The following is a 62,540-nucleotide window of genomic DNA, read 5'->3' on the forward strand; positions in this document are numbered from 1 at the left end:
CAGGCAGCACCCATGTCTCCAGCAGGTCCGGCATCCGTGCTGGCACTCGGGTGCAGGGAGGGGAGCTGGGGGCGGCGGGGCCACCGCAAGGGTTGGGCTAGGACTGGGGGAGGCTCGGCCCTGGCCTCCCAAGGAGCCCCTGCGGACGGCGCCGGCCCCCACTAGCCACCTCCCGGGTCTCTCCCTCCTGGCGGGGAGACTCAGACAAAGGGGACTCAGAACTGGGCCCCTCCCAATGTCCTTGCACCCCGAGACCAGCCCACGCCCCTCTGCACAGGAAGGGCCAGGAACGTAGTCTCTCCAGGCCTCTGGGGGAGACAGCACCCAGGAGACCCGCCCCGCGTCTTCCCAGTGCCTGCGAGAGTCACAGGGCGCTGAGCGCTCGCCGCTGCCGCCGCCTCCGCCGCCGCCGCCGCCGCCACGCGGTATGGTTCCCGCTGATGGAGGCGTAGACGTGTGTCAACCCCTGACCTCCGCCTCCTTCCTCCTGACGACCTGCCCCAGGTCCCCAAGTCTGCCTTCCTGCCATGTGAGCGTAAGGGGCACAAGGGAGGCGAAGTGCTTACTGCTTACTTCTGTTCAGCACTGCGGTAGAAGGCAGGACAGAGGCCCGGAGACACAGCGGGATGAAGGCATATGGAGGCAGGGGCTGAGGGCGCACTCAGGAAATGAACATGGGAGTCGAACCCACCCGGGGCCCCAGGAGCAAGCATTTGCCCTCCTCCCATGCTTCAACCTAGGTCCCCCACGTCTCCAAAACCGTGATCGTGGCCTCCAAAGCGTAGGAGCTACAGGCGTGATCTGCGGGAAGCCAAGTCCCATTTTACTACCACGTGCTGGAAATGGAGCTCCTCGGAGGCCAAAAGACATGCAGTTTGGCGGCGGGGGCGGGGGGGAGGTCAATGTCAGTCCACGGCCTGGGGCATTCAGCGTGTCTGCTGGGAGAGCCTGCCCTAGCAGAGCGGCGGGGTGTGGGGACTGGAGAAGCAAAGGTGGGCTTGAGGGGTCTTAATGCCTCCTCCCCGGGGCCAAGCCCCTCAGCACAGTCCATTCCCCTGCGCTGGTCCAGGGCCCCTGAGCGTCACCCATGCTGGGTCTAGAACAAGCTTTGTCATGTCTAAGCACTTCTGGCACGCGAGGGGTCCCATTCCCAATAACAGAGTGCCGGTGAGAAGAGGAAACCCACCTGAGTCAGTGGACCGGGAGATACACACTGGTTCAGAAGCCTCACAGTGTGGGGAAGGCACATCGTACACGCACAGTGACAACAGCTGCATCTACTGTCTACGTCCTTGGCCCAGACATTGTAGAGACAGGTCACATCGTGTATAAACTCGCACCGGTGCTTTCAACGGGTACGACTACTATGCCCATTTGACGGGCAGAAATCGAGGCACAGACGGTTTCCATGACTGGCTCAGCTTAGCGGCCGCAGGACACACATTCAGTCTGAGCTTTGTGTGGGTCGAAAGCCCTGTGCCCCACTGGTCTGAGCCGACTCGCCAACACTCACGGGGGCCCCGGCTGTCCTGCACGCTGTCCTACCACCTGGTGCCTCATGCCACGTAGCTGAGAACACAGGGAAGCCAGGCATCGGTGCTCAGGAGAGCCTGACACCGGATTCTGCCCACGTGGCCTGTCCCAGCCCCGCGGGATCACCATCCATCCTGAAATGGAGACGGGGCCCCAGGAGGCGGGTCTGGGTCTAGGAGAGAGGGTGTGAGGATGGAGAAGGCTCCTGGAGGTGGGGGTAAAGGCTCGGCCCTCTGAAGTCTGCTCTTCTGTTCGGGCTGGGGCCCTGCTCCCACTTCCTCCTGCCCACTCTGCTCGGCTTCTCTCCCAGCTGACTGGGGGGCCCACGTTCTCCTGCAGGCTCACTGCCCTGGGCAGATGGGGTGTCAGGCAGGCGGCAGGCCTGTAGTTCAAAGCATGGTGCCCTTGGGTCCGGTGGGCTCTCAGGGCTCCCGCAAGGGGGCGGGGATCCGCGCCTCAGGGCCCTGGGCAGGCACCTGTGTCTGGGGACGGCCCAGGTTTCCACATGCGGCACACGTGGCATGTTTGGTCCATGTGTGTGGTGCGTGGATGTACGTGTACATAAGCACATACAGTCTAGACATGTGATACAGATACACGCACAGTAGGTGCAGATGAGAATTGACAAGTGAAAGTCACGGCTCTGGAACAGGTACTATTATCTAGTCATCAACGCAAGGGATCCGCAGCTCCCCTGCCACTGCTCAGCCTCTTCAGGAAAAGGTAAGTCTTTCGAACAGACCGTCCCCGAGGTCAGGCTGGTTGTCAGCGAGTCGCCGAGGGAAGGTGTGTTGCTCTCTGCCCCTTCACGGTCACCAGGAGGCAGGTCCCCTCCAGCATCTTTGCTGGGACTGCAGCCTTTGTGTGCGAGGGTGGGTGAGGGCCCTCCAGGGTAAGGACAGAGGGGTCCAACCACCCGACAACACAGGGACCCTAAGAATGCAAATCGGCCCCGTGCGGGAATCCTGGGGGCCCCCGGACAGGGCTGTCAGGCTGAGCAGTCCCCGGCCCCCACTTCCTCAGCGAACTCGGGGAGTCAGAGGCTAGGTCTGAGAGACGCAGTCTCAGGAGGGCAGAGGGCGAATCCAGCTCCTGTCAGGAGTCAAGGTGAGGACACAGGAGACTGAGGCCCGCAGGGAATCCACCTCCGGCCCCCCCCGACAGCCCTCGGAAACCCCTGGGCTCAGGGTCCAGATGTGACGGGCACTGATGCCCCACCCTTGGGAGGTGAGAGAGGTGAGGGCCTGGGTGAGGGAGGCCGGCTTCAGGTTTGCAGAGGGAAGGAGCCCAGCGTTGCCAGGAGTCAAGGTAGAACCGTGTGTGGGGACTCGGTTTGCAGGCATCCAGGTCGGTTCTGCGGTCACCCCTGGGAGACCCAAGGCAGGGTTGCAAGGATCAGATCCCCACCCCCTGATCCCCGCTTCCCTCTCTGGTGTCCTGGCTCTGGAGGGTCCGAGTCCAAGGGGACCAAGCTCAGGTGGGCAGAGGGAGGCACCCAGGCCCAGCCGGGAGCCCAGGTGAGGAGCAGAGGGAGGGCTGAGGGAACCCATGGAATCCATCTCAGCCCCTGGCGTCCACAGTCCTGGGAAGCCCTGGGCCTGGTGGCCTGATGTGAGTCCAGAGGCTCCCCTGGGGGTCTCAGGGCAGTAAGGGCCTTGGTGTGAGGGTGTGGGCTCGGGTCAACAAGGGGGCGTCCCAGGACCTGCCGGGGCTCAAGCTGAGGACGCTGAGGGAGGACCGAAGGGGCCCCACAGATCCCCGCCCCTGCTGTCAGCCCTGGGAGGGCCTGGGTGGGATGAGCACTCGTGGGGTCCTGACTTCCTGACATCCGGGTCTGGGAGGGACTGGGGTCCTGGGATGAGGGGCGGGGCCTCGGGTGGCCAGAGGGGAGACCACATGCCGCCTGAGTCAAGGTGAGGACCCCGAGGGAGAACGGAGGGATCCTGCACCCGGGACAGCGTTGCACCTTGGAGACCGTAGGGCAAGGTGACCACTGGCGGCATTTCCTGACATCCGGGTCTCTGAGGGACTGGGGTCCTGGGATGAGGGGTGGGTCCTCGGGTGGCCAGAGGCTAGACGACATGACGCCTAAGTGACGACCCTGAGGGAGAACTGAGGGGACCCCGAACTCGGAAAAGTGGTCATCCAACACAAAGGGGCCCTTGCTAGCTGCTGTCCGGAGGCCCGAGGGCAGGACAGGCCCACGTGTCGTGTCATGACCGCGGCATCCTGGTCTCAGAGAGACCTGGCACTTAGTGTGTGATGGGGGGGGGAACCCTCAGATCTGCAGAGGAGAGAATCCCAGGTCCCACTGGGAGTGAAGGTGACGACCGCGAGCCAGCAGTGAGGGACCCTGGACCCGAAAACACAGTCGGTCCTGGGACGTGATAGGGCGGCATCACCTCAGGCAGCATTTCCTGACATCCGGGTCTCGGAGGGACTGGGGTCCTGGTTTGAGGGGCGGGGCCTCGGGTGCGCTGAGGAGAGAATCCCAGGTCCTGCCGGGCGTCAAGGTGAGGACCCTGGGGGAGGACTGAGGGGGCCAGAGACCCCAGAACACAGTGGGTCCCGGGAGGTCATGGGGCGGCATCACCTCAGGCAGCATTTCCTGACATCCGGGTCTCAGAGGGACTGGGGCCCGGGTTTGAGGGGCGGGGCCTCGGGTGCGCTGAGGAGAGAATCCCGGTTCCTGCCGGGCGTCAAGGCGAGGGCCCTGAGGAAGGACTGGGGACACCCTGGACTCCAGAATCGAGGGGACCCCAAGATATGTACCCCGGCAGGCAGCCCTCGGAGGCCTCAGGCCGGACGAGCCCATGGCAGCGTGCCGGGACTTCCGCGTCCGGGCCTCGGAGGGACTGGGGCGCTGGTGTGGGGAGCGAAGCCTCAGGTTGGGAAACGCGGGGCTGAGGGCCTGTCAGGACAGTAAGCAAGGACTGTGAGGGAGGACTGCGGGACCCTGGACCCCAGTACAGAGTCGGTCCTGGGAGATCATAGGGTGGCATGACCACAGGCACATTTCCTGACATCCGCGTCTCAGAGGGACTGGGGACCAGGTTTGAGGGGCGGGGCCTCAGATGGGCTGAGGTGGGAATCCCCGTTCCTGCCTGGCGCCACGGTGAGGATCCTGAGGGAGGACTGAGGGGACCAGAGACCCCAGATCAGTGGGGACCCGCCGAACCGATCCTGCCCCTGCTTTTCTCCCTGGGAGGCCCCAGGGCGAGATGAGCACACGTTGGTGTCTCGACTTCCCCATCCGGGTCTCAGAGAGACTGGGGCCTTAATATAAGGAGGGGGACCTCAGGTATGCAGAGGAGGGTATCCCCGGTCCGGTCCCCCCGGTAGTCAAGGTGAGGACCCTGAGGGAGGACTAAGAGACCCTGCACCCCGGAACAGAGTCGGCCATGGGGGGCTATAGGGCAGGATGGCCAAAGGCAGCATTTCCTGACATCGCGGTCTCAGAGGGGACAGGGATCCTGGTATGAGGGGGCGGGGCGTCAGATGGGCAGAGGACAGAATCCTAAATTACCAGGAGGCAATGTGAGGACCGTGAGGGAGCCTTTGCCCTTGTGCTGGGTCTTGGAGGCCCCAGAGCAGGGCGACCAGGTGAGATGCTTTCTGACCTCTTAACTCAGAGGTCCTTGGGAGGTGAAGTCCCTGGTCTGAGGAGTGTGGCTCAGATGTGCAGAGGGTGGTCTCCCCGGAACCCCCAGTAGGACTGGGCAGACCCCCTCCCCAGGTAGAGGGGGCCTCAACAGAAACTTGCTCCTCTGCTCCTTCCTGGGAGGCCCGGGTGTGAGTCAGGAGGCATCACCTCCCCACTTTATCCTCAAACTCAGTGCGATGGTGGTGTCGGCCTGCAGGGGACAACCTCATGTTAGCTGAGGGGAGGGTTCCAGGACTTGCTGGGAGTAAATGTGAATATCTTGATACTGAGAGTAGAGAGTGAGCCCACAGAATCCGGCCCTGCCCCCTGTCATCCCTGAAGTCCCTGGGCAGGAGTGGCCAGTGGTGCTGCCCCCTCACCTCTGCCCCAGGCTCTCAGGGAATTCAGACCTAGTTCTGAGGTTGGCAGAAGGAGCCACAACCGGTCAGCAGCAGAAGGACTCACAGGATGTGCCAGGACTCAGGAGAAGGACCCTTTGGGTGGATGCAGGGCGTGAGGAGACCCTCACCCCAAAAGAGATGGGAACTTACAGTGTCCGGCTTGAGCTGTTTCAGCCCTAGGAGTCCCCGGTCAGGTCTGGCCGGATGGGGCCTGCCATCACTTCCGTCACGTGGTTGGGGGTGGGGTATCTCAGGGTGTGAGGACCTTGGTCTGAGGGGAAACATCAGGCCAGCAGAGGGAGGAGTCCTAGGATATCCCACGTGTCAAGGCAAGGACTCTTCATGAGGACCAAATGTACCCCGCCATCTCAGGAGAGGAAGGACCCCACCGGCTCCAGCTGACCCCTGTTCCCAGCCCTGGAAGGAACAGTCAGTGGTGGCCCTAAGTGCCGTGCTCACTTCCATCCTGGGTGGGAAGGTGGGAGTCTTCAGGGAGTTGAGGTCTGGGTCTGAAGGGCAGATGTCAACTCATCATCCCAGGTGGGGGCAGGGGGGAAGAGCAGGCCCTGGCGGGAGTCAAGATGCATGGCCTCCAGGCACTGAGGGCACCTCCGCCCAGGGCAGAGGGGCCGATCCCCGCTGCCAGTGCTTCTGGGTTTTTCGGGGGGAGCTGGGGGTGGATGTTGTGTAAATGGATCCTGGGACCAATTTCCACGTAGGGGAGAGGTTCCCCAGACCAACGACAGTTCTCAGACAGCAGCAGAGTGTTCAGGAATTCAACTGCGTTCTGACACTGTCTAGCCAGAGATGGCATCCGACCCTCTGGTTCAGGCTCAGTCCTCCAAGACTGCCCTCCCCCCACCACTTCAGAAGCCCACCGCAAGGCAAGGTTCTTGCCTGTGCTGCTAAATGGCCAGCTGTAGGTTGGGGATTCCAACTCCCTCCTCCTTGGGTTTCCAACGCTGGTGACAAGTCGAGGCTGTTACGTGTCCTTCTGAAAGACCTGTCCTTCTGAAAGACCTTCAGAGGTTGCCACGCCCTCCTCCTCAGGTTTGGTTGATTTGCTAGAGTGGCTCACAGGTCTCTGACAAACATACCACTTCCTAGATCACCAGCTGAACATAAAGGGCATGAGTCACGAAGAGCCAGATGGAAGAGGTGCTAGGGCCAAGGTGTGCGGGAGCGGGGCCGACTTCCCCGCTCTCTCAGACAGCGCCACTTGCCCCAGCTCTCTACCTGCTCGCCAACCCAGAAGCTCTCCAAACCCATCCTTTTGGGGTTTGACGGAGGCTTCATTACATAAGCACGATTGGTTAAATCATTGGCCATTGGCAATTGAACTCAAATCTCCAGCCTTTCTCCCCTCCCTGGTGGTGCTGGGGAGGGGCCAAAAGATCCAAACTTTTAATCACATGATTGGCTCTTCTGGCAACCAGCCCCATTTTAGGTGCTTTGCAAACACATCTCATTCACATAAAAAACAAAAAAAGCACATTCATCACTCTCAACACTGAGGACATCCCAAGGGCTTTGGGAGCTGTGAACAAGGAACTGTGCCCAGAAACCAAAGTCAATGACCAGAGGTATCCTTGTCCTGAATCACAGCAGGAAAGGGGCCTCCTCTCCTTTCTCTCCCGCCTTTCAGGGAGGTGAGGACCTTGGTGTGAGAGGACGGGTCAGATCATCTGAAGGAACCACGCCTTGGCAACAGAGAGAAGAGTCCCGGGTCCTCCCAGGAGTCAAGGTGAGGGCCCGAGGGAAGGGTGAGGGGACCCGCACGCCCACAACAAAGATGGGACACCAAAGGAAACCTCGTTCAGCCCTAGAAACCCTGGGAAGGTCGATAAGCTTGTCCTCCCACAAGGCCACTGGGTCCCCACCTGTCACCCCGGCCCAGACTCCTGTCAGCTGCCAACACCTGTCATTATGTCCCTGGTTCAGATGAGTGAGCTCCGCCAGGCTGTGGAAGACCTTCAGGACCCAAGAGACGCCCAGGGCCTGGTGGATGTGCAGCAGCTGGAGGCTGAGCAGGAGGGGGCCGCATCCCCCCGGTCCTCCTCGTCCTCCTCCTCCTCCTCCTCCTCCTCCGTCTCCTCTTCCTACTCTGCCGGTGCCGAGTCCCTGCGCCAAGGGGCAGAGCTTTCAATGATGGCTGACCTGGTGAGCTTCCTGCTCCTCAAGTATCGCAGGAAGCAGCCGACCACCAGGGCAGAAATGCTGAGTATCCTCAGAGCATACCAGCACCACTTCCCTGTGGTCTTCAGCCAGGCCTCTGAGTGCATGCAGCTGGTCTTTGGGGTGGATGTGAAGGAGGTGGACCCCAAGGAGCACTTGTACATCCTGGTCCCCACCCTGGGCCTCACCTGTGATGGGATGCAGGGTGATGAGCGGAGCATGCCCAAGAACGGCCTCCTGGTGATACTTCTGGGTGTCATCGTCCTGGGGGGAGAGGGGGCGCCTGAGGAGGAGGTGTGGGGAGCACTCGGTGTCATGGGGGTGTATCCTGGGAGGGAGCACTTCATCTATGGGGAGCCCAGGGAGCTCATCACCAAAGCGTGGGTGCAGGAGGGGTACCTGGAGTACCGGCAGGTGGCCGACAGCGATCCCGCTCGCCACGAGTTCCTGTGGGGGCCCCGGGCCCACGCGGAGACCAGCAAGTTGCAAGTCCTGGAGCATTTGTTTAGACTCAACAGTAAGGGTCCCATTTCCTTCCCGTCCCTGTCTGAGGAGGCCGTGAGCAATGAGGAAGAGGGGGCCTGAGCCAGACTTGCAGCCGCGCTCCTTCCAGGCCCCTGTCCAGCAGCTTCTCCTGCCGGGCAGGAAGGGAGTCCATCCTTCACTCTGTGTTTGCAGAGCGAGCGGTCAGCCTTGGAAGGAGTGAGGGCCCGGGCCAGCTCGGGGGGCACGGCGTACAGCATCTCTGGGCTCCTCCCGTCCTTTATGGTGACGTGGAAATTGATCTTTGTTTCCTGTAGGTGTTTTTCAGTGCTGTTCCTATTAATAGAAGATTTAATAAGCTTCAGTATCTAACTTTGTGAATGACATTGATCACAACGTGTGTGTGCTTATCCAGTTCAAACACAACAGTTTTCCTCTTCTGTAAAGGAGACTGAAATCTCTATTTTTTTTTTCCCTGTCATCCTGGATGACATAATATGGAATTGCAATTAGAATTGTTCGGGAAATGTGAGAGTAATTAGCAATAATATAGATGAGGGAAGATTTAGAACAATAAAAGTAAAAATATTAACTCGCTTCTTATCCCTTCTTGTTTGTCATTTTATACGTGTAATATCCCTATGTTTAATTGGATTTCCACGGGTTATTTAAGAAAGTAGGAGAAAATCAGTCTGAATCAAATAGGATCCCCGCTCACCGTCTCACTTCATCCGCACACATTCACCGAGCCTCTGCTCTCCGGAGGGCTCTGTGTTAGTGGGGACACTAGGAAAAGCAAGACACACCCCACACCTAGAAGGACAGGCTAGGAGCCCAGTCACATCAGGAAGATGGTGACATGTCCCTGAAGTCCCACAGAACAAGGGAAAGAAGCGGCGAGGCGGAGGGGGTCCGGGAGAGAGCACCCAAGTGCAAGTGCGCAGAGCCAGGGCAGGTGGGGGCTTTGGGAAGCCGGGCTTCCTTCTGTGGGAGGTGACGGTAATGAAGCTGGGTGGTGGCGGCGGCCAGACTTGAAGAAGGCGTGTTTTGGGTTTCAGAAGCCACAGTTCGGATGGAAGGGCGGCTGGGAGGGGGCAAAGGTTGTTCCTTGACTCCCTTCCTAGGAGCTCGGTGTTGAGTCCAGCTGGGAACGCTCCCCCACCCCTCAGTGTAACCTAGCCTCTAATCGGGAGAATTTACTTAGTTTCATTTACGAGGCATGCTTTTTGGCTGATTAGCTCTTCCACATCCTACTGAGCTGCGTGTTCTCTAACATGACCTGGATAACAAACCAACCAGCCAAGTCCCAGAGGAGGGAGTGGAAGGGTCTGGGGCCAAAGAAAATCAGAAGCAACTGCCAATCATCGCGGTTCCAACAGGCAGCGCGCCCCGCGCGAGGTGCTTGGCGCACATCGCACGCACCCCTGCAGTCCTGCGGGCCGGGCCTCCTCACACCCGCCCACTGCACAGATGAAGACCCTGGGGTCGTGGGGCTCGGGAACCTTCCCAGGATCACGTGCTAGTAAGTGACGGGGTGGGGCCGAGACCCCTGGTCTGAATTCATCTAGAGCCCACGCTGCGCCCACCCATCGCAGCCTGCGGCCCGCCTCCTGACCCAGAGTCCACTTGTCTCCTCAGTGTCCTCATGGAGTCTGTCGGGTGACAGAAAGTAGGATCCTGAGGCCCAGGTAGTAAAAGCTGGACCAAGAAAGGAAGGTGACTGTGACAATCAAAGCCAGGGTGAGGACTGTCTGCGGTTTCTTGAGAGCTGACCCTGCCAGGTGGTGGCACTGCTGTCCAGTCCCAGCCCTTATCCCACACGACAGCACCCTGCCCTGGTCTCCTCCTTCCTCGGGGCCCTCCTGGCCAACTCGAACCTGACCTGCTGACTTGGTCATCACGGGGGGTGGGGGTGTGGAGAGAGAGAGAGAGAGAGACAGAGAGAGAGAGAGAGAGAGAGACACAGAGAGACGGAGACAGACAGAGACAGAGACAGAGAGACAGTCACGGAGACAGACACAGGGACAGAGCGAGAGCCAGAGCGCGAGACTGGGCTTGAGACTGGGATTGGGATTGTGGTTGACTGCGTCTTGAAGGCCACATTTCTTATGGGATAACATCCCTAACGTAGACTTTTCAGAAGCTGGAGAAAAGGTAACACTAGGGAACATCCTGACACCGTCTCCCCGTCCCCAGTGGGGGAGGGGAGCGGCTGTAACAGAGCTTGCCTGGGGCTCCTTTGGAAAGTGCATTGCACCCGACGGCCCCTGTGCCATTTGAGCTTCTAAGGATGGCTTTCCCGGGTCTCCTTGGCCTTGGACAACTACGAAATGAGTCATCACTGGACAAGGAAGACTCCCCTTTGCTGCTGTCCCTGCGGGGTGCAGGTGGCTTCCGGGCAGACACAAGGCCCCCAGTCTGGGCTGAGGCCGTGGGCTCGGGCGTCCGCAGTGGACCACAGGCCGGCTCTACTTCTCCGTCGGGCGGATCCTAGGCCCACGACTCCACCTTCCCCGGCCCAGGCCGGGCCTTCCCTGCCACCTGCCCCGGATCAGACGGGAAGAGTCCACGGCGCTGCACCGCAGAGCGCTCAGCACCGCCAAGGGAATGCAGGCGCCCTCCCACCTGCTCGAGCTGTCGCAGTGACCGTGCACAGCTGCTTTCAAGGACACTAAAGCCAGCTCCTGGGGGACATACAAATTTGTTCGTTCCAAGATAGGCTGGGGACCCCGTTCACATCCTAGTCTGCTGTCCTCAGGGACCTCTTTCCTGGTCTGGAGGGGGAGGCAGATACACCCAAGGTCTCAGGGAGACAGGAGCACCCCATCTTGGGACTGGACATGCAAGGCGGGCTGTGGGAGCCTTGGGAGGGAGCCTGGGACTGGAGGAAGCCCTGACTGCCGAGGTGGCCTGGAAGCCGGGCCGGCCTTGAAGCCGGGCCCCAGCATGCAGAGCGGCCTCTGGATAGAGACGGGCATCGCCACCCGACGAGGCAGCTTGAGGACACGCCCAGACAGGGGAGTTCTTGGCGGGTCCCAGAGCAGCTGGGGACTGGGTGCGGGTCTGGCCCAGGGCCCATGGATGGTGACGGAGAGCGCTTGGGTGGTCCTCTGGGCTGGCGGACACCAGGGGCTAAGGCAGGTGCAGCGGCCGGCGGGCCAGGCTGGGAAAGGCAGGCCTTGGACGTCGTGAGGGCTGGTATCGAGTAACAAGTGTCCTGAGCCATGGCTGAGAGCGACCCCTGGGGCGCTACACGTAGCCACGGCCCAGCCGGCCCCCCCCGGGGGGGGGCAGGGGTGCGTGGGAGGGAGGGAGGCAGACCTGTGAGGGGGCAGGCCCACCAGACCCAGGGTGTGAGGGAGGGCTGGAAGGAGCGGGCGGCAGGCGAGGCCACAGGGCTGGGATCGGCCCACCGATGTCCCAGCCTTTGGGCCCCCTTCTGAGACGCCCCCATGGCCTCCACTGAAGTTCGAACTCTAAGGACACGTCCCTGCAGGAGGGAGTGACCCGAACAAGTGCTCTGTAAACCTGTTTAGAGGCACAAAGACCTGAGCCCAAGCTCTAGTCTCGGCCTAGGAGCTCCACGAAGGCTGACAGTCCTCAGACTCGAGGGCCCCTTGGGAGAATCTCTTTCGAACCCCTTGCCCTCCCCTTCTGGAACAGGGAGTGGCCCTCAGAGAGGACAGACGCCTCTCCTTAGCGGCAGAGCTGGGATGAGGACCTAGGAGCCTGGCAGACGGGCCTTTCCAGGTCCCATTGTCTCTCCCTGTGCAGTGACTAGGAAGAACAGCCACCACAGCGGCTACAGAACACGTGTCCCCCCAGACCACTGTCCTGTCTGTCCTGCCATCCGTGGTGAAGACGGCTCTCGGGCGGGATTTGTCCCATCCCACACCCAGAGCCTCATCTATTTTCAGTCACACGTGGACGGGCTTTCCGTTGGTCACGTCTAGCTCAACAAGTAGGAATTGTCCTTGGGAGTGAGTCTGTAGAGTAGGCCCCTTGAAAAGTACCGCACCCAGAGCAGGCAAAATTATTCAGTGTACCTGCCACCGAGGTGACGGCGGGACGGGGACCCAGGGCTGGGGGTGGGGCTGGCTCGGGGAAGGCGAGCAGGGCAGGCCTGGGAGCAGACCAGGGAAATGCTTGCTCTCAACAGATCAGAATACATGCTGAACCCCCAGATCAAGGACTGCAAAGGGGAAGAAGCAGGGCAGAGCCGAGTTGGAAGCGGAAGGCCAGCAATCTGGCAGGGCAGGAGCCTAACCCCCCCCCCCCAGTGACAGAGGGAAGAGGGCCTTAGAGCAGCCTCAGGGGAGGCTGAATCCGAGGTCTGAGGGAGGTGCTCTGACGCGGACTAAGGCCGGTGTTCTGAAAGTGAGTGCTCTCGGGCCACGAGGAGTTTCTATGGCAAGAAATGGACACTAAAGAGGATCCCATGTGCTCTGGAGAGGGGTGGGGCTGCGGACAGCGGAGCTCAAAAGGAGGCTCCAAAGCACAGGGGAGGATGCGGCCATCCACTCACGCGGTACGGGGGGAACCCTATGTGCCAGGTGCTTTGGTGACACTGAAGTGGGACGTGGGGAGTGCCCCCACACGCTCCCACACACAGCCCCACTCTGGGGACAGCTCGACCCAGGGGCAGGAGAACGGAACACTTCCTTACGGCCCATCAGAGCTGGACCGACCAGCCAGCAGGAACAGCTGGAAGAGACCAAGGCAGGAGCTGGTGGCGGGGTGGGGGGAGGGGGCGCTGCCAGCCAGCCCGGGCCAACCAGCCCACTCGGACCACCACTTCCGGGAGGTGCAGTCGCCCGGGGCCCATCTCACCCCTGCCGCCTTGGTGGTAGCCAAGCCAGGGCCAGCCAGGGCCTGGCCCTTGAACAAATCGGAGGCTGGCAACAGGCCTCCCCAACCTTTGGGGATGGAAACAGGATCATGTCTGTCCGCCCACTCAGGGCCTGGCCCCTGGGAAAAAGGTGCCTGGCAGCAGATGGGAGCCTTCTCCCGGGAACTTGAACATACCTTCCTACACTTTTAGAAAACAGAGAAGCTGGGGGCTCTGTACCCCTCGCCTCCCCTCCCCTCCCCTCCCCTCCCCTCGGCCAGGGCTCCCTGTCCAGACCAACTCTGTGACCTCACGTGACACCTAAAGAGGACGATGACCAAAGTCGCTGGTTGCCCTGCTACCGAGATTCTAGAATTCTGCGGACACTATTTACTGGGCGTCCCTGCTCAGATTGAAGGCACTTCTGCCCTGAGAGCTCAGTGATCTGGTCTCAGGGAGAGCGTGTGCCTGGTCTAGACTAGCTGCATGGCGAGTCAGAGCCCCGACGAGGAATATACGGCCACGGCGGCCCCCGCAGCTGATGGAGAGCCCCCAGCGGGGGCCCCATCGGGTTCATCCCCGGATCCAAAGGTGGATTCGAGGGAGATTTTGGAGAGGCCCGGCGACCAGGCCGAGAGCCAAGATCCAGGCTCCCAAGACAACCAGCCACCACAGGACCCAAACCCGGGTCCCGCCAACGTGGACGGAACCCATGGTGTTCTTGGGCTCTCCTTCCCGAGAAAGCTCTGGATGATAGTGGAGGACGAGGCCTTCACGTCCGTGCGCTGGAACGACAAGGGAGACATGCTGATCATCGAGGAAGACCTTTTCCAGCGGGAGGTTCTTCGCCGGCGCGGCGCAGACAGGATCTTTGAAACAGACAGCTTGAAGAGCTTCATCCGCCAACTGAACCTCTATGGGTTCAGGAAAATACACCTGCCCGGCACTCTGGGTCGCTCTCCGGGGAAGAAAAGGCTGATGGTAACGTAGACAGCCCTTCCGTCTCCCGAGTTCTCTGTTCCTGGAACGGCTTCCTAGTCCTGAGCGGATGAGTGATGTGCTGGGCGGGGTTCATTCCCGAGGGGGACTTTTTTCCTGTGAGCCAGTACTGAATGAAGGCTGAGGCAGTCCGGCGTGTCATGGAAGGCTCGCCCCTTAGAGATGCCCTGCGGGTGTGACCGAAGACCCAGGGGCCACTTCACGTCAGGGAGCTAGAGTGACACCTCAGCCCAGGCACCACGTAGCTTTAGTGAGCGCACACTCCAGGGCGAAACAAAACTTGCCAGGAATTTAAAAAGACCTTTTCTCCACAGTCAAACAAGACCTTTATGATGGAGGTGGGCGGGGAGGAGTGAATATTTCCCCCGAAATGACGAGAATGATTCTTGTCCTTTCAGATCTACCACAACTGCAACTTTCAGAGAGAGAAGCCCCTGCTGATCGAGAACATGCGGAGAAAAGGTGACCCGAGAGCAACTGCTCGGCCCGCTTCCAGCACAACCACCCCAAAGAGAAAGAAGCAAGCCGTCCCACCTATGAGATGCACCCAATTTTTCCATCAGAATGACTCCACCAATGATGCCGACAGGAAGACCCAGAGGGAAGCCCCCCGTGCTCAGGTGCCCAGCGGCATCCGGGCCTTCGTGCTCCCTGGCGTCTTGTCTGCCGGCCGGGTGGCCAGGTTGGTGGTAGTGCAGCGTCCCTCCAGCGAGCAGGGCGGCCCGAGTGGGGAGGGCACCTCCAGGAATGTCACGCTAGTGCCCCCGGCTACTGCCGGAAGGGACGGTGCAGGGGAGCTGCCCAGAAGCCCCCCCGTTTGCCCCGATCCCAGCTCGGTGGTGTCCACGTGCAACACGGGTTACTGCATGCTGCTCGCGGCCCTTCTGCTCATGGCCCCCAACCAGGAGGCCCGAGGCCGATGAAGAGCCCGAGGGCTCTTCAGATTACAAGTGTGCTCTCTGCCAACAGTTCCAGAACAACCCAAAGCGCTGAGCTCACAGACCACTAGAGACACACGAAGAGCACCGTCCTGTAACCATGAACATTTTGGGCTTTAATAAAGAAAAGCAAAACTCCCCGGGACTAAATAAACAATCTGCGAGACCCGCGGGTCCGTGTTCTTTCTCGCGTTCGATTCCGCACACCTCTCACCAGATAAGCCCGCGGAGGCTGGAGACCCCGGCCGGGGGCAGGCTTTGGTCCCCATCGGCCTCTTGCATCTGAAGCTGTGGCATCTCGGACACCCACCCAAGGAGGTGGGGAGCGAGCACTGAGGCGAGCCCAGGAAGGTCTGGTCCGCTGGGCCGGGCCTGCCCGTCAGGGGACAGACAGCCTGGCTTCTGACCTCGGGGGTGTCTCCCCCCCATTACTCATGCATCGCGGAGCAGGAGGGTCTTCCTCCTGGGTCCCGCAAGGATGCCAGAAGTTTCTGATCAGCAGCTCAGCGTCTCCAGCTCACGATCCAGGGGCCCCCCACGGAGGCCCGCCGAAAAGTAGGGCCACCCCCTCCACCAAGGGCTGAGAGCACTGCAGCCTGGCTCCGAAGAGACGGGGGGTTGCAGTCAAACGCCTGGGGGGAGGCCCGTCACCCTCGAAGGTAGCGACCACTGGAAACCCTACTCTCAAGTGACCAACCCCACCCCCCCCACAAATGTATAAAAGATCTCCCACCCAGCGAACACCAGCACTGCTCACTTCCATCAGGGCTGTAGTTAGGACCCTTTCTTGGGACGTGAAGCGGCCGTGCGGCACGTCTAACACACCGGCTCCGTGAGCCAAGGGACACTTTACAACAGGGCGAGAGTCATCTGCGAGGCAGACGGTGCTCTTTCTGAGTCCGACGTCCTCTTGCCCGGGAGTCAGGCCGTCGCTGGCTGGTGACTCCCTGGCAAGCACTCAGCGCCCGCTCCAGCCGTCCCACATCGTCTCCTGGATGCTCTTCAGACCCTCTAGGGGTTTTGACCAGAACAAAGGCGGGGAGAACACTCACCAGCTCTCTCAAAACACATTTCTCTACACAATCCAGAATCAGCAGGGCCAGAATGAGCAGCGGCCTGCAAGGCCGCTTCCCCTTGTCCTAGAGGTCCAAAGTCCTTGAGACTCTGTCACCGAGCCCAGGGAGGCATCTCCCTGCAGGGGTCCCGCTCCCCCGTCCCCGCGTCCCGGTGGACACATCTGTTTCCGGGAACAGCACAGAGTGGGGAGCGCCCTCCAGGGCGGCGCCGATTCAGAGCGAACCAGGGGAGCACGTCCAGGGCGTGACGGCGAGCTGACCGTGCCACGGTTTAGCTTGGTCTCTCGGTCACCTCCTCTCAAGAGCCCACGCTGCTCAGGCCTCTTGCCCAAAGGGGATCAGGTGCTTGGGGACGTCTACCTGGAAGATGCCCTTCCCGCCTCTCCTGGGCACGGGCTCCAGTAACCACCGGGGGTTGGAGAGCGTGGTCAGGTACTTCTGCTGCAGGTTGGTCAGGACGGCTCGATTCTCCAGTTCCACAGCCTCCTCGGGACCTAAGTTTTCTGGGCACAGCAAAGTGTCCCCAACGTCAACGAGCCCTGTGCACAAAGAGAGAAGCACACAGATGTCTTCCCTTCCATAAACCAGGCCTGCCCCTAAGAGAACATGGTTATTCAAGGTCACAACCACTAGAGACGGAGGCGATATCAGCACGTGGACCCAGAGTCAACTGGGTCGCGCTGGCTGAGCATTTCCGAGGAACCGACGTCCCTCTTCAGGGCACTTGGGGCGATGCCCAGGGAGGGAGACATTTTCTTCTCATTGCTCCCCCAAATTCTAATTCCATGTTATCTTGTTCAGGATGACACAATAAGATGGGAGATTTATAACTTGTTTTACAAAAGAGCAAATCTCTTGTGTTTGAACTCGATAAGGATACAGACATTGTGATTAATGTCATTGACAAAGTTAGATAGTGAAGCTTATTAAATCTTCTGATACAAGGAACACCACTGAAAAATTCCTACAGGAAACAAAGATCAATTTCCATGTCATCATAAGGGACGGGAGGAGCCCAGAGATGCTGTACACCGTGTACCCCCAACTGGCCCGGGCTGTCACCCCTTAGGAGGCTGCCTGCTCGCTCTCCAAACACACAGTGAAGGATGGACTCACTTCCGGCCCGACAGGAGAAGCTGCCGGACAGGGGCCTGGAAGGAGCCCGGCTGCAAGTCTGGCTCAGGCCCCCTCTTCCTCATCACTCACTCGCTCTTCAGACAGGGACGGGAAAGAACTGAGACCCCTTCTATTGATCCTGAGGAAATGTTCCAGGACTTGCAGCTTGCTGGTCTCCACGTGGGCCCGTGGCCCCCACAGGAGCTCGTAGAGAGGGGGATCGCTGTTGGGCACCTGCCGGTACTCCACGTACCCCTCCCGCACCCACACGTTGGTGACGAGCTCCCTGGGCTCCCCGTAGATGCAGTGCTCCCTCCCGGGATACACCCCCATGACACTCAGTGCTTCCCACATCTTCTCCTCAGTGGCGCACTCTCCCTCCAGGAGGATCACACCCAGGAGCATCACCAGGAGGCCGTTCTTGGGCATGCTCTGCCCATCGCCCAGCATCCCGTCACAGGTGAGGCCCAGGGTGGGGACCAGGACATACGAGTGCTCCCTGGGGTCCACCTCCTTCACATCCACCCCAAAGGCCAGCTGCACACACTCAGAGGCTTGGTTCAAGACCGCAGGGAAGTGGTCCTGGTCATCTCTTAGGACCGCATTCAGCATGTCTTCCTTTGTGGTCGGCTCCTTTGAGCGGTACTTGAGGAGCAGGAAGCTCACCAGTTCAGCCACCTTCAAATGGAGTGGGTCTGGGTGTGAGGACTCGGCATCTGCGGGGTCCTGGCCGGTGCTGGGCCTCTCCTCATCTTGGCTGCTGGAGGTGCTGTCTTCCGACTGGCTCCATGGAGGGGCTGCCACGGCTGTGGGGGAGGGGCAGACAGCCTGAGGGCTCTGCGCGGGACTGGGTGTCCCAGAATCAGCCACCTCCTCCAGGGTGTCCAGCAACAGGACTGAGTAGGAAGGCGAGGAGGAGAAGGAGGAGGAGGAGGAGGAAGAGGAGGAGGAGGAAGAGGAGGAGGAGGAGGGAGACAACGGGGATGCGCCCTCCTCCTCCTCAACCCAAATGTCCTGCTCATCCACGGAATCCTCAACCTCTCTTGGGTCCTGAAAGTCGGCTTCAGTCTGGTGGAGGTCACTCATCTGAACCCCAGGCATGACGACTGGTGTCCGCGCCGAAAGGAGTGGAGGCAGGGATGACAGATGGGGACCCACGGGCCTGGGGAAGAAAGGGAATGCCGGTGGCTCGGGCTGAGAAACCCACCCTGAGGGGCTCTGACAAAGGCGACTTACTGGTCTCCTCTTCAGGGGTGCCCTCGGCCTCACAGGGGCTCTCCTCCTGGTGGACGGTTGCCTGTGAACCTGACGGGGGAAGTGAGGCAACTCCTCAGGGTGCAGCCGGCACAGCCTGAGGTTCTGGGGGCGACAGGGGGTGTGTGGAGTGGATGTTGGCCTTGTAGGGTCCCCTCTGTTCCGGGAGCCCCCGGGTACACACTCAGGGCCCACACCTCACCCGGCACTGCCGGCCTCCTGTGCTCTGTGACCCGAGGACACGTGTCTCAGACCTAGGCCTTCACCTCCCGGTGTCTGGAGCCACTGGGAGAGAAAGGAGGGGAGACCTCGGGTCTACACGGTGGCACAGCCCTGGACCCGCGTGGTGGCAGGAGGCCTGGGCTCTGGCAGGTTCCCACTCTTCTAGCACGGGAGGTCCTCTCCGCACTAGCTCAGGGTCCTCACCGGGACTCCAAGCAGGACCTGGGATTCTGCTCTCCAAGGACCTGAGGGCCCCTCCTTATAGCAAGTCCCTGGCCTCTCTCAGCCCTGGATGCATAAGTCAGGACACACCACGTGTGCTCATCCTGCCTGGGGGCCTCCCATTGCTGACAGCAGGGGCAGGATCAGTTGCATCCCCTCTGTTCTGGGGTCTCGGGTCCCCTTACTCCTCCCTCGGGTCCTCACCTTGACTCCTGGCAGGACCTGGGATTCCCCTCTCAGCCCACCCGAGGCCCCGCCCGTCATACCAGGACCCCAGGCCCTCCGAGACCCGGATGTCAGGAAATGCCACCGGTGGTCACCCTGCCCCAAGGCCTCCAAGGTCCAACACTGTCCCGGGGTGCAGGAGCCATCCGTTCTCCCTCGGGGTCTTCACTTTGACTCAGGCGGCATGTAGCCTCCCCTTGGAACCCCCGAAGCCCCACCCCTCATCCCAGGACCCCAGTCCCTCCGAGACCCGGATGTCAGGAAGTCAGGACCCCACGAGTGCTCATCCCACCCAGGCCCTCCCAGGGCTGACAGCAGGGGTGGGATTCTGTGAGGCTCCTTCTGTCCTCCCTCAGCGTCCTCAGCTTGAGCCCCGGCAGGTCCTGGGACGCCCCCTTGTTGACCCGAGCCCACACCCTCACACCAAGGCCCTTACTGCCCTGTGACCCCCAGGGGAGCCTCTGGACTCACATCAGGCCACCAGGCCCAGGGTTTCCCAGGACTGAGGATGCTAGGGGCTGAGATGGATTCCCCGGTGTCCCTCAGCCCTCTCTCTGCTCCCCACCTGGGCTCCCAGCTGGGCCTGGGCCTCTCCCTGTGCCCACCTGAGCTTGGTCCCCTTGGACTCAGACCCTCCACAGCAAGGACACCCATGATGGAACCGGAGGCGGAGGGGGGATGGTCGCTGATCCCCGCAGCCCTACCAGGGGTCTCCCAGGTCTGACAGCAGAACTAACCTGGATGCCTGCAAACCGACTCCCCGCACAAGGTTTTACCTGGACTCCTGGCAACGCTGGGCTCCTTCCCTGCGCAGACCTGAAGCCGGCCTCCCTCACCCAGGCCCTCACCTCTCTCACCTCCCAAGGGTGGGGCATCAGTGCCCGTCACATCTGGACCCTGAGCCCAGGGGTTTCCGAGGGCTGTCGGGGGGGGGGGCCGGAGGTGGATTCCCTGCGGGCCTCAGTCTCCTGTGTCCTCACCTTGACTCCTGACAGGACTTGGGATTCGCCCTCTGCCCTCCTGAGAGTGTGTCTCTCACACCCAGCCTCTGACTCCCCGAGTTCGCTGAGGAAGTGGGGGCCGGGGACTGCTCAGCCTGACAGCCCCGTCCGGGGGCCCCCAGGATTCCCGCACGGGGCCGATTTGCATTCTTAGGGTCCCTGTGTTGTCGGGTGGTTGGACCCCTCTGTCCTTACCCTGGAGGGCCCTCACCCACCCTCGCACACAAAGGCTGCAGTCCCAGCAAAGATGCTGGAGGGGACCTGCCTCCTGGTGACCGTGAAGGGGCAGAGAGCAACACAGCTTCCCTCGGCGACTCGCTGACAACCAGCCTGACCTCGGGGACGGTCTGTTCGAAAGACTTACCTTTTCCTGAAGAGGCTGAGCAGTGGCAGGGGAGCTGCGGATCCCTTGGGTTGATGACTAGATAATAGTACCTGTTTCAGAGCCGTGATTTTCAGTTGTCACTTCTCATGCATGGTAAGAACTACAGTTTTCATCTGCACCTACTGTGCGTGTATCTGTATCACATGTCTAGACTGTATGTGCTTATGTACACGTACATCCACGCACCACACACATGGACCAAACATGCCACGTGTGCCGCATGTGGAAACCTGGGCCGTCCCCAGACACAGGTGCCTGCCCAGGGCCCTGAGGCGCGGATCCCCGCCCCCTTGCGGGAGCCCTGAGAGCCCACCGGACCCAAGGGCACCATGCTTTGAACTACAGGCCTGCCGCCTGCCTGACACCCCATCTGCCCAGGGCAGTGAGCCTGCAGGAGAACGTGGGCCCCCCAGTCAGCTGGGAGAGAAGCCGAGCAGAGTGGGCAGGAGGAAGTGGGAGCAGGGCCCCAGCCCGAACAGAAGAGCAGACTTCAGAGGGCCGAGCCTTTACCCCCACCTCCAGGAGCCTTCTCCATCCTCACACCCTCTCTCCTAGACCCAGACCCGCCTCCTGGGGCCCCGTCTCCATTTCAGGATGGATGGTGATCCCGCGGGGCTGGGACAGGCCACGTGGGCAGAATCCGGTGTCAGGCTCTCCTGAGCACCGATGCCTGGCTTCCCTGTGTTCTCAGCTACGTGGCATGAGGCACCAGGTGGTAGGACAGCGTGCAGGACAGCCGGGGCCCCCGTGAGTGTTGGCGAGTCGGCTCAGACCAGTGGGGCACAGGGCTTTCGACCCACACAAAGCTCAGACTGAATGTGTGTCCTGCGGCCGCTAAGCTGAGCCAGTCATGGAAACCGTCTGTGCCTCGATTTCTGCCCGTCAAATGGGCATAGTAGTCGTACCCGTTGAAAGCACCGGTGCGAGTTTATACACGATGTGACCTGTCTCTACAATGTCTGGGCCAAGGACGTAGACAGTAGATGCAGCTGTTGTCACTGTGCGTGTACGATGTGCCTTCCCCACACTGTGAGGCTTCTGAACCAGTGTGTATCTCCCGGTCCACTGACTCAGGTGGGTTTCCTCTTCTCACCGGCACTCTGTTATTGGGAATGGGACCCCTCGCGTGCCAGAAGTGCTTAGACATGACAAAGCTTGTTCTAGACCCAGCATGGGTGACGCTCAGGGGCCCTGGACCAGCGCAGGGGAATGGACTGTGCTGAGGGGCTTGGCCCCGGGGAGGAGGCATTAAGACCCCTCAAGCCCACCTTTGCTTCTCCAGTCCCCACACCCCGCCGCTCTGCTAGGGCAGGCTCTCCCAGCAGACACGCTGAATGCCCCAGGCCGTGGACTGACATTGACCTCCCCCCCGCCCCCGCCGCCAAACTGCATGTCTTTTGGCCTCCGAGGAGCTCCATTTCCAGCACGTGGTAGTAAAATGGGACTTGGCTTCCCGCAGATCACGCCTGTAGCTCCTACGCTTTGGAGGCCACGATCACGGTTTTGGAGACGTGGGGGACCTAGGTTGAAGCATGGGAGGAGGGCAAATGCTTGCTCCTGGGGCCCCGGGTGGGTTCGACTCCCATGTTCATTTCCTGAGTGCGCCCTCAGCCCCTGCCTCCATATGCCTTCATCCCGCTGTGTCTCCGGGCCTCTGTCCTGCCTTCTACCGCAGTGCTGAACAGAAGTAAGCAGTAAGCACTTCGCCTCCCTTGTGCCCCTTACGCTCACATGGCAGGAAGGCAGACTTGGGGACCTGGGGCAGGTCGTCAGGAGGAAGGAGGCGGAGGTCAGGGGTTGACACACGTCTACGCCTCCATCAGCGGGAACCATACCGCGTGGCGGCGGCGGCGGCGGCGGAGGCGGCGGCAGCGGCGAGCGCTCAGCGCCCTGTGACTCTCGCAGGCACTGGGAAGACGCGGGGCGGGTCTCCTGGGTGCTGTCTCCCCCAGAGGCCTGGAGAGACTACGTTCCTGGCCCTTCCTGTGCAGAGGGGCGTGGGCTGGTCTCGGGGTGCAAGGACATTGGGAGGGGCCCAGTTCTGAGTCCCCTTTGTCTGAGTCTCCCCGCCAGGAGGGAGAGACCCGGGAGGTGGCTAGTGGGGGCCGGCGCCGTCCGCAGGGGCTCCTTGGGAGGCCAGGGCCGAGCCTCCCCCAGTCCTAGCCCAACCCTTGCGGTGGCCCCGCCGCCCCCAGCTCCCCTCCCTGCACCCGAGTGCCAGCACGGATGCCGGACCTGCTGGAGACATGGGTGCTGCCTGAGCGCCCATGGGACGTCCCCAGGCCTGCTGGGTGGGGGAACGACAGGGGCTCATCCCTTAAGGCTTTGCACAGGCCCCAGGGGATACCTTGGCCCCGACCTCTGGGAGATCTGTCCCTGGTGACGTGGGGCCCCCTCCCTGCCCGGGTCTGAGGTTCTGTCCGGCCCGCCCATCTCTGGACCTTGTCGCCCAGCCAGTGGTCCAGCTTGCTGTGTCGGGGTGGGGACAACACTAGGGCCGTGGCCGCCAGCCCGCCTCACCTTGCAGAGCTTGACTCCTGTCAGGGCCGGCTGTCAGGAAGGGTCGCCCTGGGCCCACAGGACTTCCTCCCCCAGAGCGCTCGCTCCCCGAGGCCCCGCCAGCTCAGTCAGCAGGGGCTCAGCCCGGACCGGCCCAAACGCCCGACACCGTCTTACCGCAAACTCGCTCTTTAAGTTCTGCTGAGAATCTAAGAATTGAGGGTTTCAAGAGTTTAAGAAATTCAGCAAAGAACAAAGAAACGAATGTCTCCTTGCCGCCTGCAGTTTTGTGTTTCGTGACTCCTGATGGGCCTTGCAAACGTCTTGATACTGCCATCCTGCATTTAAGAGCCCAGATACCTGCCTGAAATAAAGTTCCCAACAGGGACGTGGATTCCGTCACCACGGTTACCTGAACTTACCACGTTGTCACCAGAACCGTCCTCACTTGAACCCAACATTTCCATCCTACTTCATGTTGGGGGAGGGGTGAGGAACTCTTTCCTCCCCGTCCTGCCTTGAAAGTTAAGGCCTCGGGAAAGGTACCTAGTGGACGAGGCTGAGGAAGCAGGCGGAGAGCTGAGGGCGTGGGGCCCTTGCACAGCGGCTCTGCAGGCTTTGTCCTTGGTTGGATGGAGGGGCTGGGGGGCTGTCCTGGGCACTGCAGGCTGTTAAGCCTGGTCCCTGGTTTCTGCCCACCCGTGTCAGTAGACCCCCACTCCCCAGTTGGGACACAGAAATATCTCCAGACTTTGCCACGTGTCCCCAGGAGGGGCATCGCCCTGGTGTGAGGGGTCGCCCTGAGTGAGAACCAGTCTTCTTGGGGACTCATGCGGGGGTCCGTAAGGCTTTCCTGGGGAACAGGATTCCTGCTCTGGGTGCTTCTCTAAGAAAGCTCTCTCCTGACTCGCTGCTTTCTCCTCTGTCATATAACTACTGTCAGCCCGTACCCATCCTGGGGGTCATGACCCAGAGTACCTGGCTGGTCTCTATGGCATCGTGTGTCCCTGTCTCTCGTGGCGACGATGCCAGTGACGGTGAAGACAGCCATCCCCGAGCCCTACAGGGCCCCCAGGCAGGGAGGGGTGCACGTCCCCACGGCAGACAAGACAGGACAGGCGATGACAGTGCCTCTTTCCCGGGCCTGGTCTTTCGGCGGGTGAACGGTCCCACCCCTCCTCCCTCCCTCCACCCCGCCCGTCTGGTCATGGGCACCTTCTCAGGGTGACTCCCGTCCCAGCCTGCTCAGGGCATCATGCTTCAAAGGGTCAGAGAACGGGAACCTAGGGAGATGGGGGGCCCACTGAGGACCCGAGCTGGCCCCTGGGCTGAAGGAGGCTTGGGCAAAGCTTGTGGGAAGTCAGTCTGCCATCCACCGCCAAACTCCCGTGGTTCTGCCCCTCTAGGGAACCAATGTCACACTTACATCGTCTGGGGCACTTGGGAGGCAGCCCTGTGTGTGCCACCTTTTCTGCTTGAATCCATTGTCACTCTCCTAAACACTGTCACCTGGGACGCCCTGGAAGCAGAAGGAACACCCAGGGAGGGCTCTGGACCCACCTGGCCTCTCCTCGGGTGGCCCCAGCACGAGGGGTCCTCGAGACGCTGTTGTGCTGTCCCGGGCCAGCCCCAGCGGGCGGCCTTTCACACTCACTTCCCTCCTGGCTGGGCTTGGGACGCTGCCTCTGCCCCAGCCCAGGAGGACGCGAGGTCAGTCCTCAGATACCGGGCTCCAAATCCGGAAAGGGCTAAGTGGTAGGAGTGGAGCACGGAACCGGTTCCTTGCGGCCGTCAGGCGGCCTAGACTGTGCAAGTAAGACCGCGCCCTTTTTGAGAAGCAGACAACTTGATACTACGTTGCACACATCTGCCCCTTCTCTCTAGATTGACGCGTGAGCACGTTCCACCTGGGTTGAGGTTTATGGGAAAGCGGTTTTTAAACAGCAGCATCTCCGTGTGATTCACGAAAGGAGGCACCGGAAGTCCGAGACGCAGAGGGAAGAAACGTGCTACTTCAAAGTTAAGGCGCTGCCAAATCAAGGCCCCCTAGAAAAGGGACGTGAGTCCATCTGGGAGGTGGGTTTGCACACGAGCAGGCTGGGACGGGAGTCACCGCAGAGCGGCAGGACTGGGGTCCCCCGTGCTCCTGTCCTCCCCTGCGGGGTCCCCTTCTCGGGGCCTCCTCTACCTGCTGTCACGCTGAACATAAGGGGGAGCCGAGCCTTTTGGTTCTGCTGGATTGGCGTTTAGCCGTCTCCTCCCCGGATCTCGGCACTCTTATCTCTGCCGCAAGCCCGCCGAGGGCCATTTCCTATGCTCGTTAGGACAAACACTCCTTTTAAAGAGGCCCGTCCACAGGAACACGCACTATAAGCTGGACACCCCAGGGACCAGAGGGTGTTGAAACATGACACCTTGGAAGTGTTTAGCTCAAAAAGGCAAGGAAAAGAGGAAACAAGAGAATGTCACCAGATCCAGGACCTGCAGGAAGAGCCAAATCTCAGTGTTGCTGTCCAGACCCCAGCCAGCACCTTCAGGGCCGCCACCTCCACACCTGCGTGTCTGAGGACAGAGAGGGCACGTTTTAGGCCTCTGACAAGGGGAGACCTGGCCTTTTCTCACCTGTCGAGTGGACAGCCTGCTAGAGCCAGGTGGCGGCACGACGGGAAGACGTGTCTGGAGGACTGGGAGAACTGTCCCTGTGATTGTGGGGCTGCCCTGGCCAGGTCGTTGTACCTGTCGAGCCCTTTAAGGGTCTGTTTTAATGAGCGGAGGCAGAACGTCTGAGGGGCTTCACCGCGTGTCTCCCAGGTGCCCACGCTGGGTCGCGGCTGGGTGTTACCTGCGATGATACCGACAAGCAAAGGCATGTGAGGGCAACTCCTGGGCTCAGACAGACCCAGGACAGAGGCGATGAGCACTTTTGCTCAGGACAGAATCGCTCATGTTCTGATTCTCTTTACTGCCCTGCACGTGTTCTGAGCAGGCGTCCGCCTCTGTTTGTCTAGTCGCTACCGTCCCGGTTGTCTGGGGGCCCGCCCGGAGGCGGCAGGGACTCCGGGAAACAGCGGCAGCCAGGGCGGCAGTGGAAAAGGGGCTCGGGGGATGAGGGGTCACGGTCAGGGCGGCGGCAGGGCCGGGAGTCAGGACGGGCGTCCAGGGGGCGCACAGAGGCAGCACGGCAGCCACCGGAAGGTGCGCGGGGGGCACGCAGAGGAACTGGGGGTGCCCGGCGGCCAGGCCCAGCACCGGCCTGTAAGAAGTCTTCTGGGTGGGGGGCCAGGTGAAGCAGCCCCAGGGGAGCTCGGCTGGCAGGGCCACCTCTGCCAGGACAGGCACGAGCGTAACGGGAGCCTGTGCGCCCTCGGGCTGCCCGGTGGCCGTCGGGTCTAGTGCGGCTTCGGGATACCTTCTTGGTTGGATGGGCTGCCGTTCCCTCAGGGGCCGGAGGGGGCGAGTCCCTCGCGGCTGGGCCGGTGGCACTGTCGAGCTCTCGGGTGCTCAGGGTCTCCTGGTTGTCCTCAGGACCGGGTGGCAGGTCGTCCTGCGGCTCGGCCGTGGTGGGGTCGGGTGGAAAGCCCGGGGCTGCCGGCCTGCCGTCCATCTGCCGGGATGCAGGTTTCACGCCCACTCTCCTCTTCATCCTCAGGGGGAGATGCGGGCAGTCTCTCTTAAACAAGGGACTGCAGTAGAACTGTAACTGAGGTTCACAGTTTAGAGAGAAATACAAACTCTGCGTCACCCGGGAGTTGATCACAACCAGTAGAGACCGCCTGGCTCGGCCCCTGTGCGCCCTCCCCCCGCCATCCCCAGGCCCCTGTGGAGAAGGCAGGTCCCAGTCCCAACAGGACGCTCTGCACCAGCTTTTCCATCCTCCAGACTGGCCACTCACCATCGCTTTCGCCCTTGGAAAAGGACTAAAATGGCCAATTAATTAGGACACGTACAAGGCCGAGGAAAGGGGACTTGGGGTCTGCAGACGGGAGCCAAGAAGGTTTGGTGGCTTTATAAGGAAGTGTCTGTCAGGTGGCGACAGACTCGGCCCCCGGCTGGGAGTCACTGCCTCTTGGCCGCCAGGGGCCCGCTGACCTGGGGAAGCACGCGGCTCGTGCCACCTGACTTTCCACAGGCTTGGAAAAGTGCTCTGGGGCCAGCACTCCCCATGACAAGACCGGGGACACTTCTGCTTCCAGGGCAAGGACCTGTCCCCCCACTGAAGTGCTGGCCTGGAGCCGAGGGAGTCACAGGTGCACACAAACCCCACCAGGGCCACGCGTCCCCGAGCAGGAGGGTATGAAGGAACAGCGATTCCACAGTGTCATCCTTTCCCAGTGTGACTGACATGCACGTGCGGGGCAGCCCTGTAGGCTTCGGGTGTTCGGGACAGCGACTTGACTTCCGTGTGTGGTGAAGTCTAGTTCCCATCCCTCACCTCAGACAGACGCAGGGAACGTTAAAAGGAGAGGAAAAGAGGTGACTTCCTTGTGATGGGAACTCTCAGGACCTCCTCCAAGGATCGTCTCCTGGTAACGAACCCCCCCCCCCCACTCACCTGGCGCAGCCCGGGGCTGCCCTGGAGGGACATCCCCCCGACCCCATCCCCGCAGAGCCCAGGGGCTCAGCCCCTCGAGAGGGTTGCCTCCCAGCCCGCCCCTTACTTTGCTGAGGACGTAGCCGGGTCTCTCCTCCGAGAAGACGTTGCTCAGGCAGACGGCCGTGTGCCTGTCCTGACGCATTCTGCCGAACCCACAGCGGTCAAGCTGGCGGACGGAACTCTTCATGCAGTCTGTCTGGAACACCTTCCCTGGGCCTTCCCGCTCCAGAATCTCCTGTTGAAACAGCTTCTCGTTGATGCCGACGCAACTCCCCCCTTCGTCCCACCAGACTGAGGAAACTGACTGCTGTGGACGGTTTTCCAGAGCTTCTTGAGGAAGGGGAGGCAGCCGAGGTGGCCCTCTTCCCCAGGCGGGCCATGACTGGAGGTGCGCGGCCTCTTGATCGAAGGCTCTTCCCTCGAAGCCGGGCAAGCGGTTCCTTCCAGCAGCAGCCCGAAGTCGGGGTGCCCGGCTGGCACGGGCTGGGTCGGGACGACGTCGGGGCCGGCCGGGGGAGGGCCGTCCTCTGAGCTGGTGGCCGGAGCCCCTGTTTCTGGAGGAAGCGGCACCATCCCGAAGCCGGGTGCCCGGTCCTCCTCGTCTGTAGCCATGTGGAGAGGTGGCGCGGCCTCGCTTCCTGTAAACGTCAGGCTGCAGCCCGGCCAGCAGCGCCCTGCCCTCTCAGTGCCGCTGGGCACATCACAAAGGGGGTCCGGCTGCTGGGGGGTGACATCACAGCACCGCCGGCAAGTGACCTAATAAAGGGCAAGCCCCACACGTGACCCCTAAGCGTGTCAGCATGTTGCTCCGCCCACGGTCATCACAGCAGGCCGGATGCCACGTTCACGGGTGGGGAGTGACAGGCCAAGCGCCGGGTGCAAATCGGGCACGGCCTCCTTGTCCCGGAGTCTCGGCCCAGGCAGACGTGCCTGGGCGGACGTGTGACCGAGGAGGTCAGAGCTCCCCCTCCGAGTGCACTGGCCTCGAGGGCCTGAGCGACACCGATGCTTTCATGTGCCAGGCAAAGTCTGGGACGGGGCTCCTCGGTCAAGGGCGCAGCCACAGTGTCCTTTCAGCACCGTCACGGGCCAGGGCAGCCAGTCCTCCTGGGAGACCCTCCTGCACGCCCTGGGTCGGTCCGCAGAAGTCACTGCTCAGGAGATGGCTTAGCTCCCGGGGACTGGGGAGGACAGGCCGCCGCCACTCGTCGGCCCACACGTGTCCACCCCCAGGCCCACCCGCTCTGCGTGCCGTGTCTCCCCAGGCGCGCCGGGCCCGGCTGGTCGTCCTCGGCCTCACACGCAGTGTGGCTCACTGTCCCCTGACCGACGTCCGCGGCGACCCCCGTCCCTGTTTGTGCCCAGGCTGTGAGCGCTGCCGTCCCGCTCTGGGGCCTGGTGCTGGGGAATCGGGAAGAGGCGGCCTCTGGGACGCTGTCCCCATGTGCGCAGCCACCTGCACCCACACCCGCCACTCCATTCTGGGCTTGGGGCTCAAGGATCTTCCAGACATTTCCTTGAAGCAGAAATGTCTCCAAACTTGCAGTATGGCCAGCCCAGGGCCCAGGTGCCCAATCCACTGGGTGAGGGTGAGGGCTCGGCCAGGAGATGGCGGCGCTGGTCCCTGAGCTCCACCTCCTCACGCAGATAATGTAGGAGTACCTGCATGAGGGGGTCCTGAGGACCCAGAGGGATGTAGGGCAGGTGGCAAGGTACCCGACACTTAACTCATAGCTACTGCGCTTATGGAGACAGGCGTTGCGTCTCACGGCGAGTCTGAAATCTAAGGGGCTTTCCCTCGGTGGCCCTCGGGCCCCTGCAGGAAATCATCAGCAGCAGTAGGTGGGCCTCCTTGTCGACTGCTGCAAACCATGGGCTGAAATGCCCCCCGAGTTAAGTGTGTCTGGAGGCAACTAGGGCGAGCTAGACAGACACCGAACCCTGAGGGAGAAGATCTAGCTCAGTGGTAGAGTGGGTGTTTATCATGCCCGACCTCCTGGGTTCAGTTGCGGTACCTCTGTTAATTAATTGATCGACTGATTGGGTGATTAACCTAATTACTTCACCCTCCCTCCCCCAAAAAGAAATCACTTGCTTTTACGTAGACATGAGCAGTAGTCAGCGCCGACATGACCAGGCAATGCCCCAGGACCCCTGAGCAGCTGAGACTGGTTTCAGACTGTCTGGGAACCCAACATCACTGTTGGGCGTCTCCTAAGCTGTAAGGATTGCATAGGGTGCCCCCAGCCCACAGAATCGCCCTGGCTCCTCCTCTTTCCCCGTCATGCCTCATGCCAGGCTGCACCAGAAGGCTCCTGGGAGATGCTCACCCACCCCCATGCCTCTGTTGTTGTTGGCAGCTAGAGTTCCCTTTGGTGGAAAGAAACACCTATGGGAGAGAAGAGAGAGTACATCCTTCTAAATCCTTAGCATAATCTAACTCAGAGCATATCACCCGGTTCTGATCTGCCTCCATCAGTGCACGCAGTCTTGCTCCCTGCCTTAGAACCCTGAAGCCTTCCCAGCTGGGGACATATTACCCTTCATCAGCTCTGTGACACCAACAGGTTAGAGGCAGACCCATGTTAAGGAACCTGGAACTTCTAGCTCAGAACCTCAGAGAAAATTGAGCCCACCTCCCATTTCCCCTTTGCTGACTAATGTCCTCGGTAACAAGACACCTTCCCAAGTTCTTCTTTGGGTGTAAGGCCCTGCCACCTGCCCCGACTCTAAGACCAGAGTCTCTGTTCAATCTTCCTATACCCACATCTTTCTCATTTTCAGTCCTTACCTTAAAACACTTGGAGTTGACTACCAAATTCCAGAATCATGACTGCCAACTTACTTTCCCATCACTGAGTGCTTCCCAGTTACCGGGTCATCTGCCAACCCTGAAGGAGACATTCATCTGTTTGCCCCTTTGTCCCTTTCTCTGCCCTGGAAGGTCTGTCTGGTTTCCCAACCCCAGTCATATAAAGACAGTTCAATTTTTGGCAATATCCCTTGTCACAAAACCCTTTTGAGGTAAGAGTATAATTTTGCTTATGAATATATTGATAAAACCTCACTGGATCCTCATCTGTACAGTTGCTGTCTGTTGGAAAGGTCAGTTCCATGTCACAGAACAGTCTATGTTTATTTGGATATATTTGCAGCAGTGAGCTTTCAAAGTTATGTTCATTTCAATTCCTGAGAAATGATACATATTTTGAACACTACCATATTTTTAAAAATTGGTATTTCAAAGTCAAACAAATTCTAACTTAATAACTTGTGAGATGAACTAGATCATTCACCAGAAATCATTTCAGAAAGTCTTACAATGAGAACTACCAACGATGAAGGCAGGAGTTACAGATGCACTAAAACTCTGCTCAAGGAGTGACATCAGCAGCAATGTTATAGTAAGAATCTCCTAATATCTCTCTTCCACAAAAGCACTGAGAAAACTTCAAAACCATCAGAATCAGGAATGAAAGAGGGACATTGTCAGAGCCACTGACATTACAAATAACCTTACAGGAAAAAAAGGATTATAAGAGAGTTCTATGAACAACATGCCAACAAATTAGATGAGATGGGTGAAATGGACAAATTCTTAGAAAGATACAAACAAGGAAAACTGACTTTAAAAAAGAAAATCTGAGTAAAATTATAACATGTAAAGAGATTGCATTAGTAATCAAACACTTTCACCAAAGAAAAGCCTCAAACCATGTGACTTCGCTAGTGATTTCCTCCAAATATTTAAAGAAATAGATGAAAACGGAACTCTTCGTAACTCATTCTATGAGGCCAATACTACCCTGATAACTAACCCAAAGATATCACAGGAAAAGAAAGTATAGATCCACACTTCTTCTTATAAATATAAATGAAAAAATCCTCAATAAAACACTCTCAAGATGAATCTAGTAGTATATAAAAAGGATTATACACCATAATCAAATGAGATTTATCCCAGGAATTCAAGGTTATTTCCACATAGTAAAAGCAATCAATATAACACATGGTCATCTCAAAAGACACAGAAAAAGCATTTGACAAAATCTAACACCATTTTTTGATAAAAACACTCAACAAACTAAGAATAGAAGCTGTGTTATGCTGAAAAATGTCTCCCCAAATGTATCAATATCCTAAACCCTGGAACCTATGAATACTGTCTTATAACATCAAATTCTTTGCAGATATTAATGAATCTTGAGATGAAAAGATTATCCTTGATTATCTAAGTGGGCTCTAAGTTCAATCACATGTATCTTTGCCAGAAGAATATTTGAGACAAATAGAGGAGGAAAGGGACATGTGAAGACAAGGAGAGAGATGTTTGAAGATCTTTCCTTTCCTTTCCTTTCCTTTTTCTTTCTTTCCTTTCCTTTCCTTTCTTCCTTCCTTCCTTCCTTCCTTTCTTTCTTCTTCCTTTCTTCCTTTCTTTCTTTTCTTTCTTCTTCCTTCCTTCTTTCCTGCCTTCCTTCCTTTTGTTCTCTTTTCTAGCTCTCATTTATCTTTTCTTTTCTTTTCTTTTATCTGGCTCCTGGCCTTGAAGGAAATGTCTGTCACAAAACACTAGCTGAATAGAAGCTAAAGAAATAGACTTCAGAGAACTTACATAACAAGAATATAGAATATACAAAAATAACTTAGAAAAGTGACTAGATAAACTGATATAGCTCACAAAAACCAAATAAACACATTAAAAACCTGAGTATGGAAGAATCTTAATTCCAGAATTATCATATTTTAATGTTCAAATGTACAGTTTTGAACAAAATATTATAAGGCATGCAAAGAAACAAGAGAGTATGGCCCATTCACAGAATAATTAATGGAAACTCTTTCTGAGGAAGCACAACCACTGAACTTACTAAATGTGATGGTTAATTTTATTTGTCAACTTGCTGGGCCACTGGGGTGCCCAAATAGCTGGTTAGACATTACCTAGGTGTGTCTCTGAGGGTGTTTCTGCATAAGATTAACATCTGAATTGGTAGACTGCATAAAGCAGATTGTCCTTCCTCATGTGGGTGGGCCTTATCCAATTCATTGAAAGCCTGAGTAGAATGAAAATGCAGAGTAAGGGAGACACTATGCCTGTCTTCTGACATAGGTCTTCTCCTGCCTTTGGAGTCACATTTAGACTGAAATTTACACAATTGGCTCTCCTGGTTCTCTTGTTGACTGTAGATCCTAGGATTTCTCAGCTTCCACAATCATGTGAGCCAATACTTTATAATAAATCGTGTGTGTGTGTGTGTGTGTGTGTTGTGAATGAAGAATACTGCAAACCATATCAGTAAACAAAGAATGCTGAAACCATCAAGTCATCAGCGGCCCAGGCTCTGCAGCCACAATGGTGCACTCTGAGGGGACTCAGTATAATGAAGGACAAGACACTGGCCCTAGATAGCTAGATGCTTGTCGAAGGAATGAATTCAATGAGCCCAAATATTTGCTTCCTCCCATACATAGAAAAGCACTAAATTCTTTAACTTGAGATATCCAGTTTTCTTTAGATAACAAGTAATCTTTTATTGTTCCAACTACCTGGTCTTTGTTGTAAAGCTCCCATATATCCTAGCTCCTCCCCTACCTCTCCGGAGCAGTCCCTCAGAGAGATCTGAGAGGCTGTCATCCCAGCTCAAGTCCTCCTGCCAAGTAAAACATAACTCTCAACTAAGGCTGCACATTTATTTCAATCAAAAATGTGCATCTTATTAGTTCTGTTTCTCTGGAGAACCATGACTATTACAAATCGTGGTACCAAGAATGCTTCTGGAGCAACAGAAAGTTAAGAATGAGTTTTCTGAATTGGTTCTGGAATTTCTAGAATTAGCTCTCTAATCTGATTAGATTTAAAGCTGCTAATGACTGCAATAGAGCACTGATAGTCCATGGCAACAGAGATACGCAAAATACCTGCATCGAATACTCCTAGTCAACCACTTACAGGTGCTGGATGCAAGGTGCTCAGTGGCTGTATATGAAACTTTGGAACATTTTTGGAACACATAAATATAATGAGATTTCTGGTTGCTCCCAATGTAGCTGGAAAGAGTGGTGAAAGAAAGGGATTATCTCAGTTTTGTGAATGAAAAATACTGCAAACCATATCAGTAAACAAAGTATGCTAAAACCATCAAGTCATCAGTGACTGCCGCCACCCCCCAGTGAAGACAAGCCCACAGCTTGGCCTCTGCAGCCACTCACAGTGGTGCACTCTGAGGAGACTCAGAATAATAAAGGACAAGATATTGGCCCTAGATAGCTACATGCTTGTCAAAGGAATGAATTCAATGAGCCAAAATGTTTGCTTCCTCCCATACATAGAAAAGCACTAAGCACTAAATTCTTTAACTTGAGATGCCTGGTTTTCTTTAGATAAGAAGTAATCTTATTGCTCCAACTATCTGGTCTTTGTTGTAAAGCTCCTATGTATCCTAGCTCTTCCCCTACCTCTTTGGTGCAGTTCCTCAGAGCGATCTGAGAGGCTGTCATCCCAGCTCATGTCTTCCCGCCAAGTAAAACATAACTTTCAACTAAGGCTGCGCATTTATTTCAGTCGACAGTTTAAATAAAAGATCTAAAGGAATCTATGTGTACCCCTAAGGAAACACTTATTTCTTGTGCATACAGGGCTGAGATTGCTAAAAATCAAATGGAAAAGCTCATCCTACAAATGGCTGAATTACAATAGAAATTGAACTCAAGTCTCCAGAATGTTTACTGTTAGAGTGAGGGCATTGACTGGGAAAGAATGGTGTTGCTGATAGATGCAACTGGTGTTCCAGGTTCTTGTCCCATCCCAGAAAGAATTCAGAGACAAGACTTAGAGGTTAAAAAGGTAAAGTGAGGATTTATTAAAGGATGGATAGTACACTATCAGGGGAGAGCGGGCAGGCTCAGGTGAGCGGCTGCCCTGAGTTTCTTTGGCAAGTTAGTTACATAAGGTGTAAAAATGAATGGGCGGAATATTCATTGGGGAGGGAAGGGTTCGGGGTCGTATTCCCTGATTATCATCCCAACTCCACCTTCCCAAAGGGAGGAGGGATTTTTGTCCTTATTTAGTCTGGATCGGAGTGTCATAGCGTTGGTGCATGACGGGTACTTCTGATTTGCAAGGCTAATTTTATTGAAATGAAGGCATAATGAGTAAAAGGTACATTCGGACACTGGAAATTCCTGCCTTTTCTGACCTTTCTTTGTTGGTCTCCAGGCCAAAAGGTGTGGCCCCTTATCAGCCCAAAGATTCCAGCTTTTCTTTCTCTGCCCAGGGATCCCTGCTGCTCACATGATGTGTGGTTTCCTGCATTTGGCCTGGGCCCCTCCTTTCTGCCCAATCCCTGTCATTTGGTCTGTGTCCCCCTTTCTCTGCTCATATCTAGCTATCTGCCTGCTCTAACAATGGGATCCTGTAAATTAGAATAGAGATGTGTGGGAAGACCCTGATGAAGCTGGGGACATTGAGCGCATAAAGTCTGGTGAGTCATCTTTGCCAGTGGAAGAATTCTCCCCACCCTCAGTGGAAGCAGCCTCCCAATTTCCAGAAAAAGCGGTCTCCCCACATGAAGTTAGATCAGACCAAAATTACTCATTAAACATAAATTCTGCATTTAATATTGCAGCTCGGGAGTTAGAAAAGGTTGTTAGTTGTTTGGCTGGTTGATTGGCAGAAACATGGACCAAAAGTTGGCCCACAGTGAGTGAGTTGGAAATGTCAGACCTGCCTTGGTTAAATATAGTGGAAGGCATTCAGAGGTTTAGGGAGATTTGAGTGTTAGTGTGGATTTGTCGTTTAAGACCTGTTCATCCATACTGGGAGGGTCCAGAAGACATACATTTCACCAATACTACAAAAAATAGACTTGTGAGGGGACCCCCAGCATCCTTGAAGAACTCTGTGATTGCTCTTCTCTGCAGGACAGGACTCAAGTGGGAACTACAGTCACTGAACTGGGAAACCTAAATGCAGTGGGAATAATAGGATCCCAGGTTGGCAGGAGCCAAGTGGCAGCACACAATCGCCAAAGGTAAAGTGGGCCTGGTTACAGTAATGGACAGCAGAATTAAAGCACCAATCAGAATAGTCTGACTTGTGTAGATCTATGGTTTTGTCTAGTTGTTCATGATGTTCCTAGAAGTAAAAGAGATACAGGAAGCCCAGTAATTCTTATTTTATCTGTATAAGCAGAAATGTTCTAGGTCAAGTGAACAAAAGTCTAATCTGAATCATAGAAATGGAGAGTCACAGTTCCTTGATCAATTTCAAGACTTGAGCTATTAAAATTCTCAGAAGAAAACACAGAGGTACATTTTCATGATCTTGGATTTCAGAAGTGGATTCTTAGATATGACAACAAATGCATGAACAACAACAAAAGACAAAAAATGTGGGTGAACCTCAAAAGCATTATGCTAAGGAAGTCAGTCACAAAAGATATGATTCCATTTATATGGAATGTCCAGAATAGGGAAATCTATAAATAAAGGAAAGAAGATTAATAGTTGCCTAAGGCTGGGGTGGGGTGGAGGGAGGTGGTGGTGGATAGAGAGTGTCTTAATGTTCATCCACTCTGGTTGTTATTGGTGTGATGAAAAATTTCTAAAGTTGATTGTGGTTATGCTTGTATGATTCACCAGATAACACTAAAACTGATTGAATTTTACACTTTAAATTGATGAATTGTATGCTATATGAATTATATATCAATAAACACATTTAAAACTATATGAAAAAGAAGAAATAGAAAATCTAAATATAACTTTTAAAAGTAAAGATTTTGAATGAGCAAGTAAACTTTCCACAAAGAAAAGCCCACATTCAAATGGCTCTACTGGTGAATTCTACCACACATTTAAATAAGAATTAACACCAATCCTCACAAACTCTTCCAAATATTAATCTAGAGCAGGGAACACTTCTCAGGCCATTCTATGAGACCAGTATTACATACCCAAACCAAATAAAATCATCACAAGGAAAGACAACACATCAATATTCTTCTTGACAAAATATAAAAATCCTCAACAATATACTAAGCAACTGAATCTAGGACCATATAAAAAGGATTATATACCATGGCCAAGTTGGATTTATCTCAGGTATGCAGTTGTTTTAACATCTGAAAAATCAATTAATGTAATGTATTATATTAATAGAATAAAGGACAAAAACCACATGATTACCTCAATAGCTACAGAAAAAGCATTTGGTGAAATCCAACACCCTTTTATGACTAAAAAAAAATTCAGTGAACTAGGAATAGAAGAAAACTTCCTCAACCTGATAAGGACATCTACAAAAAACTTACAGAAAACATCACACTTCATACTACGATGCATTGAATTATACACTTAAAATGAGTGAAGAGCAAATTTTCTGATATGTAAAATATATGTCAATAAAATTGCTAAGTCAATTGTTCATCTTGGCCTTGTGGGTGGTATTTCTGATTGGTAGAGAAGAGAGCGGCTGCTGAGAACTTATCCCTTGCTTGTCTGGGGAGCAACTGTACTTGGTAGTTCAATTACCCTGGAGTTTTTCTCTTTCCCAGGCTTAATGGCTGCATCTATTTTCCTAGAGCTTTAGAAATGGGAGGGGGTGAGGAGTCACTCTTCCTTTGTCCTCCTTTCACCCCTTCCCATCCACCGTCTATTATCCACAGGTACCACCTCTGCCGGGTGCTGCATGGCCCCTGGAGGGGGGAGCAAGGAAAAGAAGAGGGAGTCCTATGTGGGGAAACAGGGAAGGGATATGCCAGTATGGGAGATGAAAAGGATTGGATGCTTTTATCATTTCCACAATGGTCACCATTATTTAAAATGGGGAGATGCCACATCAAAATCTTGACTTATGGCTTAATCTTTTTAAAAAATTGAAAGTACTGACAACACTTGGCCCCTATATATAATGGGTCAGTGTTTCTGCTGGAGCTGTGCAGCTTCATTCATTTTTATCACCCACCTTGTCCCTGCCAGCATCTGTGTTTGCGTGATCCTTTTGCCCTACCCTGTGCTACACTCCTTCTCTTCTGGCCACAGAATGACCCTATCAGGACTTCTCAGACAGGACCACCCTTCACTTTTATGTTTTTGCTCTGACATTTCCTCCACATGTGGTGACCTTCCCCTCTGTCTCCTATTGTTACCTCTTCCATGAAGCCTTCTCCCATACTGCCATTCATAGCTAATCCCCCTCTTTCATCTCTCATCTGAACCCCTGGTTCAGATCTGAGTAGGAAAACACCACACCTGCTTCTGCCCTACGTGCTTGCACACTGTTCTATGGACTCCACTGGACTCTCATCCTGGGTTCTGCCTCACTGATTGCTGCCTTGCCTGACATATCCCTTTGGTACCCTGTACACAGTATGTGCTTAATATTTGACAAATTGGATTGCTCCAGTGGCCTGGCCTGATGTTGAAGAAGGAAAGTTGCTATCACAATAGGGAAAGATTCAATACAGAAAATCACGGTAAACTAACTCAGAAAAGTAAAGAGAAATGAAGGAACTTGGCAGCAGAGACAGAGGAGAAACACTCCTTGCTTGAGCTGAGCTAAGCCTGTTCAGAGATATTCACCCTCACAATTTAGAAATCACGTATGACATCCGTCAAACTGGAGGTGGCCTTAGTCCTTCCAACAATAGTGCTTTCCTGACAGTTGCTGGTAAATCTTATGTTGGCAGCTGTGGGAGCGAAAGATGATCTGGTCTGGGCAACCAATGTCTTCAAATCTGGCAGTCACATTTTCTGACATCCCTGTTTGTGAAACACCATTTCTTCCTCCCACTAGAATAGGCTAGACCACAGGGTTGATGTGCAGAGCAGTGAAATCACTATTTATTTGCCTGTCTCCACCTGAGAAACCCCCTGGAGAGCTGAAGTCCAAGAACAGAGTTCTGGGGACTGGGCTGGGGACAGAATAGAAGTTTTAACTTCCTTTTTCCTTTAAACTAGTAAGAACAATTTTCCTCCGAGATCCTTGCTATTCAGTCATGAAAGTTTCTCCCTAAGAGTGAATAAAATTATGCTAATAAGGAATGGAGAACAGCTCTTGCCTTGTGGGGTGTGCTCAGTAACTCAGTCTCCACTCAGGAAATCCGGCCTGATTACTCCTGCCTGTTGAAGACACAAGGACCCTGCTGCATTCACCAAGTCACAGACTACAGAAAGCAGAGGAGCAAAGCACCACCAGGGCCTATGAGCACGTGGTAACTTGCCTCGCCCCCTCACCTGGGGATCTTGTTGATATGCAGATTCTCCCTCTGTCCGGCTGAGAGGTGGGGTGGGGGGGAGGTCCTGGGCTCCTGCGTTCCTAACCTGCCCCCAGGTGATGCGGATGCTGCAGGTCCAGAACCACTGGTGGACAATGGAGTGGAGGAAAGTAGTCAGACTGGTGACAACTGACCCCAGACGAAGCCACTTTATGTCCTTCCAGAGGAGGGCGGGGTGTGCAGTGGAGACAAAGCAGCCTTGGGCTCCCTCCAGGCAGATGCTGGGTGCACCCTGGTGGTCCTTGAGAAGGTGCGGGATTTAATCAAGCAGTCCTGGCCCCAGTCCCTTCCACTTTTTTTGGCTCCCCCCTCCTTAAAGATTCACCAAAGGATAGGGACAGCACTGGAACCAGTCACTGTGTGCAGGAAAATGTCAGTGTGTAATGCTGGGCAGGGGGTGGAAGTGCGGTGGGGCTAGCTTATGGCCTTCCCCATATGTTCTTTCTCGAAGCGATAAACAGATGACTGGAGTCGTCTTTTAGGGACGCCCTGGGGAACGTGGGTGAGACCCCCACCTCTCCCCAGTCTAGGGTCCTCAAGCAGACCCCGGGTCCACTCTGCAGGCGCCCCGCAGCGCCTGACTGTTCTCTCTCAGCCCTAAGTTCTTTGATTCCGACTCGCCAAGGGCAGAGCCTCCCGGCTACACCCCACGGAACAAGTCGCGAGCTAGGGGGCCGAGGATACCTGGTGTCTTCCCCAGACCCCGGCAAGCCCTTGGTTCAAGGCGTGCTGGGCAGTGCGCAGGCGCCGCCGGGAATGCTGGCCGGTGGAAGTTTCCTCCCTGTCAGGGCACCTCTCCACGCGTGCAGGTGGCAGCCCGCGCCGCTCTTGCCGCTGTCCATCCCGCTGGGCCCCGCGGCGCCCCCTCGGCGGGACCATGCAGGCCCTGGTATCCCCGGTGACCAAGGCCATCTTCGTGGCTCTGTTCCTCTTCGCTATCCTGCTCATCCTCTATGTGATCCTGTGGTACATTTGCCGGGACGGGGACAACGACTACATCTGAAGCAGGTAAGGCACTGCCTCAGCCCGCTGAGGCCCCATCCCGTGTCCCCACCCCCGCGACCTTGTGTTGCCTCCTTGGAATCCGCGTCCCTTTCCAGGACCCCACGCTCTTCCTATGGAGTGTGTGTTCCTTCCCTGGACCCCAGCCTCTCTCCCAATTCCATATCCCTCCCTGCACTCTAGATGCTCCCATCTCGGACTCCGCGCTTTTTCCGGAGACCCCATGCCCTTCCCTTGGACTTTGAATTCCTTTCCTGGACCCGGCACCCGTCCCCAGTTCCGTGCCCCCGTCCCAATCTCAAGCCCCACCTCTCACCCCGTGCACTCTTACCCCAAACACCGCGCCCCTTCCTAGGACCCCGCGCCCTTCTGTTACACTCCGTATCCCTTTCCTGGACCCCATTGCCTTCCCTGGACCCTCGGAGTCCTCTCCAAATCCCCAGGACCCTGTGCTCCTCCCAAGACCAAGCGGCTCTCTCCAGATCCTTCTCCCTTTCCCCAGACCCCGCTCTCCTCCTTGGAGCACCCTCCCCTCCCGAGGCCCTGAGGCCCTCTCCCCATCTCCCGTCAATCCTAGGAATCCGCTCATTTCTCCCTACCCTCCACCACAACTCCGCATTTCTGTCCGACCTCAAACCCTGCAGCTTTCTCCAGACACAGTGCCCTTTCTCCTAGAACCCTCGCCCCACCATCCCACCGTCCCATATCCCTCCCAAGGCCCAGAGACCCCCCTCCCCTATCCGTCTCCCAAGCTCATGCCCTTCCCCTGGTCCCACACCCTCCCCCAGGATTCTGCCCCCACCAACCCCTGTCCCCCAGTACCTGCTCCCCTTTCTAGCACCTGGCTGGTGCCCAGGCTCACTTCACCTGCCCCCAGCTCTGCCATAGGGTTCTGTCTCTAAGCAGCAGGTGACTGAAGGCCAGTGGGGGAAACTTCTGGTGGCCAGTGAGCCTCCTGCAGCCCTGCCCCGCTGCAGCTTCCTACCCTGCCCTTATCTGTTCCTGTCATGGAGGTGCTTTCTTCCCTCCCACAAGTAGGGTGTCTGCATGGCTGGAGCCTAAATCAACAAGCAAGTAACAATTTGACACATCACCCCTGTTTCCTGAGTTTCCCTGAATGAGGTGCAGTCCCACAAAGAGATCCCTGGCCTTGGGGTCTGGCACTGTCCTGGAGGTTAAAGGGTACATCCTAGATGAGCCTTTTGGTGGACATGGAGTAACAGAGGCTGGACCATGTTAGTTACACCAACTGCTTCTAGATTTTCTCTTTTTATGGGCAGATGGTTAGTCAAAACTTGACCAAGTGGACACTGGGAGTATCATCCAACAAGCCTGCTTTGGGACAGGGAGGTGGAAACATGGCCAGGGTGTGCAGGGCTGCTGCCTTTGGTGGCTTTGGTATCACTCAAACAAGAAGGTGGACCCTGAGCACATGGTTGAGCAGAGACCTGAAGTGAGTTCACCCCCAGACTCTCCCTGGAGAGTCCAGGGGTATCTATCAAGGGAAGCAGCCCCATGGGAAGGAGTGCACCATCTCGAAAGAACCGTACCAGTGGGCATTCATAGGGTGGCGTGGGTGTAGGATGTAAAAGCTGGAGTTCTGGGGCCACACAGATCTGGATTCAAATTCCATATCAGCTGCTTACTAGCTATGTGATTCAGTAAGTAGCATCTCTGAGCATCTGTTATTCCATCTGAAAAATGGAATTAATGAAGGTATCAAGCTCATTGAGACAATTACATGCAATACTGTATTTAAGCTGATAAACAGCCTTATGCACAGTAAATGTCCAATTAGTGGTAGTGGACAACCAACCATCTTCTAATGATAACCTATTGTTTTACTTATTTTTATGCATGATTTACATATAGTAAAATTCACCATTTTTTAGTGTACAGTTCTGAGTTTTGACAAACACGTTAAGCTGTATAACTACCATCACAATCAAGGTATGTCTCCTACTGATAACCGATTATTAAAAATATTTTCCATTCAATGCATTTAAGCCTGAGAAAAACAGCATCTAAAACTTGTTTTGAAGAAGCAAGTGCAATATTCATTTGTATTTATATTCAGTATAAATATTCATTACTTATTTAATATTTTAGTGGTTTGAGATTTGCATGGTACTGGTGTACTGCCCCATCACAATATTTCATTACTTTTTCCACCAATATTCATGATACTTTACATTACAAAGAGATTGTTTTTGATATTACCAAAGTAATAAATAACTATACTTTCTTGCAAAAAAACACATACAGTCCAGAAGTGAAAAAAGCAATCATTCCACTAACCACCCCATTCTCCCCCAAAGGTGACCACTGTTAACCATTCCGTTCTTCTGCTTCCTGCCTTTTCTTGCCTCTCCTCTTCTTTCTCTCTCTCTCTCTTTCACACACACACGCACACACACGCACACACACACATACACACAGTGCTGTTTGTTTATTTTATTCATATTAAATGGGATTCTACTTTAGATTTCAGCAGGCCAAGAGGGAATTCAGAAGCAGAATGAAAGTCTCCCAAGGAAGCACCAGAGCCCTGCTCTCCTCTCTTCTTCTCATGCCCTCAGACACTGCTGAGAAAGGGATGCCTGCGAACCAGGTGTGTAAGTAAGTTGTTTTGAGCTTCTTTTGTGAGATCTTCCGGTGAAAGGTGCTACATGAAGTGCAAAGACTATTTTTAAGAGTCAGACAGAAAGCACTGGGCATTTGCATAGGGGTCAGAAGAGGTAAAAGGTCCATGTTTTGAGGTGTCCCACTTCTCTTCTTTGCTCATTTCTTGGCTGCCCACTCCCTCCAAGGATAGTAGCCTGCAAGGTCCCTGTTGTTCTGCCCCTTGAGCTGCTGGATGGAGCATCAGAGTCCCTGCCCAGAAGCACTGCTGATACGGGCTGGGTTTCAACTAGAGAGTTTCCCCTCCCTTACCTACACAAAGCCCAGAGCCTACCTCAGTGGTCCTGTCAGTGCGTCTGGAAAGTTCCTCATCAGCAGTCTAGAGGAAGGGTTGGGAGGGCCTGAGAGTAGAGACCAGTTAGAAGACAAGAAAGAATGTGGGCCTGAATTTACGCAGTGACCATGAGAAGAAGAAAGGTAGAGACATTTCTGAGTTAGAATTGGTGGACCCCAGGGATTGGATGAATGCGGAGGTGCAGGCACTGGGGTGGGGGCGGGGAGAGGAGAGGGGAAGCAAAGCTGATACTGTTCTGTCTTGCCTAAGAGAGTAAGAGGCTAGTGTCATCATTAAAATACCAGTGGCTCCCACTGGACACAGATGGGTCCCCTAGGTTTGCATCCCAGGCTCTGCCTGGTATGGCCCCTGATAACATTGCCACCTTGATTTTCCCTTCTGTTCACCCAATCCTCCAACATGGGCAGATATCTCACCAAGGACCTGGCTCATAGACAGAGCTCATAAAATGGTAGTTTATTTATATTTCATGAGGATTCACTTGTGGCTTTAGCTTCTGCAGGGGCTACTTGGCTTTGTTCTCACTTACTGAAGTTATTTGTGCCCACTGGTGGGGTCTACACAAAGTCCATGGCATATTGAGCAGAACATGTGTGAAAATCAGCTTGTATAAGCAGGGCCCTGCCTAACCATCCAGGCCGTATCTGCCTCCCTCTCCCCTGCTCCTAACTCAGCTTAAAGACCAGCACCTGAACAAGTTATAACCACATGTTCAAGTTGGGGTTTGAGATGGATTATGTGGTTTTTCTTTCTTCTAATTCCCCCTCAAGAATGAACTCATGCCTTGCAGTATTGAGCAGTGAGATTTGAATCCCTAAAACAGGTCAGAACTTCAACTTTACTGTACAGCTGTTATTTGCCATAAATTGGCGATCCAAGGCTGGCCTCTCCCACTGTCTTGGCGCACATACAGGGAAGGTAACAAACATGATGAGCGGTGGGAAACCCACGTGTTCAGGGCGGCAATGTTACTCTTGACACCACAACTGCCACTCAGCAGATGCCTTGCACCGGCCTTTGGAACACCTGCCCTTTTGTCACCTCCCTTCAGCCTGAACAGCAAGCATTAACCTCATATGGAAAATCCATATTACTGAGAATTCTGCTGCCCTGTCATGAACTGGAGACCCTAAGTGAGCTGAAGCTTTATCAGAGACAAGCAAACTACTAAAGCAGAAGGGAGTTTAAGTTAAACATAAGGAGGAATATTTTGAAAGGACGCTGTAAAATATCTGGCTGGAATTTCCCTGTCCTACACCATCATCATTTTTTCCTTTGTTAGTAGTTGGTGGGCTTGCTGGGGGTAAAGCATAGGCACTGGGCTATAGAAAAGTATGAGAGCCAGTCTTTCTGTTGAAGGACTTTAGAGTTTTGTTAGCAAGTCAGGGAAGAGAGAGAGAGAGAGAAAGGGAGGTAGGAGAGGGGAGGAGAAGGGAGGGAAGGGGAGAGGAGGCAAGATGAGAGAAGAGGAATAACAGAGGTCAGACAGAGGTCAAAGGTTCAACATCTGGTGGTTGAATGAGTGTAGCATGGTCTCTGGCGAAGGGAGTAGACATTTCAATTTCTCTGGGATAGAATCCCCTTTACGCCATATGTCCCAGCCTCATTATTATTTTTATAACAGTTTTTTTAATTCAAGTATAGTCAGTTTATAACGTCGTGTCAATTTCTGGTATACAGCATCATGTTTCAGTTATACATATACATAAATATATTCATTTTTATATTCTTCTTCATTATAGGTTACCAGATATCGAATATAGTTCCCTGTGCTATACAGAAAAAACTTGTTGTTTATCTATTTTACATATAATAGTATCTTCAGATCTCAAACTTCCAATTTATCCCTTCCCACCCTCTTTCTCCCACTGGGAACCATGACTTTCTTTCCTATGTCTGTGAGTCTCTTTTTGTTTTGTAAATAAGTTCATTTGTGTCAATGATATAATATGGTATTTTTCTTTCTCTTTCTGGCTTACTTCACTTAGAATGATAATCTCCAAGTCTGTCCATGTTGCTGCAAATGGCATTATTTTATTCTTTTTTATGGCTGAGTAGTATTCCATTGTATATGTGTACCACATCTTATCCAGTCATCTGTTGCTGGACATTCAGGTTGTTTCCATGTCTTGGCTATTGTGAATAGTTCCCAGCCTCATTATTTAGTTTACCCCTTTCACTTTCAAGTGTCTGGAAGGCTTTTGAGATGTGATCAGTTTTCCTCTGTCTACACTGGAAACAACACAGTCTGACTGGCCCCTCAGGTTCCCTGGGAACATTATAAGGTCCTGGTATAGTTGTTTTCTGTATCAGTTAAGAACAGGTGTGGCTATGACTAACGTAGACTGGAAACAACAACAGCTCACACGAGATGGAAGGCAATTTCTCTCTCACATGAAAGACCAAAAGTAGGTAGTTCTATTGGTTTTGCTCTGAAATCCTGGGATCTTAGCTCCTTCTCTGGGACTGAGTAATGCAGTTTCTCACAGTATTATTAATTGTTAAATGGATGATCTGTAAATGGTTCTTCTGGGGTAACTTTGGAACTTCAGTTAGTGGGTCACAAGATCTTAGCTCCAAACTTCCCCCAATCCTCACCTGTCTTTCCAACCTACCTGCCTGTCTCAGAGAAGGCTGCCACTATCCTCTCCAGGCTAATCCTGGTCCCCTGTGCTCTGGCTCACAGCTCTTCCAAACTCTCTGGAGACCTCCTTGCAAAAATTTCTTGATCTTGTATTTAGAATCTTCCTCTCTCTGTTTCTGTTCAACTTTCTTAGTCAATCAACTGTTCTTTCCCTCAGTCCATACATATTTTGTTTCTTCTGCTTGGTCTTAGCTTCTGCTGCCTATTTGCTCCTCAGTCCATTGCATTTACTATTTCCAGATACAACATATGTAAATAACCTGATAAGAATAGATAACAGTAAATGGCAAAAAATAATTAAGAAACTATGAGTTTTGAGTAGTCATTACCTTTGTTTTCTGTATATTTTATTTAATTATCATTGTCTCCACCAATTGTTACAGGGCTTTGGTCCAATTACCTAAACTCATGGTTCTTCAGTTCACAAAGCCAAATGATTCTGTTGATATTCCCAGCCTCTTGGGATTTCTGTGAGGATGTCTGCCTTTCACCTCTTGTTACCAAACTTGCATCCCCCAAAGGCTGCTTTCTGGGCCCAGATCCCTGGTCCATCCTGATTCCTGGTTTCTAGGCCCTTCCCCAGGACTAACCTACTGTTCGCCTGCCCTTCATCTTGTCACCTCAGCCTTACATCCTTTTATGTCCTGGTTCTTTGGATTTGGATGAGATCTCAGCACCCTCATGTCCCAGCCTCCTGTAAAAATAAGCAACACAAATATTCACAGTGGCTTTTGTCTCTAATCTTGTGACCCTATTCATTTGTTCGTCCATTTAATCAACAGACTTTTCATAACTACAGCAAATAGAAAACAAGCAGCCACTGTGTGCTAGGCACTATGCTAAGTGCTTTACATGCTAATCCTCAAAGCATTCCCTGGAAGAATTTTTAAAGTTTGGTAGAATTCACTAGTGAAGCCATCTGGTCCTGAACTTTTCTTTGTAGGAAGGTTTTTGCTTAGTAACTCAATTTCTTACTTGTTATAGTTCTATTCTGACTTTCTGTTTCTTTTTGGGTCAGTGTTGGTACTTTGTGTCTTTCTAGGTATTTCTACTTTTTATTCATGTTATCTAATTTCTTGGCATACAGTTGTTCCTAGTATTCCCATATAATTTTTTTCCCTGTAAGGTCAGTAGTAATGTCTCCTCTTTCATTCTTGATTTTAATAATTTGAAACTTCTTTTTTTCTTGAGAGATAGGTTTGTCAATTTTGTACCACCAAATTGCTCAGTCACTGGCTGATGGCCTCTCTGAGAAGTGTGTGGCCTTGGCTACAAATGCATTGCTTAGTTATTGACTGGTGGCCACCACTAGAAGATTGTGACTTTGGCTAAATAATAAAGGCATACCCCAAAGGAGCCAAAAGAGGCTGTCAGTTAACCATAATATTTGAAGCTAGGCAGCAAGTAGTTTCTTGAAGGGGGAGCTTTGTAGTCACTGACTGGATTACCCTTGATGTCTTGAAATCTACAGCTTAGCAGTATTGAGATGTGTGTAAGAGTATTGCTGTCCCTACCTCAAAAGGAGCCCATCCAAACACTCCTAAGTGGCAGAAATGGTCCACTTTAGGACCAGGAATTCAAGTTTGTGATTAGGGTACTCCGTCTCATTCTTAGGCAGACTGCAGTTAGGAGAACTGCCTTGTATGTATTATTAATAATCTTTCTATTGAGATATAATTCACATAACAAAATTTACCCCTTTAAAGCATGCAGTTCTGTAATTTTAATATATTCACACAGTTGTGCAACTATCACAACTGTCTAGTTCCAGAATATTTTCATTACTTCAGAAAGAAACCCTGTACCCATTAGGAATCATTCTCTTTTACCCACAGCCCCTGACAGTGACTAATCTACTTTCTATTTCTGTGGGTTTGCCTCTTTGAATACTTTAACTTAGCACAATGTTTTAAAGATTGATTTCTGTTGGTGGAAGTATCAGCACTTCCTTATTTCTTTTGTTTTTAGTTCAGTCATTTTTAATGGTTGAAAAATATGTCATTGTATAGATATACAACATTTTGTTTATTCATCAATTGTTACACATTTGGGTTTTTTTTTTGCACATTTAAGGTATTATGAATAATGCTGCTATGAATATTCATGTACGTATTTTTATGTGAACATATGTTTCAATTCTCTTGGGTATGTACATAAGAGTGGAATTCCTAGGTCATATAATAACCTTACATTTAACTTTCTGAGGATATCCTAAGTGTTCTCCAAAGTGGCTGCATCATTTACATTCCGATCAGTAATGTATGTGGGTTCCAATTTCTTCATATCCCTCCAAAAGTTGTCCTTTTAAAAAGTTATTTCCATTCTATAGGTATTGTATCAGTAAGAGTTCAACCAGAGAACCTCTAGCATGTACATGTGTGTGAGAGTATGTATATATATATACTCACAAGCCCTATCCAGCATCTGAATTCCCCTCTAGAAAATCAGTGAATAAAATTTACTCACCATATCTATCTCCAGAAATGGAAAAGCCATTCTCTGGAAATACCTTCATTCAAATATTTAAAGGTTGATCCATGTTGGAACAAGTATCAATACTTCCTTCTTTTTTTCCTAAGTTTTTCATGTATCCTTTTAAATGGTTGAATAATATGTCATTGTATAAATAATACAACATTCTGTTTATTCATCAGTTTTACATTTGAACTTATATTGGTATAAATTGATACATTGGGTGTGTGTGTGTGTGTGTGTAGCAGGAGTGAGCAGCCGAATAACTGAAGATTAGATCCGAAAGGTCATGGAGGGCCAGTCATGGAAGACCAGCACAACCTAGCCCTTCCTGACTAGTACAGTCTCTAAGTGCCCTTCCAGGTCCAACATACACATCTAAAAGCCAAGGTGTCAGGGAAGATGGAAGGAGCAGTTTACATTATGCTGTAAGTGAAACAAAACATAAGTTGTGGACAAATTCACTGGCATGCCTTTTGTTTCCTTCAGCTCCTTCCACCAGCCTGACATCTCTCAGGAAACTAGGTCACAGTTTATTGGTTATCTCCAATGTGCCAAGCAGTATGTCAGACTTTGACATGATTCAGGAATTAAGCCTCATAGTGAGGCTTGCAAGTTTTATTAAGATGCTGGGCAATTTTGAATAATAGCAGTTTTAATTTATTCACAAATAATTTTAAAGTAACTGGTTTGAGGTCCCTAGAACAGAAGTGGCATTACTTACAACACTTGTTTCTCTGACTGCATCGCAGGAAGCTGTCTGTCTGGCTCTTCTCACTGGTAGTCCTTCCCTGTAGGGGACTGCCTTTGCAGGTGCTGGGTTATTTTGTCTATCTTGGGTTACTAACAGACAGTGCCAGAAAGCAACATGCATCCTCAAGTACCAGAGAAGCAGGTGTATGAGAAAACCCAGGGTTGGGCTCAGAAGGGCAGGGAAATGATAGAACTATTTAGATGCTAGTTGCAAATATTAGTACCCCGTTGATATTAATTTCCCACTCAGGCCAAGGCTCCTAATTACCTCTCAAATAACAGCGGGATGTTTGATGGGCAGCAAAAACACATGCCCTGTCCTGCCTGATTCATACATCATGAGAGGGTGGTGAAAAGATGTAAATGAGTATTTGGGGATGAACAGCAGATATCAGGATGTTGATCTACTTATTTATCTAAGTGAGAAGAGGCTAAGGAATAGTAAATATCTGGCTTCAAATGATTACTGTGACCACTGTGATCTGAAATGGTATCAGAAGTGAATGGAAGAATGAAATGCAAGTTATACCTCGTGATTTGGCTATTGGAGGCTTAAGTCATGGGAAGGGAGGCCATCCATGTGTTCTGTCAGAAACTCCAGAAATAGAGCTCCTTAGGTGTTTTGCTTTGGCTCAGTCAAAAGCTAGAATCTCAAGGCTATTGTGCCCTCTTGTTTGTTTTAGCAATTGAGATTATCTCTGTAACCCATAGTATAAACTGGACAGTACTGGTAAGCAGTTACCATTATTAGGATAACTATATTTGTGCATCCCACAGTAAGCCAGTGTGGTCATGCACAGGCACTGCACTCTGAAACCAAAATGCCTGGTTTACTTTAAAGCTCCACTGAAAAAAATGCTTATGACTCACACATGGATGAAATGCACTGTGCAATGAAGGCAGCAACCGTATAGCATGTTAAGGGGCTTCACCAGAAATGGCCAGTGAGTGGTTGCAGAGACAGTAAGAACAATTGACAGATGCAATAATGCCCTCTGGCACATCAGAGGATCTGAGGGCCTTAGAGCCAGCTTCAAGGATAAAGATAACCATACACCATGTACTACAGGGATCTAAGTGTTTCAAGTCCACCACAGCCCTGTGGAGTACAAGTTTTACTACTTTTTACCAACTTTCTAAGTTCAGTCAGTTTAGCAAGCTGACTGACTTAATCCTGAGGCCATACACCAGTGTCTGGCGAGGTCAGGATTTGTTGCTTTAATAAGCACTCACTTGTATCAGACAAAACCGACTTTAAAATAAAGACTGTTACAAGAAACAAGGAATGACACTACATAATGCTCAGAGGATCGATCCAAGAAGAAGATGTAATGATTGTAAATATATATGCACCCAACATAGGAGCAACTCAATATATAAGGCAACTATTAACAGACATAAAGGGAGAAATCAATAGTAACATAATAATAGTGGGGGACCTTAACACCCCACTTACATCAATGGACAGATCATTCAGAGATAAAATCAATAAGGAAACACAAGCCTTAAATGATACATTAGATCTTAAGGACTTAATTGTTACCTATAGAGCATTCTATCCAAAAGCAGCAGAACACACATTCTTTTCACGTGGGCATGGAACATTCTCCAGAATAGACCACATGCTAAGTCACAAAACAAGCCTCAGTGAATTTAAGAAAATTGAAAACATATCAAGCATCTTTTCCAGCCATGAAACTATGAGACTAGAAATCAATTATAAGAAAAAAACTGCAACCACAAGTCTGTATTCTCTGTCTATGGGTCTATTTCTGTCCTGCATTTATGCTTTATTTTTGTTTGTTTGTTTTTTAGATTCCACATATGAGTGATCTCATATGGTATTTTTCTTTCTCTTTCTGGCTTACTTCGCTTAGAATGGGGGTGGTTGCCAGAGGGGCGGAGGGTGGGAAAGGATAGACTGGGATTTCAAAATTTAAGAATAGATAAACAAGATTATACTGTATAGCACAGGGAAATATACACAAAACGTTATGGTAGCTCACAGAGAAAAAAATGTGACAATGAGTGTGTATATGTCCATGTATGACTGAAAAATTGTGCTGAACACTGGAATTTGACACAACATTGTAAAATGATTATAAATCAATAAAAAATGTTAAAAAAAGAAAAAACTGCAAAAAAATGCAAATGTGTAGGCTAAACAATATGCTACTAAACAACCAATGAATCACTGGAGAAATCAAAGAAGAAATTAAAAAATACATAGAGACAAGTGAAAACAAAAACAATGATTCAAAACCTATGCAACAAAGCAAAAGCAGTTCTAAGAGGGAAGGTTATAGTGATACAAGCACAGCTCAGGAAACAAGAAAAATCTCAAACAAACAACCTAACCTTACACCTAAAGCAACTAGAGAAAGAGCAAACAATACCCTAAGTTAGTAGAAAGAAAGAAATCATAAAGATCAGAGCAGAAATAAAATAGAGACAAAAAACAATAGAAAAGATCAATGAAACTAAAAGCTAGTTCTTTGAAAAGATAAACAAAATTGATAAACCTTTAGTCAGACTCATCAAGAAAAAAAGGGAGAGGATGCAAATCAATAAAATCAGAAATAAAAGGGGAGAAGTTACAACTGACACCACAGAAATACAAAGGATCATAAGAAACTACTACAAACAACTGTATGCCAATAAAATGGACAACCCAGAAGAAATAGACAAGTTCTTAGAAATGTACGATCTCCCAAGACTGAACCAAGAAGAAATAGAAATTTTGAACAAAGTACCATTAATGAGATTGAATCAATAATTTTAAAACTCCCAACAAACAAATGTCCAGGACTAGATGGCTTCACAGGTGAATTCTACCAAAAATTCAGAGAAGAGTTAACACCTATCCTTCTCAAACTATTCCAAAAAATTGCAAAGGAAGGAACACATCCAAACTCATTCTATGAGGCCAGCATCACCCCGATACCAAAACCAGACAAAGATATCACCAAAAAAATAAATTACAGGTCAATATCACTGATGAACATAGATGCAAAAATCCTCAAAAGTATTATCAAACCAAATCCAACAATACCTTAAAAGGATCATACACCATGATCAAGTGGGATTTATCCCAGGGATGCAAGGATTTTTCAATATCCACAAATCAATGTGATACACCTCTTAAAAAACTGAAGAGTAAAAACCACACAATCATCTCAATAGATACAGCAAGAGCTTTTGACAAAATCCAACATTTATTTATTGTAAAAACTCTCCAGAAAGTGAGAATAGTGGGAACATGCCTCAACCTAATAAAGTCCACATATGGCAAACCCACAGCTAACATTATACTCAATAGTAAAAAGCTGAAAGCATTTCCTCTAAGAGCAGGAACAAGGCAAGGATGCCCACTCTTGCCACTTTTATTCAACATAGTATTGGCAGTCCTAGCCACTAGCAATCAGAGAAGAAAAAGACATTTAAAAAATCCATATTGGAAAGGAAGAAGTAAAACTATCATTGTTTGCAGGTGACATGGTACTATACATAGAAAATCCTAAAGAGACTACCAGAAAACTACTAGAGCTCATCAATGAATTTGATAAAGTTGCAGTATACAAAATTAATATACAGAAATCAGTTGCATTCCTATACACTAATAAATAAATATCAGAAAAACAAATTAAAGAAATAATCCCATTTACCATCGCATCAAAGAGAATAAAATACCTAGAATAAACCTACAGAAGGAAGCAAAGGACCTGTTTTCCAAAAACTATGACATTGATGAAAGAAATTGAAGACTACACAAACAGATGGAAAGATATACCATGTTCTTGGATGGGATTGTTAAAATGGCCATACTACCCAAGGCAATCTACAGATTTAATGCAATCCCTATCAAATTATCAATGACATTTTCCACAGAACTGGAACAGAAAATTTTAAAATTTTGTGCATGGAAACATAAAAGATTCTGAATAGCCAAAGCAATCTTGAGAAAGAAGAATGGAACTGGAGGAATCAAGCTCCCTGACTTCAGACTATACTACAAAGCTATAGTAATGAAAACAGTATGATACTGGCACAAAAATAGATACATAGATCAACAGAACAGGATAGAAAGTCCAAAAATAAAGCCACACATTTATGGTCAATTAACCTACGGCAAAGGAGGCAAGCATATACAATGGAGAAAAGATAGTCTCTTCAATAAGTGATGCTGGGAAAGCTGGACAGCTATCTATAAAAGAATGAAATTAGAAATTCTCTAACACCATATACAAAAATGAACTCAAATTGGATTAAAGACTTAAATGTAAGACCAGGTACTATAAAGCTCCTAGAGGAAAACACAGGCAGAACACTCTTTGACATAAATCACAGCAATAGAAATAAAAGCAAAAATAAACAAATGGGACCTAATTAAACTTAAAACCTTTTTCACAGCTAAGGGTACCATCAATAAAACAAAAAGACAACCAACAGAATGGGAAAAAATATTTGCAAATGATGCCACCAACAAGGGACTAATTTCCAAAATATACAAACAACTCATACAGCTTAATGTAAACAACAACAACAACAACAAAAGCAAACAAAAAAACCCCAAGCAACACAATCAAAAAATGAGCAGAAGACCTAAATAGACAACTCTCCAAAGAAGACATCCAGATGGCCAACAGGCACATGAAAAGATGTTCAACATCGCTAATTATTAGAGAAATGCAAATCAAAACTACAGAGTGAGGTATCACCTCACACCTGTCAGAATGGCCATCAGTAAAATGTCTATAAATAATGAATGCTGGAGAGGGTGTGGAGAAAAAGGAAACTTCCTACACTATCAGTGGGAATGTAAATTGGAGAAGCCACTATAGAGGACAGTATGAAGTTTCCTTAAAAAACTAAAAATAGACTTACCATATGATCCAGTAATCTCACTCCTGAGCATATACACAGAAAAGACAAAAACTCTAATTCAAGAAGATACATACATACCCATGTTCATAGCAGCACTATTTGCAATAGCCAAGACATGGAAGCAACCTAAAAGTCCATTGACAGATGATTAAATAAAGAAATTGTGGTATATATATACAATGGAATACTACTCAGCCATAAAAAAGAAATAAATTAATGCCATTCGCAGCAACATGGATGGACCTGGAGATCGTCATTCTAAGTGAAGTAAGCCACAAAATGAAAGAAAAATACCATATGATATCACTCATATGTGGAATATAAAAAAAGTAAAAAGAAGACACTAATGAATTTATTTACAAAACAGAAACAGACACACAGACATAGTAAACAAACTTATGGTTACCACGGGGAAAGAGGATGGGAAGGGATAAATTGAGAGTTCAAGATTTGTAAATATTAACTAGTATATATATGTGTGTGTGTGTGTGTATATATATACATATATATATAAAATAAACAAAAAGTTTCTTCTGTACAGCACAGGGAACTATATTCAATTTCTTGTAGTAACCTATAATGAAGAAGAATATGAAAAGGAATATATGTATGTATATGTATGACAGAAACATTTTGCTGTACACCAGAAACTGACAAAACATTGTAAACTGACTATATACTTCAATTCTAGAAAAAGGTTAAATTAAAAAATAAGCATTCACTTGGCATTTACTATGTGCCAGGTACTGTTGTATGTGCTTTACAGATATTACCTTGTTTTGTCCTCATACCTGTCCCATGAAGTAGATACTATTGCTATCCACAGTTTACAGATGAGGGAACTGAGGCACAGAGAGGTCAGAAGCTTACTCAAGATCACACAGCCAGGAAGTGGCAGAGTCAGGATTCAAATCAAGGCTGGGTTCAGAGCCCCTGCTTTCAGCCATGTACTTTGCTGCCTTCTTTAAATCTAAGCCTGGCTAAATAAACTGTTCTCACTCAAAAACAAAGACATTTGTAATTATAAATTTGTATTGTCCTTATATACCTTGGCTCTTCTAGAACCATAGAGAAAGAACTTTGTTATGTGCCCGTACCCTCCTCGTGAGCTGCTCAAGGTAGAGTTCACATGTCATGCGCTGGGGTCCTGGTGCTCACCATGGGCTTTGACACTCAGTAGGAGACCCAAAAATGTTTGTTAAATAACATCTAACTCACACAATCTCGTTGGATCAACTTTATTTGCCCTCCAATACATGTAACATGTCAACACGGCCATAAACACAAACAGGAGCAGTAACACAAGTGCACCTCTCCAAACGTCTGTAGGAGAGGTGCCTGAACTCACGCAGCCAACATAGAACCATTTTAGCCCATGGGTGACTTTAAAAAGTCACATTTTTTTCATGAAAATCAGGTCAATGCTGTGAAAGAACAAAATAATGGCAAGAGAGTTCCTCACAGAATGAGCAGGCTGAGCCAGTGTCCTCCAAGTGCTGGGGGGACAGCAGTAGCATTTACTAACCAGGCACAATAGGAAGGCAGTTAAACTTGGGGTGGAGGGATGGAGTATGCTACAGTACTCTGATGGTTACAGAAGTGTGAGACCGAGCCCTTTCTTAACTCAAATTTTTACACATCCAATTGCTTTAAATGTAATCCAAATAAGCTGATTTTTGCCATTTAGAGCCTACCTTCTGTGCTCACTTCGGCAGCACATATACACATATATTAAAATTAGAGCCTGCCTTCTTTGCATACCTTGCAAAAGTGTACCCAATACCTGGGGGTGGGGGCATAAAGAAGATAATCCTGGGGCTGTAAGACATCAAGCCACTGCTATCTTTTGGAGTTCTCTGACCCAGAGATTTCCCCACTGTGTTGATGAGTGACTTCACTGTCTAATTTCCCTATTCTCTGGGACTTCCCTTGTGTCTTCCCCTTCTGGATAGTGAGCCTTTGCCATTATCTCTGCAAGGTCTCTTGCTGTGTGGGACTTCCCTTCACTTGCCCTCATGTCAAAGTGCTGCCCATATAAAGCTTGTGGCATGTGGCTGCGATGTCATGGTCGTAATCAGCCCCTAAATCCTCAGACTCACCAACATTTATGTATGAAAGACTAGAATCAGCTTTAAAATAACACATACCAGATTGTTAATTGTGGTCATTTCTGAAGATGGGGCTGAATTTTGAAGAAACTTTGTAAAGGGAGAATTATGATTTGCCTGAAGTTTTAGAATTTTCTGCATGAAGGATACATGCACTATCACCACTGTAATTAAAATTCTTGTGGAACTAACAGAAATAGTAGCTGTGTATTAGTCAGCTAAAGTAGCTGCTCATTGACGCAACAGGCAAGTGTGAAATTTGAACAGCTTAATACAACAGAAGTTTATTTGTTTGTGCATATAACCTCTGACGGGTTTTGGTAGGGGCTCTCTGTTCTCAGAGGATCCAAGTTTCCAGGCTACTTCCATTTTCAAGCTCCACCATGGATTTGCCATGTTTGCTGCTGAGTGAAAGAGAAAGCAGAGAAGTGGCATACTGGCTCTGGATGTGACAATGCTTCTGCTTATATCTCAGTGGCAATGGCGAGTCACATGACTCATCCCAACTATGAGTGGACTGGCAATGTTGTGTCCCCTGTGTCCAGGAGGGAGGGAAAGGAAGACAAGATGTGGACAAGCATTTTTAGTCTCTCCCATACATTGTTACATAGTAGGGGCTCAATTAACAGTGACCATTATTTTTTATGACATTAGCCTTCTTCATTTCTTAGAGGAGCTTCTGAGAAGGTCAAATTTGACTTGATATCCTCTAAAATTCAAGTGCCTACTATATGATAGATGTTCTCAAACAAATATCACATCTAATTTTAAGAGGATCATGTAAATGTCAGCAGGGTGGATTTGCACTTCATCAACAGCACCTTCCTGCACTTGCCTTTGCAATACTGTCTATAGTACTGACTGTAATGTCAGTCGGCTGAGAATGTTCTCCTTCCTTTTGATGCATGGGTAAAATCTTAACCAGTGAGTCTCTGCTACCCTCCACACAACTGAACTGCCTGAACTGACTGTCTGAAGACCTGCACAGGTGCCCTTAGGCACACTGAGAGCCAGGACTTTCCTGTGGGGCAGGTGCACAGACAAGAGACAGTAGGAGGATGGTTAATTATTTTTTTCTTTGAAAATCTGAGCTAACATGTCCACCAAAGAACTATTTTTCACCTCCTAGGAGGATCACAGCATTTTCAAGAGTTCAACCTCAGTAGATGTTAGCTCCACAGTGATTTCCATGGTCCTTCCTCATCTACTACTTATGAGGGAGACTCTGGGTTTTGACCTCGTAGGTAAGCTTGTTCATCTGTACGTGTGTTCAGTGGTCAGTTTCAAATAACATACACCCATTAAAATCCTACTGCAAATGTCAGAGAGGTTTCAGAAACCCTCTCTCTAATTTCAGGGTTCTATCCAAAGAACCAGTCAATTATCTGGCAAATCATGGGGGGAAGGGTATAGCTAGTGGTGGAGCACATGCTTAGCATGCATGAGGTTCTGGGTTCAATCCCCAGTAACTCCATTAAAATTTTTTTAAAAATAAATAAGCCTAGTTACCCCCCCAAACAAAACAAAACAAAACAAAAATTATGTGGCAAATCAAGCTACTCACAAACGCCAATTGGAAAACATTTTGAGAATGTGTTGAAGTTGCCCAGATTACCAGGTGTCTAAAGGTTACTATCCAGTCAAAGGGGCTGTAAGTATCAGAGTTCCAGAGTGACAGATGGGACAGTCAGAGGACTTATGCAGGGAGAAGAAATGCTGTGTGTCAAGGAAAGGACAGGAGATCTTGTGCAGCCTTCAGAAGGGGCAGCAGTGATGACCAAGTCAGCAGGTCAGGTTCGAGTTGGCCAGGAGGGCCCCGGGGAAGGAGGAGACCAGGGCAGGGTGCTGTCGTGTGGGATAAGGGCTGGGACTGGACAGCAGTGCCACCACCTGGCAGGGTCAGCTCTCAAGAAACCGCAGACAGTCCTCACCCTGGCTTTGATTGTCACAGTCACCTTCCTTTCTTGGTCCAGCTTTTACTACCTGGGCCTCAGGATCCTACTTTCTGTCACCCGACAGACTCCATGAGGACACTGAGGAGACAAGTGGACTCTGGGTCAGGAGGCGGGCCGCAGGCTGCGATGGGTGGGCGCAGCGTGGGCTCTAGATGAATTCAGACCAGGGGTCTCGGCCCCACCCCGTCACTTACTAGCACGTGATCCTGGGAAGGTTCCCGAGCCCCACGACCCCAGGGTCTTCATCTGTGCAGTGGGCGGGTGTGAGGAGGCCCGGCCCGCAGGACTGCAGGGGTGCGTGCGATGTGCGCCAAGCACCTCGCGCGGGGCGCTCTGCCTGTTGGAACCGCGATGATTGGCAGTTGCTTCTGATTTTCTTTGGCCCCAGACCCTTCTGCTCTCCCTCTGGGATTTTGCTTTTATTGTCCTATTCAACATAGTCTTTAGTCTCCCGCAGAGGTCTCTCATACTTTGCTGTTTAGCTTTTGCTGTTGATATCGTGTGTGTTTTAAAATGAGTTTCATTTTCCCTTCTCTAGTTTTTCAGGGTTGACTTTGGGAGCAGAAGACAGCAGCCTACACTTCACTGTCATCTTAGCAGCTATAGGTAAGGCACTAAATCTATAAATAATTTAAGCAGAATCAACATCTTTACATTTTGTTCCCCATAATTGACTATGGTATACTACTCGATTTATTTGGAACCTTTTTTTTTTTAACCTAAATCTATTAGTAAATTTGCATAGTAGCCTCCATTAAGATTTTGTATATTTTTGTTAGGTAATTTTTGGATTTTGTTGCTGTTGTGACTGAGGTATTTTCTATTATATCTTCTAAATAGTTATTGCTTTGTGTGTGTGTGTGTGTGTGTGTGTGTGTGTGTGTGTGTGTGTGTGTGTGTGACTAGGCTCTTGATTTTGCTGTAGTGATCTTCTGTACACTATTTTTCTGGTCTCTTATTAATTTGAATACTCCATATACCTAGTTATTTGAATTCTCTACATAGATGACCATACTGTCACACAGTAGTATCTCTTTTTCAGTTTTCACACTTATTTATTTTGATATGCATAGTCCTGACTCTGTTTCAGTGCACTTTTTAATTGTAGAGGGGAGAGCATACATCTATGTCTTGTCCTTGTCTTTAATGGGAATGCATCTAACATTTCACAATTAAGGATGTTTGCTGTAGATGTTAGGAAATGGAAGTTCCCTTCTAATCTTAATTTTCTAAAAGTTTTTACCTTGTAAAAATGATGGGTCAATCTGATGGTGGCTGGAGTCATGGAGAACATGTTACCATTGAAGGAGAAGCCACTTGATGCAGAGGAAGAAGGAGAAAATCTCTGACTTTTCTGTCTTCCAGAGTTCTAATCTCTTGCTGGTGTTTCTAGGTAGCTGGATCAAAATGGCAGCCCTTGGCTACACTGGCTAGTTGCAGCCTGCAAGGGTCAACCCTTGTATAATTTAGAGCAGAGCAGGGAGGAATGAGGCACAGATCTGGGGATGAGTAGGCCCAGAATTGCTTTATTACATTAACAGATTGAGAAAAATCAGATGTAAATTGATACAGAAAATTATCTAATGAAAATCAACATCCATTCATCATAAAAAAATGTGTTAATCCAAAGTATTCAACTGGGATTGTGGATTTGGGGGAGGAAGATCAAAGAGATAAAGCAGCATTCTTATCACATCATATCAAGGGCACATGTTATCAACATGATTTAGCACTGTTGATATTGACCTTGATCACCCAGCTGAGGTCGTGTTTGTCAGACTTCTTCCTCTCTTGATCTCAGATGCAGAGGTAAGGAAGGGAGGGAAGAGAGGAATCTGGCACTTGGATCATTTTCTAAATAACTAGCCCAGGAATCAATCCTAACTATGGCTAACTTGTCACACCGATTAAAACCTAACAAAAAAATTCAGCCCTACTTCCTGCAGTGTAACAGAAGTCTTTCAGCGTGGAAAACAGCAATTGGGATCATGGTGTGTATAGAGAAGAGTCCCTCTTAGTTGGGAGTCCAACTAAGAGGGGCCCTGAATGTCAGAGTAAGGGGTGCAGACTTTATTTTATGGGTGGTGGAGAATTATGCAATAAAGTGACGTCATCACATCTGGGCTCCTCTCATCCTTCTCAGTTCCTTTTGGGAGTGAGGGTTGGATCTATTTTCTCATATACTGCCTCTCCACCCACCTCCTTTACTGGGTGTTAGAAAGGGTTAAAAAACTTCGGTTTGAAATGTACTCATGAATACCTCAAAATAAGGGTGTCATTTAAATTCCCATCTGAGAATAATACTTTGCTCACTTTGAGATCAAGGTGTTTTGATAAGAAACACATTCAATCCACGTGTTCACTTTATTGTTTCAGGTCAAGCTCCATCCGGTGGCTGCTCCACATAATGGCCCCAAACCCAGGAAAGCATGAAGTCTTGATGAGGAGCTAAAAGCACCAGCTGAGCTTCCTCATTGTGTATTATGAATTTTCTAGCCCATGGTCATGTACACAATTATATTTCCATCTGAATTTTGATTGTAGGCTTTTTTTTTTTTTTTGCTTGGATATCTCCTTACTGTCTTGACCTCTCTGTCGCTAGAACAGTGGAGTTGCTAACCAAACACAAAGTCTTAGGTCCTTTTGACTTAAGCAAAAGTGAAACTAAACTACTAAATATTGTTTTGCACACTCCCTTCTCTGTACTAGTGATCAGAATGGAAGGTTCGGAACTGGGACTGTGGAGGCCCTTGTTTCCTGAGTACTGACATTTAACATGCACACTAGTTGGGAGGGGCCAGAATGTTTATCCCGTTAGGAAGACAGTTAAAGGTCTCTGTCTTTTGAATGTGCCAGAGGTCTTGGTTTTATACTTCTGGAACCCTTCAGAATATTGTACCCCCACCCCCGCCGGCCAAACCTAAATTGCCTTCCTATTGTGCCTGGTTGGTCACTTCTTCCTAAATGCTACCACTGTCCCCCCAGCACTTGGAGGGCACTGGCTCAGCCTGCTCATTCTGTGAGGAGCTCTCTCTTGCCATTATTTTGTTCTTCCACAGCATTGACCTGATTTTCATGAAAAATGTGACTTTTTAAAGTTACTCATGGGCTAAAATGGTTCTATGTTGGCTGTGTGAGTTTAAGCATCTCACCTACAGACGCTTGGAGAGGTGCACTTGTGTTACTGCTCCTGTTTGTGTTTATGGCCGTGTTGACATGTTACATGTATTGGAGGGCAAATAAACTTGATCCAACGAGATCGTCTAATGTTATTTAACAAACATTTTAGGGTCTCCTACTGAATGTCAAAGCCCATGGTGGGCACCAGGACCATAGAGCATGACATGTGACCCTTACCCCCATGGAGGAGCTCACAATCTTGGTGGCTTGGTTGCTGCAAACCTTTGACAGTTTTCCAGAGTTCTGACAAAGTTGGTTCTGACAGTTCCTGCTTGATTTTTTGATCTTTCTGTGCCCCTAAAGCTTTCCTTTTTAGAAAATTTTAAAGTATGATATCCATTCTTGAATAGTTGTACTACTATTCAGGTTATGAATTTCATCTAGGGTGAGCTGGATAATTTCTGAATTTTGAGAAGCTGTACAATTCCATTGAAGTTCTTGAATTTACATACATAGATTAGTTCTTAGTGTTTCCTTTTTATCCTTTTAATGTCTTTTGTGTAGGGCTTATAGGCTTATAATGATGTTCACTGTTTCATTTTTGATATTGGTAATTTATATCTTCTCTTTTTTTTTAACTCTGGCTAGAGCTTTATCAATTTTATTGATCTTTTCAATGAACCAGTTTTGGTTTCCATGATTTTCTCTATTCTATTTTCTGATTTTAATTTTTTTCTCTGTTTTGTTTGTTTGTTTATTTGTGTGTGTTTGTTTTCTGATTGTTTTGGGTTAAGTTTTTTCTTCCTTTTCTATCTAAGTTAAGGTGGAAACATAGATTATTGATTTGAGGTATTTCTTCTTTCTTAATCTAAGCATTAAATGTTCTAATTTTCCCTCTTAACACTGATTTAGCAGCACCTCATAAATTTTAATATGTTGCACTTTCATTTTAATTCAGTCTAGTGCAGTTTCTATTTCCTTGAGACTCTCTTTGACCTATGGATGGTTTTAGAGTGTGTTGTTTAATTTCCAAGTGTTTTAAGTTTTTTCTTGTCCTTTCATTATTGTTTCATTTCTAGTTTGATTCCTTTATTGTCAGATAACATACTCTGCATCATTTAAATTGTTTTAAATTTGTTCTCATGACACAGGAAATAGTCTATCTTGGTGAATGTTCCACATGAGCTTGAAATAAATATGCATTTTGCTGTGGTTGGTGTAGTGATATTTCGATCTATACTGTTTGTGAATCACTCAGGGACAATTCTGACCCTGGGCAATGCTTCAGTTCACCAAGTTTCTGGTATCCTGTTTATGGTGAGATTCTTGCATACACATCTCAGGTTGAACCCAGGACTTCCTACAACTTGTTGGAATCCCTTGTTTATATTTGCTCCTCTCCACTGTCTCCCTTCATTCTCTGGTTACCAGGAGACTCCCCTTTTGGTCCTCTAACTAGGAGTGGGGCCTTTAGTCTCCCCCCCATCTTTTGCATACTTCCCTTGAATGGACTTGCCTAGATGGCCAAGTGGTGGGATAATAGAAAAATAGCAAAGCAGTTACCACTTACTTTTCAGACAGAAGTTTTTCTTTACAGAGTGAAGTATTACCCTCCCTCAAAGTTTCAGGTGTCTGCCGTGCTGTTGCTGGGGCTCCCACTGCAGGCTTATAGATTCAGGCCTGTGGCTTTGGCTCCTAACTATGTTATAAATTCCTCAGTGTATTCATGCTATTTTGGTTTACACCAGTGGTCAA

General features: G+C 50.9%; 3 protein-coding genes and 1 long non-coding RNA gene across 4 annotated transcripts; 2 read left to right on the forward strand and 2 right to left on the reverse strand.

Moving 5' to 3' along the window:
- The first annotated feature begins 3,998 nt into the window (after positions 1–3,998).
- On the forward strand, positions 3,999–8,337 carry LOC135320122 (melanoma-associated antigen 8-like). The gene is made up of 3 exons (XM_064482744.1): positions 3,999–4,046; positions 7,223–7,321; positions 7,519–8,337. The coding sequence occupies exon 3, from the start codon at positions 7,519–7,521 to the stop codon at positions 8,335–8,337; it is 819 nt and encodes a 272-aa protein (XP_064338814.1). The 5' UTR covers positions 3,999–4,046; positions 7,223–7,321.
- LOC135318435 (uncharacterized) lies at positions 6,926–16,760 on the reverse strand. Its single transcript, XR_010379340.1, has 3 exons — positions 16,437–16,760; positions 8,152–8,571; positions 6,926–8,016 (listed from the first exon to the last, which is right to left on the reverse strand). It is a non-coding gene; the product is annotated as an uncharacterized LOC135318435 (long non-coding RNA).
- Positions 13,550–15,055, forward strand: LOC116150958 (heat shock transcription factor, X-linked member 3-like). The gene is given in 3 exon segments (XM_031446516.2): positions 13,550–14,044; positions 14,461–14,967; positions 14,969–15,055. Coding segments are annotated over 3 exon segments (1,089 nt in total).
- A 495-nt stretch (positions 16,761–17,255) lies between the features above and the next one.
- LOC116150785 (melanoma-associated antigen 8-like) lies at positions 17,256–28,206 on the reverse strand. Its single transcript, XM_064482900.1, has 5 exons — positions 27,972–28,206; positions 27,659–27,870; positions 26,410–26,604; positions 26,340–26,369; positions 17,256–18,191 (listed from the first exon to the last, which is right to left on the reverse strand). Exons 1-5 carry the CDS (start codon positions 28,204–28,206, stop codon positions 17,256–17,258), a joined length of 1,608 nt encoding a protein of 535 aa, XP_064338970.1.
- Between the last annotated feature and the right edge of the window lie 34,334 nt (positions 28,207–62,540).

This window comes from Camelus dromedarius, chromosome X (assembly GCF_036321535.1).
Source record: "Camelus dromedarius isolate mCamDro1 chromosome X, mCamDro1.pat, whole genome shotgun sequence".
NCBI lineage: Eukaryota > Metazoa > Chordata > Mammalia > Artiodactyla > Camelidae > Camelus > Camelus dromedarius.

What these genes read in the sequence shown, in the direction of transcription:
- LOC135320122 (XM_064482744.1), top strand. Translation starts at nt 7,519, where the DNA reads ATGAGTGAGCTCCGCCAGGCTGTGGAAGACCTTCAGGACCCAAGAGAC.
- LOC116150785 (XM_064482900.1), bottom strand. Translation starts at nt 28,206, where the DNA reads ATGGCTACAGACGAGGAGGACCGGGCACCCGGCTTCGGGATGGTGCCG. An exon ending in CCGGCTACGTCCTCAGCAAA is followed by an intron (nt 26,605 to 27,658) that starts GTAAGGGGCGGG and finishes GCATCCCGGCAG; the next exon opens with ATGGACGGCAGGCCGGCAGC. An exon ending in CAGCCCATCCAACCAAGAAG is followed by an intron (nt 26,370 to 26,409) that starts GTATCCCGAAGC and finishes GCCACCGGGCAG; the next exon opens with CCCGAGGGCGCACAGGCTCC.